General features: G+C 42.0%; 3 protein-coding genes across 10 annotated transcripts; 2 read left to right on the top strand and 1 right to left on the bottom strand.

Annotated features, from left to right (window-relative positions):
- Positions 1-26,968: 26,968 nt before the first annotated feature.
- On the top strand, positions 26,969-28,165 carry Or52w1 (olfactory receptor family 52 subfamily W member 1). Its single transcript, XM_004863373.4, has one exon. The coding sequence runs from the start codon at positions 27,015-27,017 to the stop codon at positions 27,975-27,977; it is 963 nt and encodes a 320-aa protein (XP_004863430.1). The 5' UTR covers positions 26,969-27,014; the 3' UTR covers positions 27,978-28,165.
- Positions 28,166-32,711: 4,546 nt separating this feature from the next.
- CUNH11orf42 (chromosome unknown C11orf42 homolog) lies at positions 32,712-38,130 on the top strand. Of its 4 annotated transcripts, none has more exons than XM_021243212.2 (3): positions 32,713-33,013; positions 36,594-37,389; positions 37,752-38,130. In XM_021243212.2, exons 1-3 carry the CDS (start codon positions 32,942-32,944, stop codon positions 37,988-37,990), a joined length of 1,107 nt encoding a protein of 368 aa, XP_021098871.1. In that variant the 5' UTR covers positions 32,713-32,941; the 3' UTR covers positions 37,991-38,130. The 4 variants fall into 4 exon arrangements, with proteins under 4 accessions (XP_004863431.1, XP_021098871.1, XP_021098875.1 ...); XM_021243216.2 differs by having other exon boundaries at positions 32,714-33,013; positions 37,654-37,905; XM_004863374.3 differs by having other exon boundaries at positions 32,712-33,013; positions 36,594-37,905.
- Fhip1b (FHF complex subunit HOOK interacting protein 1B) lies at positions 38,111-61,087 on the bottom strand. Of its 5 annotated transcripts, none has more exons than XR_015451466.1 (13): positions 60,950-61,087; positions 52,827-52,903; positions 51,648-51,976; positions 50,896-51,534; positions 50,382-50,540; positions 50,125-50,211; positions 49,760-49,927; positions 45,680-45,759; positions 45,324-45,487; positions 44,101-44,892; positions 41,428-41,629; positions 41,131-41,293; positions 38,111-38,630 (listed from the first exon to the last, which is right to left on the bottom strand). XR_015451466.1 is itself a non-coding variant. In XM_004863377.4 (13 exons), the coding sequence occupies exons 3-13, from the start codon at positions 51,783-51,785 to the stop codon at positions 38,272-38,274; spliced, it is 2,928 nt and encodes a 975-aa protein (XP_004863434.1). In that variant the 5' UTR covers positions 51,786-51,976; positions 52,827-52,903; positions 60,950-61,086; the 3' UTR covers positions 38,111-38,271. The 5 variants fall into 5 exon arrangements, 4 of the variants coding, with proteins under 4 accessions (XP_004863434.1, XP_087067953.1, XP_004863435.1 ...); XM_004863377.4 differs by having other exon boundaries at positions 41,451-41,629; positions 60,950-61,086; XM_087211827.1 differs by having other exon boundaries at positions 41,451-41,629; positions 44,695-44,892; positions 60,950-61,086.
- Between the last annotated feature and the right edge of the window lie 379 nt (positions 61,088-61,466).

Raw genomic sequence — 61,466 nt, 5'->3', positions numbered from 1 at the left:
ACCATTCTGACCCAGATTCACATCTCTAAAGCCAGTGAGCAGTAGGGCAGCAAATGAAACCAAAAAGAACAATTACTACCCTTCTCATGAACTTCTCATGCTCTTTCCCAGACAATTCCATACAAGTGGTTCTTGATTGTGTCCAGATCTCCTTTTCATTATTAACATATGTTTGTGATATATAATAACTACATTCATCTTGAGGAACTGGTACATATATATATCACATCTTGATCATTTTTACTCCCCCTTTCCAAACTCTTCCCTCTCCCTTCTTCCCCAGATTCCTTTCCCATCTCCACAGAGTCTACTTCCCTGTTTCTTACCATCTCTACTTTATTTTGCTCTTTAAAGTATTTATATTTTGGGCCCCTCATATTAGGGAAACCATGCTCTTTATCCATAGTAGCCCTGCAGCCTCCAGAGAAACTATTTGGCCTAAAGGGAATCAATACACTTTGTCCTCCTGTCCTCCACTGGCTCCACTAACACAGCACACACACCCCACATGCCCACATCCACTAACCCTTACCCCCATTCACCACTTGTTCCCTACCCCTCAAAAAGAATCAGGTTTTTCTGTTGCTAAAAGTATTAAATATAGAGCCCTTCTTGTCTTAGCTTTCTCATCAATTATGTAATAATTGTTTGCTTGGAAATTAATTATCTGTCAGCTTATTAGAACTAGGGAGAGGGTTGCTAATTAAGAATCTAGAAGGACACATGAAGAAAAGAGACCATGGAGAGCCAGGCATGGTGGTACACACCCATAATCTCAGCACTTGGGAGCCTGAGGCAGTAGCATTGTCCCAAGTTCCAGAGCAGCCTGGGCTACACAGTGAGTTCAAGGTCAGCCTGGATTACCTAGTGAGACTCTGTCTGGAGAAAATTAGAGACATAGAGAAAGAGAGCATAAAGAGAGTCAGAAGTATAAAGGCATCAAATAAATGCTAGCTGGATCTTCTGATAGAGGTGTTCGGGAAACACCAGGGAAGAACCCATGCAAAGGAATAAAACCCTCAGTTTTGGAATCCAGCCCCTTCCTCTAGCAAATGCACCTGTTCAGAGCATGATAGGTTGTGAGGAGAGAGCAATGGGACTCCAGGTGGGTACAAGGATGAGAAAGGGCCATTTTATGAGGTAAAGACCCCAGGCAATCTAATCATTTGACATCCTCCAGTCCAGTGTATTTTAAGTACTGGCTCAACTTCTACTTAGAGGAGAAGCTAAGCTTTCCTGAGAAAAGCACCACTGGTAACATTGCTGTGCCTGTACTTTAAAGCACTGATCTCAAATGTACATTAACAAATTCCCACCAGAAAACAAATTAATTTTTCTTTGAAGGAAATTTAATGACATTTATTTTCTCACTGCATCTCCCAATCCCACTAGTTATTAACATATCCCTTCTAGATAAAACAGTAAGAAACCTGATATAACTCCTCATGAAAACAGTTCCTGCTGTCTCCTTACATCTTTGATGGGGTTGGGTCACCACACCAGAGAGGTACCAAGGCAGGGTGGGGAGTGGGGCAGTGAGGACTGCGTAGCTGTAAATGAAGTTCAGGAAAGGACCTCCATTCAGTTTCCTTTACTTCACTCTGCTCAGTCCTGCTGAGGGCCCTACCTCAGCCTTGCTGCTTCTCTGCCAGACACCTCTGGAGGGTTCCAGGCTCGTGCAGGAAGAAGTCAGGGGTGAGAAGAAAGGAAACCATAGGCACAAAGAGGCATCCGAAGTCTCACAGAAAGAGAATGTGTTTCAGAGTGATAGTGAGAAAAACCAGCATGGTGGAGAAGGGACCGGGAGCCATGGTGAATGGGAGAGAACACAGAGCAGGAGGTGAGAACATTAAGTTCTGGAGCCTGACTTCCTGAGATCACGTCCCAGTTCACTCTGGCTAGCTGAATGATTTCAGGCAAGTCACTACATCTGCATGCCTCTGTTTTCTCATTTGTAAGATGTGGATAATAAATTTATGAGGTAACTTTGAGGATTAAATGAGTTAATCCTTACAAAGTGCCCAGAAAAGACAACTTCTCATTATTATTATTGTTAATCTGTTTGGCCATCTTCTCATTATGTATTTTCCAGTAGGCAAAATACCTTACTTAATGTTAGCCATATTAACATCCTACTCTTCACCCAAATGTGACCAAAGGAAACTCCTTTCCTTAGAGGAAAGTAGAGGAAAATGAATGAAAGAACCCAAAGAAGACAAGTAGACTGAGATCAAGTCTCACCTGGACCTGCTGCCTCAGTACCCAGATCCCCAAGGTTTTGGCAGCGTGCTAGGGGGTCCACCAGTGATGGACTTAGCAAGCCTGAGAACTCCCTTGAAGACTTCCTTCAAGTGCTCTGAAAAACACTCATCTCCCCAGTGGAAACAAACAGAAATTACTCTTTCTTTCTTCTTCTCAGGATCTTCCATGCCCAAAAGGCCTATATATATGATCTTTTATGTCTCTATTCAATCTTAATTTGTGATACTCTCCTATTATCATAACAACATATTAAAATGAACCTACAAACCATACAGTTATAACTGTTGGATGGCTACATAAGAGCTACTCTCTTGCCTGGTTGTATTACCTAGGCATCTACTGAGACAAGTATTATTTTCATTTCGCAATTTTCCTTGTAGATGCAGTCCAGATCTCCAATAATTTTCACTACTCTTAGGTTCTTTCAAATGCACAGGCTCTACACACCAAAGCCCTGTACCTAATGGATAAACAGCTGCCCTGCCCTTAAGGTATAAGGGTGGGCTCTGCAACACCACATATGGTAGGATTTGCTGTGAGGTATGTCACATGAAATTTGTTTCTTCTTAAAATATTTTCACTAGCACACATATTAATTGTATATATTAATAGGATTCAGTGTGATTTTATATACATGCAGATGGCATGATACCAAAATTTGTGAATGGTTTACTCTTAGTATACAGGAGCAAATTCAGATTTGCACCTCTAATTTTCTCACTCTTGATCACAGTCATTTACAACAGCATGTAAAATGTTTTCATAGTCTAAAGCCAGTTATATATGCTACAGAGGTACTGAGATTCTCCTAATTCACTGACAAACTCTTAATAGTGATTCACGTCTTATTTATTTTTAAATTGACACAATTTTTGTATATTTACGTTGTGCAATGTAAGTTTGATATATGTATAGTAGAGTATAGTGTGACTAAATAAAGTTAACTAACATATTATTACTTCAAATACTTATTTGTATGGTGAGAACATGTAAAATCTACTCTTACAGCAATTTTAAATATACAATATATATTTTTATTGCTTTTATTGGTACATTTTAAGTTTACAATACAGTTACATTCATCAATGGAAATTTGTACCTTTACATAATCTCCCTTGGTTCTTATTTTTTCCCCATTCCCCTGCCCTCCCTTCAACCCCTGTATCCCTCCCTGTTTACACTTTGTTTCCATTTTTTCATTTTCTCATATTAATCCCATTCCCTTCTTTCCTTTCCCCTACCCCTACCACTTCCCCTTCCCCTTTGCCCCTTTTCTTCCTATTTCACATGATCTATTATACCATTTAGTCCTTATTTACACTTTCAGTTTCTCACACTAGAGAAACTATTCGGTCTTTACACATGTGTCCTATTTATTAAATATACAATATATTGTTATTAACTATAGTTACTATGATGTACAACAGATCCCTTGAAGTTATTTCTGCCTAACTGAAATGTATGCTTTGATCAACATCTACCTAATCCCCCATCCTATAGCCTTTGACATCACCATAACTCATATTTTTAATGAATAAACATCTCAAGAAAAATGTCCATCTGCCCATTTGTTTTATTCCTTATAAACATTTTGGGGTATTTTATCTAACCTTGAGTAAGCATGTGGTAGTGTGTCATGTGTAAAACCCCAGCTCCACGCACAGCCTCTTCCTCTCCCAGTGACTGTTGCTGTTCTGCAAAATGCAAGACATGAAGCAGAATGAGGGAGATTTCTCAGGTTTATACACACCTGCCACCCAGACTACCAAGAAAAATTTCCTCAAAAGTCTTCACTTTGGGACTGATGTGTTTGTAGCACTAAGTAAATTGTCTGAACGATTGTGTGTTTTTAAGAAATACTTGAACAAATAAACCATGGAATTAGTAAATTAATCTTTCTCTAGTAGCTTTGCTTATTTCACTAAAAATAAGATGATGGTCAAATATGTGCAGTTTCTATGAACAGTCCCCACTGATACCCTCTTCCCTGGTATAGTCTGATTCTGACAGCTAATATAAATTGCTCTCAAACTTTTCATCAAAAAGTCCCCCCTCACCCCACACACCTTTCTGGTGCTTTTCCTGGCCCCATCTGCGTTCTCATTTCTTTTTCTTTTTCTTTTTTTTTTTTTTTTTGTACCAGCGATCGAACTCAGGACCTTGTGCTTGCAAGTCAGGCAGTGTATGCATCCTCATTTCTATCTCTGCCAGTGGCCACCACAGAGTTCTACTGAGGTCTCTCCTCACCCACACTCTCCACTCTGTGCTCTGTTATGCTATAATCCCCACTCATCCTTCATCTCATTGATCCTTTGTCTCACACATATCCCTTTCCTCTTTCTCTCGACCTATCTTTGTCCTTTACAGCTACTTCTAAACTCTCTCTCTCTCTCTCTCTCTCTCCTTCTGCCACCATGGATGCTCTCAAACTCACCTATTATATCACAATATCCACTGAAGGACTGAGAAAGTGGTAGAGAAGAGCTATAAAATCATTTTGTTTAACCTAAAAGAGGAAGAATGATAAGAAATGGGAATGCTGGAGACTGATCATGTTAGCATGAGGGAATATCACTGTACAGGACCCTTATATCTAGAAAGTGAGAAGCCATCTGCTTCCTTCTTATGGGGGCAGGTGTCAGTGTCACCCTTGGGATCACTGAGCATGCAATGAACCACTTGTTTACTAGTGCAAAGAGGGAGCACTGATTCCAGAGATAATTAGTGACTCCAGGCCAAAAACAGTGTTTGAAGACACAACATGAAGAATGACATAAATCCTCACAATAAAATAAAATAACAGTTAATATTTGTTAAACCCTTTCTATATCTCTGTCATGGTATTGTGTTTAACATAAATTATCTCACTTAGTTCTCAGGACAACCCAATGAAAAAAAGCACTATTATTATATCTATTTTGCAGATGAGAAAGTAGAAGCTTAGAGAGATGAAGTAGCTGATAAGCAGCAAAGACAAAAGCCTTCAGATAAACATGTCAAAGTGTTAAAACTCAGTCCTCAAACACAGATTAAATGAACTGTGAGAAAATAATTTTGACACTGCACTGAAGAATCAACAATTCAAAGTTACTTCAATAAAAAAAAGACAGAATGAATGAAAAACTAATTAAAATTTTGTACCACAAAAAGCAAATTTACAAGCATATAATCACCATGAGGAAAACGCAAATCAAAACCAGGAGACACCACCTCGTGTGCATTAAGATAACTAATATTGAAAAATTAAAATAAATTTTAAAATAGAAAATATCAAGTTTTGGTCAAGATATGGAGAAATTTTATATTGTTGGTGAGAATGTAAAATAAAACTTCTATAGGAAATAGTGTGAATGTTCCTCAGAAAATTAAAAACAACATTACTATATGATCTAGCAACTTCACTTCTAGGGATATACCCAAAAGAACTCAACTGTTCAATGACAGATATGAGTGGATATGCAAAATCTGTATATACATATAATACACATCGTTTAAAAGATAGGGAATTCTGACATAAGCAAAAAAGTACAATAATTTTTAAAAGTCCCCAAAAGAAAATACTATATGACTCCACAGTAGTCAAATCATTCAGAAAGGCTTACAGTAGTCAAATCATAGAGAAAGTGTAGAGTGGTGGTTGACAGAGGTTATGAGAATAAACAATGGGGAGTTTGAGTTTTACAAGATGAGTTCTGGACATGGATGGCGGTCCTGGCTCTACCATATTATGAATATATTTAGTATTGCTGAACTGTACAATTAAAAATGTTTAAGATGGTAAATTTTATAATATGTGTATTTTGTCCCAATGAAAAATTGAGGGAAAAATAAAATTTACACAAGCACTTAAAGTACTCTAACATTGTTGTAAGGAGAATAATTCTCCATAACACATATGCAAATTTTTAACAAAGAAATTGCTAAGAATCTTGGAATCAGTGCAACAGAATAGAAGATGCAGGAACAACTCCAAACATACTCAGCCATCTTATCTTTGTCAAAGGGGCCAAATATCTTCTCTGGAAGAAAGCCTGTTCAATAGATGATGCTGGAAAAACTGGCTTTCCACATGCTGAAGATTAAACCTAGACCCATATCTCTCACTGTGCACTAAACTAAAATCAAAATGGATCAGAGATATAAATATTAAAACAGAAACACTTAATCTGCTGGAAGACAGAATAGGTAAAACTTTTTTTTTTTTTTGGTACCGGGGATCAAACTTGGGACCTTGCACTTATGAGGCAGGCAGTGGAAACACTGAGCTAAATCTTCGGCCCCAGAATAGGTAAAACTCTTAGACAGGTGTAGGCAAAGACTTTACAAGCAAAACATTGATTGCACAGGAAATATTAAAAAGAATCAACAATTGGGGATCACATCATATTAAAAAGCTTTCACACAGCAAAATAAACCACCAACAGAGACAAGAGACAACCCTCAGAATGGGAAAAAAATTTTACCAGCTATTCCTCAAAGGACTAATATCTAGAATATATAAAGAACTCAAAAAAACCAGACACTCCCAAATTTAAAGATCCAACCCCAAAACAGGCATCAGAGATGAACAGATACTTCTCAGATGGGGAAGTACAAACATCAAATAAATATATGAAAAAATGTTCAACATCACTGGTCATTCAAGAGATGTAAATGAAAACAACACTGAGATTCTATCTCTTTCCAGAAAGAAGGGATATCATCAAGAAATCAACCAATAATAAATGCTGGCAAAGTTGTAAGGGAAAAGGAACCCTTCTCCACCATTGGTGGAAGTGTAAATCGGTACAACCAATATGAAAATCAGTATGGAGATTCCTCAAAAAATTAAAACTACAGGTTCCATTTGACCCACCTACTCCTCTTCTTGGTATCTTCCCAAAACAGTTAAAAGCATCATATCACAGCAATACATGCACACCTATGTTTATAGCAGCACAATTTGTAATGGCTAAATCTTGGAAACAGCCCAAATGCCCATCAATGGATGGATAAAGAAAATGTGGTCTTTATATACAATGGAGTACTATTCTGCCATAAAGGATAAACTTCAGACCATAATTTTAAGTGAAATAAATCAAATATACATGTTTAAATATTGCATTGTTTCTTTACAGGAAGAGTAAATAAGGGCCAAAATGGATGGTAGATATTGGAAGTAGAAAGAAAATGTTCAAATAGGAAGAGGAAAAAGTGAGGGAGGGAATGGAAGGAAGGGAAAAGGAAAAAAGAGAATAGAAGGAAAAATGGAAACAAGGCTTTTGTAAATAAGGAGGGTAAGAAGGATTGAAAGGGGGAAGGGAATGGGGAAAAAAGAATCAAGATATATTATGTACAGGTACAAATTCCCTATGATAAATGTGATCATTATGTATATCAGAAATGTACCAATAAAATTAATTTTTAAAAAGGAAGAAACTGGTAAGAAGCCAATAAAAGAAATAAATGAGAAGGATAAGAGTGTCAACACAAATTCCACTCTTAGACCTGAGATTGTTATTTCTACTGTTTTTTCTCTTAGGAGAAATAGGTCCACAAAAACTTTTGACACAAATGTTATAGTAGCTTTATTTATATTTGCCAAAAACCAGAAATGAACCAAATGTGCATCAACATGAGTTAAACAAATTTCTATATATAATGTAATATTATTCAGCAATTAAAATGAATTACTAAAACATGTAACAACACAAACTAAATTCAAGATCACTACATTAAGTGAAAGAATCCAGATACAAAAGGCTATATACTATATGATTACACTTATATGAGATTCTACAACAGACAAAAATTGTACATAGTAGTAGAAATCAAGAGTGACCTCTGGATGGGAAAAAGTAGACAGGGTTTCTTAGACAAAAATATTCTGTTTATTGAGAGGAGTTTCCATGGCAAGGTAATATGTATTTGTCAAAAGAAGGAATATTTTTGAACATCAGGAAGGACTAAACAGCAATGAAAGGACCAGAAATGTGGGTATATTCTCATGAGTTTTTTTATATCATATGCAGTGATTAAAACAAAAATTATAACCCTAGAGCCTGGGATTTAGCTCAGTGGTTCTGCCACCTGCCTCCCAAGCACAAGGACCCGAGTTTGATCCCCAGTACCAAAAAAATAAATTATAACCCTATCTGATACTCAAGGCAATAACATTTAAAAGTGGAAAGACTATAAAGGAATCTAAATATTAAGTAAAGTTTCCACTAAAAGTGATAAAATATTGGTATCAACTATGATAAGTCATATACATATTTTAATAAACAATCAGTAAGAAAACTATACAAAACAGTACTAGCAAAAACACCAAATATAAAGCAAGACTGAATCTTTAAAATGTTCAAGTTACCCACCAAAAGCAAGAAAAAAGAAACTAAGGAACAAGACACAGAAAAAAAACAAAGAGAAGACCAATAATAAAGTGGTAGAGAAACTTTGACACATTAAAAATTACCTTAATATAAATTATCTAAATAAACCATTAAAAAACAGATATTGGCAATGCAGATTAAAAAATGACCAACTATGTGCTGTTGATAAGAAATTAATCTTGGCCTCTCTAAGCTACTTTGCTTTGGGAGTGCCATCTGGCCAGACTAATAAAGGTCTGTTTTACTTTCCAACTTGTCTCGGTGTGTTCCTCCCCAGGTGTTCTTTGCTGTAGTCAGCTCCTTGGAGCGTTTGGTAAGGCCCTCGGTCTTACATTTTGGAGGCCCCAGTGAGATCCCTGGGCAGGAACCCCGGTTCAGCCGAGACTCTGTGGTGGGATCCAGCAGAAGACTCTCAGGCACAGACCTCAGAAAACCTCCAGAGGTAAGTTTTTCGCCAGTTGCAGCAGTTTGTTAAGTCAGGAGTGAGGTGGCTGACTGGCCGGTAAGCCTCCCCTGACCCCAAGGTTCCTGACGAGGAACAAGGGAAGATTTAGTTTCATTTCTGTTGTGGCGCCTGTTCGTCTTGTCATTCGTACGTTAGTGTCCTGTCCGTTGTGTGTTTAATTTTGTATTTCTTTCCAAACCATCAGGGCAGAGATGGGAGGATCCTGCTCCAGAAATACCCCGTTGGATTGTTTTCTCACTAATTTTAAATTGGCTTTTTTCCCGGAACAGGAGGACGAATATAGGGTTAAATTCTCTCGTGGAAAACTTCATTCCCTGTGTCAATTGGAATGGCCAGCTTTTGGAGTTGGATGGCCAGCCGAGGGCTCCTTTGAGCCGAGCCTCTGTTGGGCTGTATGGGGAAAAGTCACCGGTCGCCCCAGCCACCCTGACCAATTTCCTTATATAAATATTTGGGTCCAGGCTTGTGAAGAGCCTCCAGCTTGGCTGCAGCGCTGTTCCCTGAGGACAGACACTCGCATTCTGGTTATGGCACCAAGGGGACCCTGAGAGGTCAAAACTCGAGCTCCCAAGCCAGTGCTCTCACAAGATCCTGATCCCTTAGATCCCTTTATAAGACCTCCACCCTATGTGGAGCCATCCTCCTCCTCTGATAAAGCTGGCCCCAGATCTCGAAACCCTTTCTACCCTCCTCTTCCTGAAGAGAAAAAAAAAAATCTCCGGATTCTGTGGCCTCCCCCTCCCACACGAACAGGGGCCACTTATGGTCCCAGTGGGGCTCCCACTGAAGGGGCTGGTTCGGTACCTTTTTTACCTCTTCAGGAAATAGAGCAGGGTCATTATGTCTATATCCCTTTTTCTACCAGTGACTTGTACAATTGGAAACATCAAAATCCCCCTTTTGCAGAAAAACCCCAGGCTTTGATCTCCCTCCTAGAATCTCTTTTTCATACCCATGATCCTACCTGGGATGATTGTCAACAACTCCTCCAAGCCCTTTTTACCTCTGAGGAAAGAGAAAGAATTTGAGGGCAAGCCATAAAATCAGTATTGGGAGGAACAGAGGGCCCACTCGATGAGCAACAATGAGCCCATATCGAGGCACAACTTCTGTCCACCAATCCCCGGTGGCAAGCTAATTCCTCGGGCAGGAGAGAAGCTCTCCACAACTACTGTCAGCATCTCCTAGCCGGCTTGAGGGGAGCCGCTCGAAAGCCTACCAATTTGAGCAAGGTAAACGAGGTCCTCCAAGGACCTGAGGAATCCCCTTCTGCCTTTCTGGAGCATCTGTTGGAAGCATACCGTATGTATACTCCAATTGACCCAGGTCCCCCTGCAAACCAACAGGCAATTAATTTGGCTTTTGTCACTCATTCAGCCCCAGATATTAGGAAGAAATTGCAGTGGATGAAGGGATTTGAGGGAGAAAATAGGGGAAAATTGATGAGTGTGACAATGAAGGTGTTTAATAACAGGGATCCTTTTGATGACAGAATGGCTAAAAAGATAGAAAAAGCAAATTTGCAGCCTTAGCAGATGGAGGTTTTATCTGAAAGGAATACAGAGAAAATAACAAAGAGGATAAAAGTAAAGTATGGCCCTTGTTAGAGAAGGATCAATGTGCATATTACAAAGAGAAGGGCCATTATAAAAGGGATTATGAGAAGTTGAAAAAAGAAAGAGAAGGAGACTAAGAAAGAAAGAGACAGGGTTCTTCTAGTAGATAAAAAAGATTGACAAGGCCAAGGTGGGGATCTCCAAACACATCCACCAACTCCAGGAAGGCGGCATCTTGATCCCTTGCCAGTCAGCCTGGAATACACCCCTGCTTCCTGTGAAAAAGCCTGGCACCTCGGACTTCAGACCAGTACAGGATTGGCAGGAGGTAAACAGCCAGGTGGAGACTGTCCACCCAATGGTACCGAACCCCTATACTCTGCTGAGTCTCATCCCTCCTGCTCACGTGTGGTACTTGGTATTAGACCTCAAAGATGCATTTTTCAGCCTGTCCCTAGCACCTGTGAGCCAGCCCCTTTGCCTTCAAATGGACGGACCCAGACACTGGGACTACCAGACAGCTGACATGGACCTGGCTGCCACAGGGATTTAAAAACTCCCCCACTGTGTTCGGGGAAGCTCTCAGCAAAGATTTGCAAGAGGTAAGAAAAGTGGTTCCCCAGGCGACTATTCTTCAGTATGTCGATGACCTCCTGGTGGCAACTTCAACTGATAAAGAATGCATTGCAGCCACCGAGGGCCTCCTGAAAGCCCTCCAGGAACTGGGATATTGGGTGTCTTGGAAGAAAGCTCAGCTCTGCCGGACCAAGGTAACCTACTTGGGCTATATTCTTGAAAAGGGAAAGAGGAGGCTGGCAGAATTGAGGGTATCTGCAATTCTCCAGATTCCAGAGCTGAGCTCAAAGAAACAGGTGCGAGAATTCCTAGGGGTGGCTGGCTATTGCAGAATTTGGATTCCTGGCTTTGCTGAGATTGCCAAACCCCTGCATGAAGCCACTGCGGGAGGAAATACACCCCTCGAATGGACTGAGGCTTGCCCGCAGGCATTTCAATTGCTTAAGACTGTGCTTACATCAGCACCAGCCCTGGCATTGCCAGACTTAAACAAGCCCTTCACCCTGTATGTAGCAGAGAAAAATGGGGTAGCTAAGGGAGTGGTTACTCAGCTTTTTGGGCCATGGAAGTGACTGGTGGCATACCTCTCAAAGAAGCTCGACCCAGTGGCCCGAGGGTGGCCTACTTGTCTGAGGACAGTGGCAGCAGCAGCTGCTTTAACCCAAGAGGCTGACAAATTGACTTTTGGACAGGAGTTGACTTTGATCACTCCCCATGCCATTGAGCCCTTGTTGAATGGCTCACCTAGCAAATGGCTGTCTAATGCCAGGCTGTTACAATATCAAGGACTCTTGTTAGAACAGCCACGCATTAAGTTTGCCACCACCGCTAGCCTCAATCCGGCTACTCTACTCCTGGAATCTGATGAACAAATGCCCATCCATGATTGCCTCGAGACTCTTGAAAACTTGAGGGGAGGACATCCTGACTTGATGGACCAGGCCTTCCCTCAAGCAGAGATAACGTTCTATACTGATGGGTGCAGTTTCATTCATGATGGTGTATGGTATGCTGGAGCGGTGGTGGTCAACCAGGACCAACAGGTGGAATGGGAGCAGGGGCTACCTCAAGGGACATCAGCACAGAGGCCTGAGCTGATTGCTTTGACTAAGGCTCTGGAATTGGAAAAAGGAAAAAGGATAAATATATTCACTGATAGCCATTATGCTTTTGCCACCACCCATGTACATGGGGAGATTTATCAAAATAGAAGGCTGTTGACCTCCGAAGGAAAGGAAATTAAAAACAAGACTGAGATATTGGCATTACTACAAGCCATCTGGATGCCCCAAGAGGTTGCCATCACCCATTGCCATGGGCACCAAAAGGGGTCTATCCCCGAGATAACTGGTAATAATGCTGCTGATTGAGCGGCAAAGCAAGCTGCCCAAAAATCAGTGGGGAAGCAAATGATTTTGCTACCCACACCAGTACTCCCAGAAAAACCTGAATACACAGATAAAGAGGTGGCAAAAATGAACAGGAAGCACTGGACTCAAGAAGAACATGGATGGTGGACGACTAAGGTTGGAAAGGCGGTGCTCCCCGCCACTGTGGCAGACACTTTGTTGTGCGAACTACATGAGTCCACCCACCTCGGCAAGAAAAGGATGATGGGTGGCCTGTGACCCCATTTCATCAGCGAGGGATTAGCCCAAAAGGCCCAGGACGTGGTGAGACGATCCCTCACCTGCCTCAAGGTAAATGCAAATCGGGTAACCGGGCCCCCCAGGGTCCGACACAGAGGATTAACTCCAGGAGAACATTGGGAATTGGACTTTACTGAAAGGAAGCCTGGCATGTATGGGTACAAATACCTGCTAGTTTTTGTGGATACCTTTTCAGGATGGGTAGAAGCATACCCCACTAAGAGGGAGACAGCTGCAGTAACAGTTAAAAAGCTCCTGACAGAAATAGTTCCCCATTTTGGTTTGCTCTTAGCTCTGGAGTCCGACAATGGTCCAGCCTTCACAGCCAAGATATCTAAATTAATTAGTAATATCCTTGGAATAAAGTGGAATCTACACTGTGCCTATAGGCCTCAAAGTTCAGGATAGGCAGAAAGAACAAATCGAACTTTAAAGGAGATTCTGACTAAATTATGCTTGGAGACTGAACTAGGTTGGGTAGAGCTTCTCCCTTTTGCCCTCCTCTGAATGAGGTGCACTCCCAAGCCTCCCCTCAATCTGTCCCCCTTCCAGATTGTTTATGGGTGATCTCCCCCAATCATTCTGTTAGTAGATGTGGAATTAAAGGAAAAGTTTTCCCACCTTCGACTCCTTAAATCCTTAAAAGCAGTTCATCAGCTTCAGTCAGAGCTACATGAGACATTACGAAAGGAAATGACTAGTCCCAATGAAAAACCTTTACAACCTTTACCATATAAGCTGGGAGATTTGGTTTTTATTCACAGGTTTGATTCCAAGACCCTGGAACCTCATTGGAAGGGACCGGTTCCTGTTGTCCTGTCAACTCCCTTGGCGGTGAAGGTGGCTGGACATTCTGCCTGGATACATCACAACCATCTGAAAACAGGACCCCCTGCAGATGTCAAAAAGGACAAATGGAAGGTTATCAGCCAACCAGGCAACCAAAAGCTAAGATTGGAGCGGGTTGGAGATGTTTCACCTTCATGATAATATTCTCTGGGACACTGGCAGTATTGCCCCCAAGAGGACTAGATCACACAAAAAATGTATGGATTCAATTGGCAAACTCACTTAATTTGTCTGAATTCTGTCTAAATGTTGATATAAATTTCCATCATGTATTGGGGACATGCCTCATGTCATAAACCTAAGAATGCTGTCAAATTATATACACCCAGGGTAATTATGTCAAATAATACCCAATGTGCTATGTATGAAAATTGTACAACCAAATGTCTGAGGATAAAATGGTCGGAAGGAATTCCCTGCCATATAAAACAAAAAAAAATTGTGTATAACAATTGCCATATCTCCCTGCCAATAGTATGGTTTTATACCTGTGAAGGAATAACTTTCAATTATATCCCAGCCAATTTAACCAAGACCCATTGCTGCTTGAGTCATCTAGCTGTGGTTCTACCAGATAGAACTGATTTGATTATGCCAAACAGAACTAAATGTTGGTCACCCTATACTGCACCAGGATGTGATGATGATGTAGGTCTGTTGACAGACGCTGAAGTAATAACTATGATAGCATCTTTTGTTGCCTTGCCTTCTATAGGAGTCCATGCTGAAAAGGCAGTACGGAAATTAGCATGCAAGGTGGTCAAAGGGTTAAATGCTACCTCATCAGCCTTGGCACTAATTAACTAAGAGTTACAAGAACAGAGACAGGCAATCTTAGATAATAGGGCAGCGATAGACTATTTGTTGCTCTTCCACCACCAAGGTTGTAAAAAAATAAAAAATATGTGTTGTTTCAATCTTACTGACAATAGTCCAAAAATCAAAAAAAAAGGTAAAACAATTGGAAGACCTGGCTCAAAGGATACATAATGAAGATGGCTGGGACTTGTTCCAATGGCTAACTAAATGGTTGCCCAACCTACAATGGTTAAAACAACTTTTTCTCGTAGTTATAGTTGTGTGTATATGCTTACTATTGTCATGCTGTTGTATACAATGGATGCCTACGTTTATATGTAAGATTACTTAAGTTGTAAAATCAGTGGGGAATGTGGGACTGCATAACTCTGTAATCATAAAACTCCCCTAGCCCTAACTGTGATTGAATGTGAGTAAATAGATAAAGATGCTTGTTAGTTCCGGGACACTAGATAAGATCTGTATCAGCCATAAGTTCCCAAAGTAAAATACTCAACTCTTTGTTTGAAACTGATGTTCCGGACACTGCTACCTATAGAACAATCTACAAACATCTGCTGACCATCAGTACATGTCAGCTGACCACTAACCTTTGTTCCTCTTCTGTAAATTTTGCCTGTTAACTTCCCCTGCAACCCCCTATAAAAAGAGCCTCAGACTCTGGGCTAGTCGCCTCTCTAAGCTACTTTGCTTTGGGAGTGCCATCTGGCCAGACTAAGGTCTGTTTTACTTTCAAAAAAAAAAAAGAAATTAATCTCAAATTTAATGACATAAGTTGGTTGAAAATAAAAGGATAGAAACATATATCATGCAAATATTTACAAGTAGGAGTGACTGTATTAATTTCAGATAAAAGGGACCTCAGAGCAAAGAAAATTACTAGAGACAAAATGCCTCATTTCATAATGATAAAAGAATTTCCCAGGAAGGCATAATGATTCCAAATATATATACATCAAACACGGTTTCAAAACACATGAATCAAAAACTGAAAGAACTGAAAAGAGAATAGACAAATGCACAATGTCATTTAGAACTTCAACAGACATCTTAGTATCAAAGTGACTGACCCTAGTAACTGATAGAACTACTAGACAAAATATCACAAGGATATAGAAGAATGGCCAACACAATCAAACAACAGGATCTAGTTGACATGTATAAAACCTCCCACCCAAGTGTAGACTGGTGCAACCACTGTGGAAATCAGTATGGAGATACCTCAAAGAACTAGGACTGGAAGTCCCATTTGACCCCGCTATTCCACTGCTGGGGATCTTCCCCAAAGAATTAAAAGAATCATACTACAGTGATATATGTGCACCCATGTTCATAGCAGCACAGTTTGTGATAGCTAAAACTTGGAAACAGCCCAAATGACCATCAACTGGAGACTGGATAAAGAAAATGTGGTTTTTTAATAAAATGGAGTACTACTCAGCCATAAAAAATGAGAAATTAGAGACATTTATAGCTAAGTGGATGCACATTGAGGCAATACTCTTAAGTGAAATAAATAGGACACACATGTATAAATATCAAATAGTTTCTCTGGCATGAGAAACTGAAAGTGTAAATAAGGACTAAAATGTATAATAGGTAATGTGAAATAGGAAGAAAAGTGGCAAAGGGGAAGGAAGTGGGAGGGGTAGGAGAAAGGAAAGAAGGGAATGGGATTAAAATCAGAAAATGGAAAAATAGGAACAAAATCTTTGTAAATGTGGAGGAATGGAGGGGTTGAAGGGAGGGCTGGGCAAGGGTGAAAAATAAGAACCAAGAGAGATTATGTAAAGGTGCAAATTTCCAATGATGAATGTCATTATATTGTATACCTAAAATGTACCAATGATTAGAATGAATAATTGATAATACAAAATAGGAAGAAAAGGTCCAAAGGGGTAGGGGTAGTGGGAGGGGCAGGGGAAAGGAAAGAAGGGAAAGGAAAAATGATGAGAAATGAAAAAAATGGAAATAAAATCTTTATAAATAGGGAAGGGTGGAGGGGGTGAAGGGAGGGCTAGAAATGGGAAAAAAATAAGAACCAAGATGCATTATGTAAAGGTACAATTCCCAATGAGAAATGTAATTGTGTTGTATACCTAAAATGTACTGATAAAAGAATTTAACAAATAAATAAATAAATAAATAAAACCTCCTACCCCAAAACAGCAGAATACACTTTGATTTTTCCAAATACCCATAGACATTCACCAAATTGACTTTATCCTGAGCCATAAAATAAGCCTCATCAAATTTAAAAAACAAATTCACCCAGGTTGTTTTCTGGCCATGATGGAATTAAACTGGAAACAGAAAGAGACCAGGATAATCTCGAAAAACCTGGAAATTAATAAGACACTTCTAAATTAACAGCTAAAAAGGAAATCATAAAAGAAGTTTTTCAAAAACACAACACTAGATGAATGGAAATGAAAATATAATGTAGGAAAGTGTGTGGGATGTGGCTTAAGCAGTGCTGGAAGGACTTTCATAGCAATATATGCCAACATTAGGAAAAAGGAAAGATATCAAGTCAGTAATCTAAGTCCTCCACCCCAAGAAACTAGGAGAAGAAAAGAAAAATAAACCCAATATAAATAGAAGGAAGAAAATAATAAAGAGCAGAAATCAATGGAATTGAAAATGGGAAAAACAGAAAAAAATCAATGAAATAAAAAGCAGACTTTTCAAAACATTAATAAAATTAATAAACTAGCAAGATTTACAGAGACATAAATAATCAATATTGGAAATAAAATGAAGAATATCACAATAGTCTCTATTACCATCACAGTTAATAAAGAAAGACTATGTGTTATGGCCTATATCTGGTTGTCGCCCCAAAGCCTTATGTGGGCATAGGTGGGGCTTTTCAGAGGTGGTTGGATCTAGGGTATGTGGTACTGGGATTAAGTGTGAGATGCCGGGATTAAGGGCGTGTGACTACTAAATTAGCCCACTGATTGGTTTGGCATAGTTCTGAGTGTGGATAATGGAAAGGCCCAACCTGGATGTGGGCAGCAAGACAGAGGCAGGCTGCTGCTGCTGCGTCACTGCTTTGCTGCCTTCTGCCTGTCATGAACTGTTTATCCTCTGTAATACCCCTTTGCCATGCCACCCTGCCTTGGAGCCAGCCAACTATGGACTAAAACCTATACAAACTACGTCTCAAATAAACCCATCTTCCTTTAACTTTGGGTGTCTGTTATTTTGTCTAAGCAACAAGAAAAGTATCTAAGACACTATGAAAAACTTCCTCATGATCATAAATCTGACTATTTAGAAGAAATAGACCAATTTCTCAGAAACTCCAAACAAATAACCCTCAAACAAGATAAAATAATCTACAACCATCTTAAAAATTAAATCTGTAATTTAAAAGCTGAAAAGAAGTCCCTAGGCCCATTCTGTCTTACTGAAGAACTCTGCTAAACTTTTAAGACTTAATACCAATCTTTACACAATCCTTATCAGAAAATAAAAGAGTAGAAGGCAATTCTCAATTCATTTTGAGGTCAATATTACCCTGAATTAAATCCAAATGAAAACCATACTAAAACAAAAAACAAAACCTACAACAGCAAAAATGTCTCAAAATATTAGCAATTCAAATCAAACAAGGTATAAAATAATTATGTCCTATGACAAAATGGGACTTATTCTAGTTATATTAAGACTAGTTCAACAGTCAATGATCAATGTAATGCACCACATCAACCATATCAACAAGCTTAAGAAAAATTAAGATCATATCACCTGAAGCCAGGAAAAGCTTTCTGCAAAATTCTAAATCCATTCATGAATAAAACTCATACCAACTTAGAAGCAAAAGGAATGACTACAACTTGATGATGAACATCTACAAAAAACAAAATACACAGTGCACAGGAGGTGAGCCACTCCTAGTGCCTAGGAGGAGGCTTCTGAGCCACCGTACCACCCCCCCTCAGAGCACAGGAGGTGAGCCACTCCCAGCACACAGGAGGAGGCTTCTGAGCTGCTGTACCACCTCCCTCAGCTCACAGGAGATGAGTCGCTCTCAGCCCAGGAGGAGGCTTCCAGGCCACCATACCACCCCCTCCCCCAGCACAGAGAAGGTGAGCCACTCCCAGCACCCAGGAGGAGGCTTCCAGGCCACCATACCACCCCCTCCCCCAGCATGGAGGAGGTGAGCCACTCCCAGCGCCCAGGAGGAGCCTTCTGGGCCACCATACCACCCCACTCAGGACAGAGGAGGTGAGCCACATGGGCGCCAGCAACACCCCACACCTCGTCAAAATGAGAAGACATGTAAACAAGCCTCAAAACCAGACTTCCAGATCACCTAAAGCAACCCCAAAGGGAAAAGAGATGGAACACTATGATACTCAACCACCTGGACCCACTGAAATAGCAACAAAAGAGGATCTGGAAAACATGAAATCAGAAACAATTTCTCAGACAACAGAAGAAATTGTGCCCCTAGTGCAAGACATGATTAATAAATCTAGAGAAGACACAGATAAAAAAATAGAGGAACTGAGGAAAATGATGGAATCCCAACATAGGAAATAAACGGAATCCATAAAATGATACAAACAGATTTCCAGAAGATTAAAAACTCTATTGAAACCTGATGCAGCAGAACGAGCCAATGTGAGGACAGAACTTCAGATATAGAAGATAAGATTACATTTATGGACCAGGAAAAGAAAAATTGCTCTAAAATAGTAAAGGACAATGAGAAATCAATCCAGCAGCTGCTAGATGATGCAAAGAAGAATAACATAAGACTGATTGGAGTCAATGAAGAAACAGCAGACAGTGCAGATGACATAAAAAATCTCTTCACAGAAATAATGGCAGAAAACTTCCCAAGCAGGGGAAAAGAACTTGACATACAGATAAGTAAGGCATATAAGACTCCAAATAGGCTTGATCAAAAAAAATCTACACATAGGCATATAATTGTTAAGATTTCAGAAACCCAACAGAAGAACAAACTTCTACAAGCAGTTAGAGAAAAGAAACAAATCACATACAAAGCAAAGCCCGTCAGAATCACAGCAGACTTCTCAATGCAAACCCTCAAGGCAAGAAGAGCTTGGAATGATATATTCAAGCCCTAAAGGAAAACAGCCTCCAACCCAGATTGATGTACCCTGCAATACTGTCTTTCACAATTGATGGAGAAATAAGATACTTTCATGACAAAGAGCACCCTAGGAACTTCATGAATACGAAACCAGCATTCCAAAAAATTTTAGATAATATCCTAGGAAAAGACAATGAGGATCACAACCCAAAAAAGCCCAGCAGAATGAATCCATGAGACATGACAAGAAATTAAATGCAAAGGGGGAGAATCCAACAAACAGAAAAAGTCATGACAAGGACATGTCAATACATATCAGTTATAAGCATCAATGTTACTGGTCTCAATTCTCCAATCAAAAGAAATAGACTGGCAGAATGGGTCAAGAAGCAAGATCCAATAATATGCTGCATACAAGAAATGCACTTAATTCAAAAAAAACTCATAGACTGAAAGTTAAGGGTGGAAAACAATACTGCATGTGACAGGAACCTGAAAGAAAGCAGGAGGAGCTATTCTCTTTGCAGATCAAGTGGACTTCAAACCAAAATCTGAAACACTTCTGGTCCCAAGAATTTCAGATAAGGGATACTCAACTTGTATGTACAAATCTATTGTGAACATGTGTTTTCATTCCTCCTAAGTAAAAACTTAAGAACAGAACTGTTGGTTCTTAACAGTAATACAAGAAATTTCTATATTGTTTTCCAAATGGTTTTATCATTTTATATTCACATTAGCAGTATTATAAAGGTCTAACTGGTTCACACCTAAGTTTACATTTGTTCTTTTAAAACTTTTAACTTCATCTCTCTAATGAGTGTATAATACGATCTTGTTATTGTACTGATTAGGATTTTTCTGATTCTAGTGTTACACACCTTTCCTTGTGCTGTACTGGCTATCATCTTCTTGTGCCTACTTTTTAATTGGGTTGTCTATTAATGAGCTGTAAGTGTTCTTTATATATTCTGATCATAGGTTATATGTATTATAAATATGGTCTCTTTAAGAACTACTTTTCATTTTCTTAATGATGTCATTTAAAGTTCTAAATTTTGATGAACTCTCATCAATTTTTTTCTTTTATATGTCATGTTTTTTGTATCCTAGGAAATTCTTGCCTACCGTAAATTCATGAACATTTTCCCTTGTAATTTCTTCTTACAGTTTTATGGTTTTAGTCTTTCATATTTAGGTTCATAGATCCTTTCAAGTTATTTTTATGTATAGAAATAAAGGGTTGAGGTTAATTTTTTACATACAGATAATAGGTGTTCTAGTACCATTTGCTGAAAACACTATCTGTTCCTCTGTTCTTGAGTTTATGTTCTACAAAATGTTAATGTTAAATAATCTTTCAAAACTCAGTGGACCATATATGTGTGGTTCTATTTCTAGATTCTCTGTTTTATTCCAATGATCTATATGTCTTTCCTTACACCAACACTGCCTTGATTACTGTAGCTTTAGAGGAAGTCTTAAAATTAGCTAATAAATGTCTTCCAACACTGGTTTTTTTCCTTTTTCTCTTTTTACTTTTCTAGGTCCTTTGTACTCCTACATAACTTTCAAATTTCAATATCCAATTCTTCATTTATAGCAAGTATACATAGACCTTAATTTATACATAGACCTTGTGTTTTCTAATACTGCTAAATTCAAAAACAAGTTCTAGGGGCTCCTAGAGATTTCTTAGTATTTTCTCTATAGATGATCATTTCATCTACATACAAAGATTTTACTTCTACCTTGCCAATCCTATCCTAATTGTGTCATTTTATTGCCAGACTATTTTGGTTTAGGCCTACATTTCAAAGTTTAATGGAGAGATGAAGAGTAGGCATATATGCCCTTGTTCCCCACCTTAGGGAGGAAGCATTGTATCTTCTCCATTCATATAAGGTATTTTTGCTGGAAGTATGGAGTACATGTCTTTGATCTGTTGAGAAGGTTCTGTTCTACTTCTAGACTCCTGATAGCTTTTACCATGAACAGCTGTGGAATTTAGTCCAGTACTTTTTCTCCAACTAGTGACAGGATCATATGGCTTTTTCCTTTCCTCTGTTAAAATGATGACTTTTGGGGGTGGATCTTCCAATGCTGAACCAACACTGGCATCCCTATAATAAAACCACTTTCTGCATACTGCCAGATCTGACTTCTAATAGTTTGTTTTATTAAACAAATTTCTATCTATGTTCATACTTTTTTCTTCTATTATCTTTATCCAGTTTTAGTATTAGCACAATGTTGATTTCTTAAAATGAGGGGAGAAGTGCTCCTTCTTTTTTCTGCTTTAAATGTTTGATATAATTCATCAGTTAAAATGTATGTGACCCTGTTGTTGTCATATAGGTAGGTTTTCAAGCTAGGAATATACTTTCTTTAATAGGTGCTATTCAAATTTTATATTTCCTCCAGAGTTAGTTTCATTAATTTCTCTTCCAAGGTACTTCTTAGAAGTTGTCAAATTTATTTCAAAAAATATTTTTGTAGTATGCTTTCTATATCCTTTTAAATTCTGTAAAGTCTGTGGTAATGTCTCCTAGATCTTGATATTGTAATTTTAAAAATGTATAATTGACATTGTGTAATAGGAAGAAAAGGTCTAAAGGAGTAGGAGAAGTGGGAGGGGTAGGGGAAGGAAAAGAAGGGAAAAGAAAAAATATGAGAAAAGGAAAAAAATGCAAACAAAGTCTTTGCAAATAGGGAAGGGTGGAGGGAGTGAAGGGAGGGCAGGGGAAGGGGAAAAAATAACCAAGATACTCATGTAATGGTACAAGACCCCCAAGGATGAATATAAATGTATTATATACCTAAAAATGTACCAATAAACTTAATAGGAAAGAACCATAAAAAAAAAGAAAGAAAAGCAAAACTATGAATTGGTATGAATATGAATACAAGATGCTTTTAGTGCAATGATGGTCAAATGGTATAAAATTTGCAGAATGAGGCCAATGTGCTTCTTATCTTTCAATTTAGGAAGTTGTGATTAAGGCCCAAGGAGAGAAAAAAAGCTGAGAAGTTTTGTGACAACAGAAATAGGAACAAGAAGCCTCAGAATGAGGAAGAAAACTCTGCAATGAACTCAAGAGATCCTCCATGCTCAACCTCTGTAGATAAATGTTATGGCTTCCACTCACACTGCCATGACAAAATATCATAGACTGGGTTTCTTAAACAACAGACATTTCTCTCTCCCCATTCTGGGGGCTTAGAAGTTCAAATCAAGGTGCCTGCTGCTGATACCATTCATAGTGGGGGTGCTCACCCTGGACTGTAGTCAGCTGCCTTCTCAATGTGTCCTTATGTGTCCTCAATGTGTCTCATACCTTCCAAGGTATGAGAAGAGAGATAAAGAGAGATCTTGCTCTGTCCCTTGTTATAAGGACACTAATCTAATTCAGGAGGGCTTCACCTTCATGACCTCATCTAACCATAATTACCTTCCAAATGCCCAAATTCCCAACACTATCTGTTATGGTTTATATCTAGACCTGCTCCCACCCCCCAAGCCTCATAGGCTCATAGGTGGAGCTTTTGGGAGGTGACTGGATCACAGGAGTGTGATACTCAACAGAGGATTAGTCCACTCATGAGTTTATAGCTACATGTGATGGGATTAAGACTCCTTGAAGGAGGTGACTCACTGGGGGTATAGCCTGGAAGGGTCTATCTCCTTCTTCCTCCCTTGTTCCCTCTCTCTGCTTTCCACTGCCATGCAGTGGACTGTTTCTCCTCTCCATGTCCTTCTGCAATGCCTTGGAAACAGAGAAAGTGAAGCCTCAACTACTGTGATGCTACTTGCCACAGAAGGGTTTCATATTGACCTAGGAATTGTGATTTGACAACAGAGTTTGCCTTAGAAAAATTCCAAAAGGGTTAAGTGTTGAGCAGCACCACTAGGACCCAAGATTTCTGATCTGTAACCTATTGTGTGAATGGATAATGTATTCTTATGTGTTGTTACTAATGCATCACTTCAAGCAGAAAACCATATAGAACAGGCCCATATGGACACAAGTTAGTACTGTCTGGGAACCATATTTATGACAGATATTGGCGGTAGCTGCATTAACAAAAAAAGTAAGAAAATCAGAGTCAATCTCCAAACATAACCCAGCTACCCTATTTTCCATGCCAGTCTAAAAGCAATTGAGAGGTCTAATGAATCATCTCTTCCTCCTTCCACCCCACTCCCTGCAGATGACTGGCATCTTCTAAGCAGCAGGCTCTGGCACATACCCCTCCATGGCCACAGATGTCAAATCCCCTGCCCTGATGACTAATGTCACAGACAAAAAGGAGCCAAGTGACCCAAAATGTGCTCAGAGAGCTTCTATAAGCATGGACTGAGGACTAGGGGAACAATGAAGGAATTTTCTAGAACAACATCTTCAAGTACATCTTGGATTACAGGAGAATGAGAAACTCAAAATACAGACTATTTCTACATGAAGTAAAGTTACTTTAATTTTGGATTTATTTGACTTAAGCAGCCTCTGATTTATCTTATAAATAATCTTTGACAAAAAGCAAGTATGTGTAACAGCCTGAACTCTCACTAGCATTCTCTTGAAGCCAAAAACAATTTTTTCCTCCCCACTTCTTCATGGTTCTCACCCCACTGCTCCTACCTCCTGAGTGGATGAGAAGTCACCATCTACTGGCAAATAATCACAGCTACACAGGCCCCTTCAGCAATCTTGACTCCACTTGCCAATCCCACAGTTTCCTGAAATACTTGTCCCAGAAACAGGTAAATTTTTGCCCCAACTATTCTCAGGAACTCCTATTCATGTGCTAAATCTCTGCTGAAATGCTCAAAGTAATGACTACCAGTAAGTGTGCTACGGCCAGACTGTTTTAGTGCCTTAACTCTGCTATTTACTAGTTGTGTGACCTTGGGCAAATTACTTAATCTCTTTGTGCCTTAGTTTATCCTCAAAACTGGGGAAAGAATTTTACCCCTCCAGTGATTGTTATGAGGTTAGGGCTTAGAGCAGGATGTGCACATAGGAAACTCGAGGAGACTCATTTCCCCCTGACTCCCTTAGGAAGAAAGTCTTTCTCTGTGCCGCCATTTTTTCTGGTACTGAACTGAATTAATGTGACTGTCTTTACAGTCCTCCAACAGCTGTTTACATCATGGTGTCCACTAGACTGTGAGCTCCCTGAGGACTGCAGGGTCTTGTTATTGCCACTGCTGAATATTCACCACCTGGCACAGAGCCAGAAAAAGACTCAATTCTGCTAAAATGCTGATTTTGAAATGCAAAGTTGTTCAAACACAATTGAGATATTAGACAAGTGAGCATAATGTGAATTTCAAGTTTACCTACATGTGATTCCATTTTTGAGAAACACAAAAGTGGTGAGCTGAGCTGAATTGGAAAGCCCAGCATGCACACAACTCAAATACCATCAGCTACCTTGCTCACCACTTGTGTTGTAAGCTATGCCCACGAGATCTGTGTCATCTTTCGACCCAATCACGGATTAGCATCCTTCACTGTGTCACAGTATTCCACAAGCTGCTCCTAGCACTCACTGGTACAAGGGAAACTCCAAATATTTTTTTAGGTAAAGTGTCACATGTGTATTGTAGTACTTATGTTCTAGTTTCTAACATTTAACTGTGTAAAACAGATCTGCCATTTTGTTAGATTCCTATCTCTTTTTAAAGATGTCACTGATGAAGTTTTTGAGTGCCCACATTTTTCCAATGAGCCCTGTGGTTTTGTGTGATTCTTGCATCTTGTGGTGATTGATGGGAAGTAACTTTCTCTTCATAGATACCTATGGCTGCTAACACTATAGATGCCTGTTAGTTATGATAGGTTATTTGAACTAGCTAAAGGCAACAAATATTTATTCACAGCCAACTGTAAGCCAGACACTGTAATAAGCAGTGAAGATAGTGTGGATAATAAGCAATGTGTGTGACTCTTTCAGTCTAGTGGGAAGAGAAAACTAAGGTAGCTCCAATAGAGTAGGACAGATGCTATTAAAAAATAATGCAAGATCTTTTTCCACTTTAAGATCATAGTATTCTTTCATGCATTCTTTTAAAAAAATTATTAGTACACGTCTCTCAAGACTCCAGGGAAAGACCTCCCAGAGGAAGCATTCCTCCCTCCAAGCTCTTCCCTCTCCATGGTCTCTTTCCTTATTTACTGAGCCCATCAGCACTGAGCCAAGGCAGAACAGGGAAGAGTTAATGTGGCACAGGTGAGCGGAAGAAGGGCCCTGAGGGAAGCAGGTAGAACAAACACATAAAGGGCCCCACCTGCACTGGCCAAGATGGAGAGAAGCTGCCAATGCACAGTGCCCAGGATCGTTCCCCAGTCAGTCAATTTCTTTCTCATTCAGCAGTTATTAAACTTCTGCTGGGAAGTCTGTCTATGCATCCTGCCTCCTCCAACATCAGAACTGCTTCTTCCTCATACACCTGCTACTCTGGGTTGAGTCCAATTTCCTCCCTCTCTGACACCTCGACTCTCTAAAACCCCAGGAATGAGACTCTAGTGGAACACCCACCACGACCACCACCACCGTCTTTCTGGATCACGAAGGATGAAAATGAAAGGAGACAAAAAGAAAAAGATTTTTTTTTCTTGCTGGCATCTCTCACCGATGCTTCTGAGCCCCAATTCAACTCTATCTGTTCAAGTTTACTGTTTCAACATCAAATTTAGAATGTAAGTACCCCACACCCCCAAACCCACCAAGCTTTCTCCTGCCCCTCAAGCTCCCAGCTTCACTCCAGATCCCATAGGCGTCCCATTAGTTTCTCCCTTTCTTCACACTCTGCCTGCATACTTCTTGGAGGGTTGGTGCACAGAATGTTAATGCTGGGAAACACCTATGATCATTGTGCCCATTCCCCTTCTAGAAGTGAGAAAGCTGGGGTCCAGAGGTCCCTCCCAAAGATACACAGTCGAGGACAGGATACCTTGATCCCCACCCAATGTTGGTTTTCCCCCAAAGTAGAGGTGAGACTGACTCTACTTGGACCTGAAAGAAGAGCATTCATCTCAGCTCTCTTCTCAGCTGTTCTCATTGGAAGGCTCTGGCTTGACCAATCACTGCAACAGTCACCCCTTCCTCTCACCTTTTCCTCACTACCACTGTCCTCCCACTTCTACCCCTGCAGCCCTCATGAGTTTTTAGGAACAAAGAATTCTCCCATCCTTGCTAAGACTATGACCATAATTTTCCAATCTGTCTCCATCAAGCAAGGGTTATCCTCATGATCTTCCTGCCCCTTCTCTACTCCTGTGGATGGGTTTGTGCCACTGTGACACTCCCCAAACCTGTCCTTTTGTCCCTCCCTTTTCCATAGGAATCATGCCCACATGAACCCTATAGCTTCACCCCTATAGGATGGTAGAAACTCCACAGTGCAACTCCACCTTCCTACGCCCAACCTTCTTCATACTGACTGGCATTCCAGGGCTAGGGGGTGCCCAGGCCTGGCTGACATTCATGTTTGGACCCATGTATCTGCTGGCCCTGCTGGGTAATGGGGCACTTCTCACACTGGTGCGAAAAGACTCCACACTGCACCAGCCCATGTTTCTACTTCTGGTAACATTGGCAGCCACAGACCTGGGCTTGGCCACATCAATAGCCCCAGGGTTGCTGGCTGTGCTGGGGCTTGGGCCCCGACCTGTACCATACACTGCCTGCCTGGTCCAGATGTTCTTCGTGCATGCACTGACTGCTGTAGAATCTGGGGTGCTTTTCGCCATGGCCTGTGACCGTGCTGTGGCAGTGGGGCGCCCATTGCATTACCCTGTCCTAGTTACCAAGGCCCGTGTGGGCTATGCAGCTTTGGCACTGGCACTCAAAGCTGTAGCTATTGTTGTGCCTTTCCCTCTGCTGGTGGCTCGATTTGAGCACTTCTGTGCCAAGACCATAGGCCATGCCTACTGTGCACACATGGCTGTGGTGGAGTTGGTGGTGGGTAACACACGGGCCAACAACTTGTATGGGCTGGCACTTTCATTAGCCATATCAGGTGTGGATATTCTGGGTATCACTGGCTCCTATGGGCTCATTGCCCATGCTGTGCTGCGGCTGCCTACCCGGGAAGCCCGTGCCAAAGCCTTTGGCACATGTAGTTCTCACATCTGTGTCATTCTGGCCTTCTATGTGCCTGGTCTCTTCTCCTTCCTCACGCACCGCTTTGGTCGTCACACTGTCCCAAAGCCTGTGCACGTCCTGCTGTCCAACGTCTACTTACTGCTGCCACCAGCCCTCAACCCCCTCATCTACGGTGCCCGCACCAAGCAGATCAGGGATCAACTCCTGGAAATGTTCATGTTCAGAAAAAGCCAGTTCTAATGGACAAGAGAAACAGTAGTGTGGAGGTGAAGCAGGGGAGGACACGGAGGAACACTGGGGCCAGCAGTGTGGGCTCTCTGTGTATGACCATAATCATCACTCGGCAGATATTTTTGGTGAAGCTCCAACTGTGTGCACCACTGCAGACTTTGGGCTGGCACTGTGTTCTGCTTGAGAGGAAGCAGAAGGCAAAGGGCTGTACATTACCAAGCAGGGAGAATAAATAGGGGAATTAGCTGGGACCATAATAAATAAGTCAACTGAAGGAAATCTTTTCTTGCCCCCACCACTATCATTTCAACCTAAGTCTGCCTAAGCTACCCTACAGATCCCAAACTTGGAGGCTTGGCACTGTCATAGAGGGTGGCACTGCCACTGGAGGAAAATGCTTAGGTGCTTCTCTGGGGTCCCCCACCTTCTGAGAATCTGGATGTGACTGGCGTCAATTTGCCCAGAACACTGTTTTTAAGACATTCCCAACTCAGTGAATCCTCCTGGTCTCATGTATCATCACTACTCCCCTAGCGCTATCCCTACCAAAGCCCCAAGAATTAACACTAGAATTTTTCCCTGGGTCTGCAGCTTCGAGGTTCAAATGAAAACACCTTTGGTGTCCCAGAATTATGACCATATCACTTGCTTGCCTGGGTCGAGTCATAATGACCTCTCATCAATTTGCCTGAGTGTATCCTCTACCAAGAATGTAGCACCCCCAAATGAATTCCCCACCAACACCTCTATTTGGGTCAATGTCACTTAAAGAACATGATGCTGATGCAATATGATGAAATAGGTATATTTCACACTGCTGCAGCTCCCAGAGGAAAAGATATTAAACAGGAAGTGCCATGGTGTTGTCCAACAGGGGATTCATTTTCTGCTAGGACTCTACAGTGAAACACTGTATAAAAGGTCTTTCATACCAGTGTGGAGTTCAAAACCTCGTATAGAGAGCAGGAGTCACTATTATGTGGCCAAAGAATGCTGCAAGCTGCACATGCAGACCCTAGCTCTAGTACTCCAAGAAAACTATCACACCCACAGGTATTTGTATAAGCCATGACCTGGAGCCTGGAGCAACCCAACCAACTCAGTTCAGATGGCTGGACTAAGTACCATAGGATACCATCCAGGAGAGGCAGCTGCAGCCTGATAAAACAGATGATGCCAACTCTAGGACATGGAGTCTCACCAGGTCCTGATCAAGAAGTGATGAGAGAGCACACATGATCTGCATGATTGTTGGGTGTTACTATACTGATCCAAGTAAGGAGGATATCTAAAATCAATTCAAATATGGGTTCAGTCATTCTCAAGACTAATTTTCTTCATAAAGTTCAGTTTAAAAGCCCTCCAAGCAATGATTTTGTGGATAACTGGGTCAAAATACTAATCCGAATGGGTCATAAATCTTTAAGACATCCATATCCGTATCGTAGTGATTTCTCTTTAATAAAAATGTCTTGAAAAAAAAATAATCAAGATGTGAACAAACATGTATACAGCAAGATATTTATTACATTATTATAAAGAAATATAAAGAAATTCTTGTAAGATTATCCCGTATTATACATACACAGCTTTGCCCTTCCCCTCTGATACATGAAAAGGGAAATCATGTGCAGCCAATGTTCTTAAGCAATGAATTGTGTCACCTTCCCTCCACAGGAAGACTCTTCTAAGGCACCTTCAACCCCTGCTGCAGAATTCCCCAGTAGTTGGTTCCAAAGCTATATGTTGTCCATTGTAAGAACTTTCTTCCTTCAAGCCAAAAATCTACTCCCTTGGACATTTGTAGTATGTTCTGAATGAAATTTCATACGAACCTACCATGTGATATGTTTAGAAAGCTTTACCAGAACACTCATTCCTCATTATAACCTGAGAAGAATTAATTGTAAGCCCACAAACCCATTACCTGCAATTTTAAGTTTAAAAGTCTCTGATGAAACCGGTTTATTACCTTTCACCCAAAATCATCTGACTTCAACTATTATGATCTTATTTAGTCTTTATCTCATTTACTATAAATATTCATACATTTAACTGAAGAAATGTTATGTGTTTGATCACAAGGCACTGCCCTGAATCCCACTGGGGTATTCCTTAATATGTTATATATACATATTATATATATGACATATATATATATAATTATATTCCCCTTTCTATAATTTGAAAACTTCTCAATTCCAAAATATATATGCCCCCAAAAGTTTCAAATAACGTACTAAGGACTTGTATGATTATCCCTGTAGATTGAGGGAAGTGAAGAGACTTGTTAGGGCTCTTTATCCCTCAGTCTTTGCTATTTTACACTTTGCTATATTGGCCAAGAGGTTTGTGCAGAGAACTCCATGTTCTCAGCATAAACAGCCCCTTTGGTTATTCCCTTTGTGCTCTCCACATCACCCTCAGAGATCCTGCAGATGATCTGTGCCTCTTTCTCAAGGAGACCCCAGAATGTGCCATACTGGAAGCAAATCATGTGGCAGATCATGGCCCAAAAAGCCCACCCCTTAGGCTCACCAGTTCTGTCCAGGACTCAGTTGTCATGTTTTCCTTCAATAACTTTCAGTCTCAGACTCTATGACCCAAAAGGAAAGACAGACTTCTTAATGTCAAAGTAGAGCAGTATGGAATTTAGGAAGCCTGGAAATCATGGCAGTCAGAAAGCAATAAAAAGAAATGAGAAGGTATAGGATTCTCACTGAGGAGTTCATCATTACCCCACTGCCTCCCTGAGCCCATCTCTGTGAACAAAAATCCCAAAGGGTTCTCACCTAATGTGACTAAGAGTCCACTATCCCTGCATCTACCTCATTTACCCCATCTCATGTGGGGTTCCCTCAACCATCTACATGTGCATCTCCCCCTTTGTCTCTGTACCTCTGCATCTCTGCCTCCTTGCACTATCAGTTTTATCCCATTTCTAGGTCTTTGGTCCTTGTGTATGTCTCTCTTGTACTCTACTTTTGTCTGTCTTCCTCAAGCAGAATTCCTTTCTGGAGAGAACAGAGGTGCCAACTACACTGCACTAAGTAACTTGTCCTTGTGAACCAAAATGAAAAAACATGCCACTAAAAGGAGGAACTTGATTTCACCTGTCATGAGAAACTTGAGGTTTCTGATTTGGTCTGTGCTGGCTTCTCTCTCATCCTGCCCATTTCCTTTTCTCTAAGCCACTTTGTGCTTTCCATCTAGCATGCACCTCTCCCACCACACATTAAATTACACAGAAGGAGGGCCGGGGATATAGCTCGATGGTTTCGCTGCCTGCTGCGCAAGCGCAAGGACCCAAGTTCAATCCCCGGTACCAAAAAAAAAAAAAAAAAAAAAAAAAAATCTACTCTGCTAAATTACGCAGAAGGAAAACATTGATTTCTCCCTTTACCAAAAGGCACTACTGTTTAATGGTTAAAGGTGGAATCAAATAGACTTAGATTTGAATCCCAGTCTATTAACTCTCTGTATGGCGTGGGCTAATTATCTAACTTCTCTGAGCTTTTTCTTCATTTGTAAAATGGAATATAATAGAACCTACATCAAGAAGTTCCTAAAAGGATTAAAATAATGCATCCAGTATACGGCACAGACCCTAGCACAGAAGAGCTCAACAAATATTTGATATTAATTCTTCTCCTGAAAAACAGAACCAAGCACAAAGACCCTTGGCACTCATGTTTAGCACTGTCTGAGAAGAACTTGCCCTTCACAGAGGGCAGTTATATCTCCTTTAGGAAATTTTTCTTGACATCACTCTCTCCCACCCCTATAGAACTGCTTCTCTGTCTCCCCACACTCATACCATCTCCAGCACTCAAATGACAGCCAACTTTGTGGGATAGCACTACAGTCTAGACCAAGCCAGGGGAGGATATTCCCTACACACAAGTTCTTCCTGGGCACAAAGGAGGCTCTCTGAGGGCCTGAGAGAACTCTTTGGACAGATAAGGTATAGGTGGGAGAGGAACTCCTAGAAAGACTAAGTCAAAACTAAAAAAACACTAGGTTGAAATTTCTGGACAAAACACAGGGGATATAACCAATAGGAGCTGCAGTAAGGCAGAACATAGTAGACAAAAGTCAGCCTAGGATAGGGAATTGAGCATGAAGAAAGTTTTCCTCAATTTTACTTCAGTAATTCTGGTTTCCTGAAAATTCTCTTCAGTTACTAAGGCAACATTATCTCAATTAGATTCTTACCCTCCACACTGTCATTGCTCAGCATGGTACCCTCCTACACACACATCTGTTTTCCTCTGCACTTATAACCCACCCATTTCAACCTAGGCTATACATTAAAATTGCTTAAGAAGCTTTTAGAAGTTGTGATGTCCAGGCACACCCCAGAACAATGAAATTTCTGGAAGTAAGAGACAGACATCAGTAATTTTTAAAGCTCCCAAGTAATTTCCAGGTGCAGCCAAGGTTGAGAACCACTGCTGCATTCTCTGTATAAGTCCTGTTCTTGGGCTGAGGATTTAGCTCAGTGGTTCCGCTGCCTGCCTCACAAGCACAAGGACCCGAGTTCGATCCCTGGTACCAAAAGAAAAAAAAAGAAACTCAAGTCCTGTTCTGTACTTCCATGTCCTTTAGGACGCCAACTCAACCTCACAAAGAAGTTATCTGCAGCTAACTGGAGAGTAAATTGCTTCAGGAAGACTACTAGAAGAAGAAACCTAATCCTATTTCCCTAAGGAATATAAACCAAGAATTATACACACACACACACTGCCACCTAACAGATACCAGCATTTTCTTCCCCTAAAGCAGGTGACTCAAGATTATGAACTACATACAGGCTGTAATGAGGCTAGAAAAGTTACTGTCCTCACCCTACCCAAGACATCACCTAGCAGGACCTCTATGATCTCATGCTGCAGTAGGTCAGAGCCCAAGGCATAGGGCCTCACCTTCCAGGGCAGCCTACGGTTCCTCCAACAGCCACTGCTCTGTCCACTATGTTGGTTAGTACTCCCCAACTGCTAACACTGGATGAAGCTGATGCCACTTGGACCCTCATCAAAGAAAAGGTTGGTAAAGGAAGCGACAACGATGTGACCTGGATGGGTCTGAACAGCTTGTGAGTAGGTAGAGGTGGGAAATCTAAGACAATAGTAACTAACATTTACTCAGTACCTGTTTGTATGTTAGGCACTAAGGTAAAGTGCTGTATGCAAGCTACCCCACTTAATCACAACTGCAGTAAGAAAGGCTCCCTAAAGATCAACATATAGTGAGCTGTAAAACAAAGGAGAAGCCATAAATCAGGAATAAGACTTAAGAGGTCAGGAAGGCTTCCTGAAGAATAGTCTTACTATGGAAGGAATAGTTATACAAAAACAGACAGAAGTAGCTGGCACATAAAAAGAACATAATAAACACCTGAATAAATCAATGAGCAGATGGATGGGGGAGTGAACAGCATACTAACTAAAGGTAGAGCATATGAAAAACAAAGACAGGAAAGAAAAACATTTGTAGAAGACTGCCAATACTCTTCTAGAGCTAAATTCAAATGAGTAGTGGCAAAATGAGGCCAAAAAAGTACCGAGGAAGATCATGGAAAGCCCTTTAAACTTCCTGTAGATTCTGGACTTTACCTTCAACCTCTTTCACATATTCCCTCCACCTTAATTCCCAAGAATGAGGAATTTGGATTGGAACCAAGCATAATTTCAAGAAGCACAGAGATCTTGCCCTTTTTGGGATTGCAGGTGTCTGACAAGTCCCATCAATTCACTTGTCAGATGCAGCCTAGATAGCTGCAAATTTCTCAGGTGGGAGACTTTATGGATCAGGTTATGGCTATGTTCACTTGAAGGCAAACATACTTGGAACATTCATAGAAAACAGCCCACTAAGCTTGCAGACTTAAAGCAGCCTTAATGACATACAGCACCCATTCTCTGATAAGCTGCTCACCACAAAGGCCAGGGAAGCTGAAAAAGGAGAACCGAAGTCTCACTGTGTATCTGAGTAACTGGTTTCAGCACTGCAGATGGTTCAACCCAAATTATACCAATCAGGATGAAAACAAATTTACTCTTCAAATATCAGAACACCATACCATCTCGGAGTATGAAAAAGCTCGCTGTACTATTTCAATAGAAAATTGAGGTAGAGATATGCAGGATAAGTTAAAATTAAATTGATATGTGGCAAATTCAAGGAGTAAGGAACCTTGAAACGATCCTGGTTTTCTATCACCAAAATTGTTGACAACTTATTGGGCACTTTATAAAACATTAGGCTAAACAGAATGTGACTAAAGAACTCCCCATTCAGAACTCAAGGTATGTGTAGGAAGATAATTCTCCACCATCACTTTCCTGGCCTATCCCTAGGAAACCTAGAACTTCTACTCAGAAAGAGAAGTTCAGTAGGAGCAAAAAGCTGTCTCAAATGGTGACTCTACCAAGAACACAGTCACTCTAGGAAAAGAACTAAGCAACAGAGCTTCTTCATTTTCCTACTTTAGATGACCACTGGGACTCTCAAGGGTAAGGAAGGACTTATAAGCCTCTATGGCAAATTAATACCTATGTGCTGGGGAGGAACCTATAGCTAAACTAAAGATTCACCCTTTCAGCAGAAACTTGGACAATAAGCACCAAGTATTTCAAACATCATTTCTGTTAGAGGGACCTCTCCTGAAGATGCTCCCATGTCATATGTTCAGAATCTAGAAACAAAAGAGCAATTAGGGTGGGATTCTGAGGTTACACTTAGTGGCTTTCATTGTCAAGGGGCAAAAATCATTCCACCCAAAAATGACAATACATCAGTGCTCTGCTCTCAACCCCGGAAACCCAACTGGCTCTTCTCAGAGCCCTATTCTTCACGTCCCCATCCAAAAAAAACTGATGTATGTCTTATTAAAGCAAAGAAGGAATGATGAGAAATTCTTCCATGCAGATCAAAGAGTGCCAGTTGTTTCTGTGGCCAGATGAACAAGACAGTAGCCTGCAAGCTACCTTGTTTGTCCCAGGTGCAGACTCAACTTCATCAGATAGCTATCCTCCTTTTAATACTAGGGATTAGCACTTCCAAAATAGCTCTATGTCGCCAAATGCAAATCAGTTTTAGGGGACCAATGACAGAGGAAGATAGGGGGTTGCCCTGACTCCCTAGAACAGAGGGCCATAAGTCTCAGCCAATGAAATGACCCAATCTCAGCCTTGAATGGGTTGAGATCATAATACCAGTACAATTACTAGAGGACCTTACAGGGTTCCCAGTTGTTCATGAAGTACTTTCTACAACTGTGTTTGTTACCAAGCGAGAAAAAAAAGAAGAAAATCCACATGACAAAAAAGACAAAACCCAAGGGAGCCGAAATCCCTACAAGCATTTTGGAAGTAACGTTACAAAGATGAGGCCTCAAATACCCTAAAAGAGAACTATGCCTTGTGGCTAAGGTAGAAAGTATATATTAGGAGGTAACTGACACAGCAAAGAACGGACATTAGAAACCTATCCCTGTCCACATATTCTCAGCTAACCAATCACCTAGGAATGATCCCTGAAGATTCCTTCTCCCACAACCCTTAGGTGACCAATTTCTACTAATTCTATCACATAAATCTTTCTAGAATCCTTCCTGCTCCCTCTTCCCCCATCTTCATTATTTCAGCTTTTACCTAACATGTTTTGCCTGGAGTATTACAATACTGTTAAATAATCAATTATCCTTATGTATGCTTTCCTATTAAAAATCAGCTTCCTAGGGGCCGGGGATTTAGCTCAGTGGTTTCACTGCCTGCTGCGCAAGCGCAAGGACCGAGTTCGATCCCTGGTACCAAAAAAATAAAAAATCAGCTTCCTAAAACACCTACCTGGGGTTGTCCCTACTACCCAGAACCCATAAAGTGGCTTCCAAGTGCCCCCAGGTAATATTCCAGTCACTTATAAAAGACATACAAGGCCTTTCATAATCTAGCTCTTGTATGCCTTTCCATCTTCATGTCTAACATCTAAGTAATATGAAATTATTTATTCCTAAATGTGACCCTCATGGTTCGAAAGTTCAGGTTTCTTCACTGGCTTATCCACTGCCTGGAATGACATTTTTCTAACTGGTTAATTCCTTCAAGTACAAGTATTTCTACCTAGAAACCTCCTTCTATCAAAGACAAAGGCCATTAAATCACTCCTGGTCCTCTTTACACCCTACTCTCTATTACTTTACTTAGCTAACTACTGCTTACCTTTTGTCTCCTCGATTAGACTGGGGTATATTAGGACAAATATAAAGAAAGTCTTTCTTTCACGTATCCTTAGTACCTGGCATAGTCTGGCACATTGTAGACCTTCAAGGTTTTGCTACAGGAAGAAACTAGGAGATATGCAGGAAGTATAACCTAATTCCCACTACATGGGAGGCTGAGGCAGAAGGATCACCATGAGTTCAAGGCTAGCCTGGGCTACATAGTGAGTTCAAGGCCAGCCTGGGCTTCCCAGCAAGATCCTATCTCAAAAAAACAAAAACAAAAACAAAACAAAAGACTAGGTATGTTGTAGAGATGTAAGTAACAGTAGACTACTCTAGTAGACTACTAGTTCACTCTTGACCCTAACTCAGTGCCTGACTTACAAACTGGCCACCTGCAGGTTATCCAGGAACGCTTTGGATCCAACGTAGTGGCAGTGCCTTTCTTGTCAGACGCAGCCTTCTATGACCTATTGGGCGTGCTAGTGAAACAGTCCCGGCCAGCCCACTACCGCCTGGCTTTGCCAGGTCGGCAGGGCCGAAGGGCACTGGAACCAATGGGACTGCTACCAAACCTCCTAGAACAAGCAGGATCTGAGAGTGCCTTTACCCACTGCACTCGGGAATACTCACCAAATGGCCGAGCAGAGATTACCTATGAAGAGATGCGACTGTTGGATGGGCAGCCCTGCTGGATCCGCCTACATACAGGTGGCCTTCGCAAGAAGGTTGCTTTCCTGTTGCTGCCACCAGGGCAGGTGAGCCTACAGCAGAATCTTCCCTGGCTCCGAAGCACCCACAGCATCTATGTCATCTACCAGGTCTTCTCTTGCTCCTGGCTGCGCCTGGAGCTGTTGCCTACAGCTGGTGAGCCCCAGCTGCTCCAGTTACAGCAATCATTGCCTGTTGCTTTCTCCTGCCTCAAGTTTTCACTGCAGCCCAAGGGTGTGCTGGGACCACAGAAACCTCTGACCAAAGATCCACTTCCTCGTGCAGCCAAATGGATTAGACCCAACCCTAGCATCATGCCAACTCTGGCCCCATCAGCACCTGCTGATACCCCCAAAGCTGCTGATGGGCCCCCATCCACCCCAGCCCCACCTACACCACCTCCCCAGGAAGGACTAGAAGGCAGACCCAACAGATTCTCCTACAAGGGCCGAAACCCCTTCCGGAGAGGGCCCCAGATGCTGTCAGGTATTGCTAGGGGAAATGATGAAGTGATGGGAGGGACAGAGTGGAGGGGGAAAGGGGGTATGGCGAGTATAAGCCAGGCAAGTGTGGAGCACCCAAGATTGTACATCCCTGGTGAAGGGGATGGCATAAGGGACCCAGGGGAGGGTCAATCAGAAGCACGGCCCTGGTACGGGGGTGGGGTCAGCAGAGAGAACCAGAGGGAGGGACAGGGGAATCAGAAAGACAAGGGCATGAGTCAAGCTGTGACTATCCCAACCCTGGCAGAGAACTGGCTCTTCGGTCCCCGAAGCCCCCCACCAGAAGCCCAGGGTGGGGATCCCGGGGACCCAGATCGGCACTCCATGTCCCTGCCCCTGCTGCAGGGTCTGTCCTCGGAGTTCGACAGCGACGACTGAAGTTGAAGCGACAGATCCAGCGGGCAAAGCCCCCAAGATCTGGCAAAGGGACACTGGTCCCCAATAAACATCAGCTGCTGTTCCCCAAAGCCATCCTGGGCCTACGTTGTTTCTTCCTTCTGTGGTCCAGAGGCAGGGGAAGAGTTCCCACTTTTTTCCCTTGGCTTCAAGTTCTCTCAGCCTCTAAGGGCAAAAGAGATGCTTGAAACCCTTGTATCAGTGTCTTCACCAGACAGAAGACTCCTGATGACCTTCCCATCTATGTACAACCATTTTGCGGACCCAACCCCATAGGTAAAGGGTGGGAAAAAAGAATGAGCACAAAATACAGATTTCCCTTTTATACATATTGCAATAAGTTCTCCATAAAACATTCATCTGAAATAAATTAAAAAGTTCTTTTGCCACTGCCTCCAAACATAAAAAGGAGCCTGTGCCCTGGCCTCAGCCCAGATCACTTATGGCCCTGATTGTCCATGGAAGAAAATTAAGGATTGAGGGGCCCAAGGCCTGAGATGGGAGGGCCAGATGCCTCCTCTGAAGTATCCAACAAGAAAGGTGAGGTGACGGCATGGGCCTGGGAAATGGCAGCCAACTCCTTGAGAAACTCAGGGAAAATGACTGCACAGTAGACAGCATTCTTGACTCGCAGAGCCTCACCTTGGCGCTCGGGGGCCCCACCCTTGGGGAACAGAACTGGAGTCGATGCCCCAGGAGAGCCCCCACCTAGACCAAGTCCAGCTCCGTCTCGCCCAGGCTGAAGAATCTGTGTTGCCTGCCGGGCCCTTGTTGGACTGTGTGCATGCCGCAGGAGTAATTCCCCCAAGGACGGCCTCCGGCTCTTCACTGGGAATAAACAGGGGTATCAAGAGGGTGCTCAGATCGCGGAACCTGCCTGAGTTTGGGAAAGTAGACTCCCCCATACCCTAGGTTCCTGGATTCTCTACTAGGGCTCTAAAAGAAGAACAACAAATAGATCCCAGGTTCCATTTCTTATACCCTCTGTGAAGACCACCCCAGAGAACAAAGAGGGGAGGTGTTCTTCCTCATTCCAACATCAAAACACTGCCTGCCCAGCCTTTCCCCCTCTACCCAGCCTCCCCAGCCAGGCAACCATCATCTTAACCAGCCAACACTTTGAGCCACCTCATTCCCAGCTATGATTCCTTCCTTCTCCACCTGCCCTCACCCGGAGGGGTTCTTCTCTTTCCAGTCACTACTCTACCACCACCAAGCTACTTCTCTGTTTATAACAAGCCCTTTATCCATTATCTTCCCGTATCTTTCAGAACTAGAGTCAACCACTTACCCTTACCCTCCCTATCTGACCCAGGCCCTCTGCTCCTTCAATACAGGCACTGTATGTGTTAATCACAGTTCAGGGATTCTTTCATTTCTGTCATACTCTACCTCTAATATCTGCTTTCCTGTACCATCACTTCACTGTTCACCAGTCCCTGTCCTATACAAACCAAACCTCCCTTTCACCTGTCCTGGAAAGACAACTTCATGTTGGCTTAGACTCAAATAAGCCATTTAAAACACTGTTCTTCCTCTACTTTTCTGGCATATTCCTGGATCTGGACCCATGCCTACTATATAGCCTAGACTCAAGCTTCTAGATCATAACATTTTCCATTCCCTACCTCCAATTAGCTAGAGACACTCCACAGATCTATCAAACTTGGCATTCAAAGCCCTTTACAATCAAGTTTACACTCCTCCAAACCTCTTCTCAAACTCTCCACACCCACTATGTTTTGGCACCCACATCTATCTTCTTGGAACCTAATAGACACTTTGCATGCCTCTATGCCTCCCTCTGCCTACATGTTGCTCTCCCAACATTTCTTATCCTTTCTGACTTAATTTTACTACCTCGAACTCTGGGAAATCTCCTCCAATTTTCCCTCCACTAACTTCCATTTTACTGCCCTTTTCTCAACATATTTTAATAATTTCTTCTCATGTCTTCTATTTGATGAACTAATCTGTGAGCTGAAGATCTTAACTGTGACTTATCCAGCTTTGCACCCTTGGCACCTCCAGTGATCCCAATGGTAGAACTATAGAAGCAAGAAGCAATCACAATATTAAACCATTAGGAAATCATGCCAAGCAATTTAGCATGGTCTTCACAGTTGAGCAGTAACCGTGTGGTACTCTCTTCCTAGCCCATACACTTTTCTCCTTAGCCTCTATTTTATCTCTGTTCTCACTCTCAGCTTATCATTTTGTCACCTACTTGGATAAGCAAAGAATGACATGAAATTTTTAACATCCTCTTCCACACTTCACAACTCCATTGGTATAAGTCACTTCTGCTTCCATCTCTACTCATTTGCCTCAAAGGGCGAAAAAACAAAAACCCTTTTCAAAATTAATCTTCTTCTGGTGCTCTAAATGCCAGTACTACTACAAGACCTTGCTCCCTGTTACTACTGTCCTCTAGTCACTCTCCAGAGTTTATGCTCTTTGAAGGCAGAGATGACATCTTGTACCACCCAAAATCCCTGTACCAAAAACAATAACCAGCACACATGACAACTGCTCATATCCTTGTTAAATAAAAAAATCTAGATTTAAAATTTCATGGTCATACTGAATTCTCCCCTCTTCCTTATCCACTCACAACCACTCACCAAATTTTGCCAATACTTCCTTCCCATTTCCACCTTACCAAATGCTCCCTTCCTTTTTCACTATTCTAAATGTATGTTTCACTGGTCACATTTGCATTATGAAAAAAACCTCCAAATGTTCTGCCTGACTCCCCTTCTCCTACCTAGCTCTAATTCATTTCCACCAATTTACTCATCTCTCCCCTTGCACATTTAAGAACCTCCAATGGTTTCTCACTGCCTAAAAGATCACAACTTCTACCCAGTCCAATTTCCACTCTGAGAACCTGCTCCTCTAGCTAAATCTTTTCAGCCTTAACATCACTGTTCACCTGACATTTAAACTGCTGATCCAACTAGATAGTACCAAGATGTTTCCTGACCAAAAATACAGACTTTCCACACCTCTGCCTACCTAGGTCTAACCACAATAAATATCATATCCTTCACTAAATTCTCACAATTTATCAACCTAAAGACTACTCTATCACCTTGACAATCCTTAAATCCTGAAGCAGATTTTGCTGGTACTACTGATTGGGCTCTTACTCAATAGAACTGTGTTCTAGCCTCTGACCCAAAGTCTGAGAACAAACATTAAGACTCCACTTTTTTTACAATCTCCAGTGGCTGGTACAAGGTTTCACCTTTAATGAGAATTCAGCTAACCTGAGCTAACAGCTGTCTAGGGAGGGCAGGGAGCAGGGTGATGGAATAGGCCTCACCTAGGGGATCGGAGCGGCGGGGGGCAGATCCTGTTGTAGGACCCTCAGCCCAGTCCAACTTGCCACGGGCAATGAGGTACTTCTTGGCTTTGGATAGCAGTGCTGGGAAGTCCTCCTGGGAAGCTGCAAAGCTCTCAATCTTATTCTTCACAGAGCCCAGCACCTATGAAGCACAACTTCATGACATTTCTGGTGGTTTAGACTGATGCAGTCTTTTCTAGTCCCACTGGACCTATTCCCAGCCCACCCAGGGTCACTCCAGCTGCGGGCCTGGCCCACCACGGAGCCTGGACGCACCCATGCATGCATGCATCGCACACCTGCAGCAGGGACTTGACACTGGGCTGGAAGACCATGTTGGTGTTGAGCAGGAAAGAGCGGAGCAGGGGCTGGGGATGACAGGCCAGCTGGGCCACCAGCCCCGTCAGCAGAAAGTTGACATAGACGGAGTTCTGCAGCATGTTCTCAAGTTTGGCAAAGAGCACAGCCATGAAGGGGCCTGGGGGGGTGGGGGTGGGCACAAGGATACAAGGCCTGAACACAATGCACATCGCATGCATTCCTCCCCAAAACAAGAAACTCCCACTAGATGAAAATATTTGTGTGTTAGTCTCTGGGAATGTTGGAATGTCCTGTGACAACCTATCCAGGAGAAAATAAGATAGTAAACACCACATGAACCCACAAGAGTCTAGATGCTGGCTTTATACACATTCAAGCTGAAGAGCCAGATCTCAGGCTCCAGAAAAACAGAGACCTCTTTTCAGATTTCTGCTTTACCCTTTACTAGTTAGGTTACTGGATAAGGCTCTCCAAGCTTTAGCTTCCTACTTGGAAAAATAAGAAAATATACCTACTATAAGAGGTAATTAAGAGGATTAAAGCAATATCAATGTAAAGTATTAAGTCTAAGACCAGGCAAATTTTATGTATTCAATTATAACCATAAGCTATACAATAATTTCTCAGTTTTTAAAAAGCTTCATCCAAGAGGCACAACAGAAGAATGAATAGGCAGAGAAAGCAATTAGGACCAAAACACAGAATCAGGTTCCACATAAGACAAAGTAACACAAACTTGGTGAAAAAGAAAGCAAGAAACTGTAGCAAACACAGAGGGGTTATATTTAATGTTTATAGTTAGAGGAGAAATCTCTGGAGGTCCAGAGAAGACATCAGCTCTGTCTTTGATGAGCTGGGACTGGGACCAAGAAGGTGGAACAGAACATGTAGCAAAAGGATAATTTAGTTCAGAGGCACAGTAAACTGACTCACAGTGGCAGAGAACAGAAGGAATTAGCATTACCCACTAGGAGAAAGATGTTTCACCAGCATTAGGACTCTAGAACCAACAATCTTTCTGATCAGGAATTTTTTGAAGAAAGGGAATGTATCTCAGAACTTAACTATGCATCAAGACAGAAAAAAGATGAAGGGCAAGAGGTAGAAAATCCTACAAAAGATCAAAGAACATCTACTTCAAGTACTCATGACCAGCCTTAGTTTAAAAACAACTCTAGTGAAACAGGATCCTAAGATAACCTACAGCTTTATCATTCTATTCCTCTCATTGCCTGGGGGCCTCTTGTAAGAGACAATTCAAAAAGCTCATTTAAGTTTACAAAGAAGAAAAAAGAAAGAAGCTTTAATTAATACTTCAAGACTGGTAAAAACCTGCACACCACCTCCTAGAGGTACTGAGTAGAAAGGAACTGAGTGGAGGATAAATAAATGAAAAGATGTTTTCTGTGGTCTGCAAGGAAAGGAAGTTGACTCTAGAGTAGAAGCTGCAATGTTATACAAGCAGGATCCCAGGCCAGGAAGGACATAAACTGATCAAAATGGTGGCTAAACTGAACATAATTAGACTACAAGCAATGAGAAGATGGATGGTTCCTTTGGTCAACTTAAATCTGCCATGAACCCAGAAATGATAATCCTAGTGAAAAGCTACCATATGTTGAGTTTTCACAATATACCAGAATTGTAGTGATTTATATCCATTAAAGGCAGAGATGGGATGCCAACTTAAGATATGCTTAATCCAAATCCTATGATCTTCACTTTAGCCACTACACTGGTTGCCAAGGTGTTTTTTATTCTCCCTGGCATGGGATATGTTGTGAGGATTAGAGCCAGAGGAGGGTTCAGCTGGCTCTTACAAACAAAGGAGAGTGAGCCCACCCACTCAGGTCAGGTCTAGCTTCAGAAGCATTCTGGAGAACCCACAAGGACTCATCTACGGAGCTCGGGGCCATACTCTGTCACTTGCCTTCAAAGGGTGATTCACTTTGTCTACTTGTGTCCTTACTACTAGGGGCCATACTCTGTCACTTGCCTTCAAAGGGTGATTCACTTTCTCTACTTGTGTCCTTACTACTAGTCATAAATCTCTAAGGCATTCATACTGAGGGATCAAGGCAACCAGGAAAGGACAAGGACAGTGGACATTTGGGTTCTTCCTTAAAAAGGAAGGGAAGAAGGAGCTGAGTGACGAGGACAGAACTGACTCTAGGATATAGGAGAGCTGACGTAATACTCAATACATACAATACATAGTGGTGAGAACAACTGAGAACAGAGGTTTACATGTGCCTCTCACACAAGACGCACATGTCTTCCATATAGTTCAGATATATTGTGATTCACCACAAAACAAAAAAATTTAAAATCCTAATCACATATCCCAGGAAATGGCCAGACTAGGGGAAGAGGAGGAACACGCACATAGGACAGACATATAAGGCTCAAACATTAAGTCAACACTCAAACTAGCACAAGCATGGAAGAGAGACAGATATGAGAACACAAGTATGACATGATATGTATCTGTAAGGGATCCAGGCAAAATGCATGAGGGCTAGGCAAGTACACAGACATGACATAGCCGAGAAGTCTCAGAAATCAGCACAACATGTCAAGAGCATGCAAAGAGTACACAAAGCAGAAATCCTAGGCTAAGTAGCTTACCAGTGAAGGGCTGGCTCGGCAGCTGGTTGAGAGTCCGAAAAGGGCTGCTGAGGAAAGGGCCAGGGGGCTCAGGGGGACAGGTGAAGCTCTCGTAGGCCTCCTCTTCCTCAAGAGGTAGTGGAGGTTCTAGAGGGTGCTCTGAGCCAGCTCCACCATTGCTCAATGCCACCTCCAACTCATGGAGCTCTTGCCCAAAGCTCTCTAGTCCTGCCATACCCTCAGAGGTACCCTCTAGTAGTTCCCTGGCTCCCTCCTGTGGCACCAGATATGGCACCAGACGAACCTTCTTGGCTCCCTCAGGCCATGATCCTGGCACTCCATTGAGCTGCAGAGGAGGCATATGGCCAGGGCCCTCCCCTACACTCCCAGATAGTCCCCTACTCCCCAGCTCTTCTTCCTCCCCTTGCCCCACATTGTCCCTGTTCTCCTCAGGCAGTAGGCTGCGTTTCTTAGTCCGGGAGCCAAGAGGACTAGGCTCAGGAGGGGGACGCTCGCCATCATAGGGGGCAGACCAGGTACGGCAGGCTCGGACACAGCGGTCCACACCACGGCGTGCCTCACGCAGATACTCCAGGTAATTGTCTTCCAGCTCACCGGGCTCCTCTGCAGGGCTGAGCCGTCGGCCAGGGCTGGAGGCTGGGGATGCAGCAAGCCCTGGGGAATGAGGGGTTGGACCTGGAGACTCAGGGCCACCCAGGCTCTGCTGCCGAAGGAAGAAAGCCAGACGAGATGGTGTGGAGGGCCGAGGCACTGTCACCACAGAAGAGGAATCAATGCTTGGGCTTCCAGGGCCTTTAGAAGGGAAAAGAACATAAGAGGAACCAAGGAGACAGAGGGTCTGAGAGATAAGATACATAAGGAGACTAAGAGAGAAGGTGGTAAGAAGGCAGAAATACAGAGCCTATTTAGATAGCTGACTCTCCAACCTCCAGATTAACCTCTTCCTCATCCACCACCCCCTCTCACTATCACCACCATCAAAGAGAAAATGAAAATAAAAAGAGTACAGGAATGGAGTGAAGAAGACGAAAAGGTATGCCCAGAAGTTCAACCCACATTTCTTTGGTGAGGTTAAGGATCCTTCTTCCACAACTTCCCGAAGAAAGGCCACTCATGGTCACCTCCCTCCCCCTACCCAAGCCCCATCTTCTTGCTAGGATCACTGAGAGCCCAAGCCATACCCGTGATGTCCTCCCTTCTCCCTGCCTCTCTGCTAGGCCCACCTCGTGCCCATGAGGCATGCTCTGGACGAGGTGGGCTGGGGGCACCATGCCGACAACAGCGTGGGATTAGGGAGAGAAACTTGTCAGCTGCTCGTCCATAGAGATCCACATCACGTACTGCTGGCTTCTGGCTCAGCATCACATGGTTACATGGAACAAGATACCTGGGAAAGAGTATAAAGGAGGCACAGGATGTGTCAGGAAGGAAAGTGCCTAGAAGAAAGCAGGCCAATAAAATAAAATGGCTAAGCCATGCTCCAGGAAGATACTCATGAGGAACCCCAATACAGCCCACTGCCTCAGCAATGCACAAGGCCCTGGAGTCAGCCTTCCCTCAGCCCTGCCCTCACAGGTACCTGAGAACCAGCTGCAGCAGGACATCCTCACAGCTGAGGTTCAGGAGGGTCCTGAAGAGACTCAGAGAGACCATGCAGAGCTGGGGGATGGGGAAGGGAGGGAGTCACCATAAAATCTCTCTACCCTCCAAACTGTTCATCAAATGATAACTCCTCCCCTAACCCCCAAGTCCAACCAACCACTCCAGGAGCAACAAATGTGCACAGGGCCTACCACATAGCAGCCATTCCAGTGATCTTTTGGGGTAAGACTGCACTATTCACAAACAGTAATGAACTATGAATTAGGCCCAATGGATTTCCTCAGATCATATACATAACAGCAGACTCTCTGGGCATATATGCTGTCAGGTGAGACTCCAGCAACACTAGAATGAAAACCCAAGAAAAGAGACACTGAGAAATACTGTGGCCAAGTGAATGACAAACAGGAAACAGCAGCAACAGGCTAACCGAGTGAATGCCTGTCAGGAGGGACCATAGCAACACCAAAACTGGATCCCTACCAACAAAGACCGAGAAGGAACCTGGAAGAGTACCAACTGGGAAATGGGTGGAGCTGGGAACATGGAGTCTGAGTCACCTCTCCAACCCCAGTGTGCATCAAAACATAAAATAATAAAAACTTTAGGGCAGCTAACAGGAAAAGGAAAAAGTAGGTGGGTTCAGATTAGGGGAAACCTTCTGTTAAAAAAAAAAGGAAGAAGGCTTGTTAATCTCTGGCTAGAGAGGAAAAAAAAAAAGACATACATAAATTCTCCCTCACTCCTCTGAATCCCTGTAGCAACTTCTCTATACTTATCTCATAGCAAGTATGTCAGACACCACATGCTCCCTCAAGACAACTAATAAGCTATAGTCTAAGTGTTAACTGTTTGCTACTGAACTATGGGAGAATTAAAAGGCAACCACATAGCAGGAAAAAGATGAGAACAGTTCACATTCAGAAGGCTGATCTTAAATGACCACTTTAACTAGCAATGAAGAATTCAGACTCACTGAAAATTAATGTGGTGGGTAGAAAAGTAGTCCTTCAAAGATGTCCACATCCTAATCTCCTGAACCTGTAAATATTTACTTGCATAGTAGAAGAGACTTTGCAGATGTGATTAAGATTACAGAATTTGAGATGGGAGATTATCCTACATTATCTAGGTGGGTCCAATCAAGCCCTAAGTCCTTAAAAACAGAATCACTACTGGGTGTATAAAAAAAGGAAGAGAGGGCTGGGGATTTAGCTCAGTGGTTCACTGCCTGACTCGAAAGCACAAGGTCCCAAGTTCAATTCCTGGTACCAAAAACAAAACAACAACAACAAAAAAGGAAGAGAAATGTGAAACATGACAGAATGTAACACTCATTTCTAGCTCTGAAGACGAATGAAGGGGCCAAGAACGAAGGAATCTGGTTGGCTCCATAAGCTAGGAATGGTCTTCTTCAGTGCATAGCTAGCAAAAAAACACAAGATCTCAGTCTCACAACTTTAAGAAAATCAATTCTACCTACAGCCCAAATATGTCCTCTAAAACTATAAGATAATGGTAATTTGTTATAAAAACAATAGAAAACTAGCTCAGAAAATCAAGACACAGGGACTAGCCAGAATGATTCGCTTCAAGGGACAAAACAGGGTACATGAGTCACAAAGTCAAACCAACAATTTCAATTTTTTTTATTTTTTTTTATTTTTTTTGGTACCGGGGATCGAACTCGGGTCCTCGCGCTTGCGCAGCAGGTGGCAAAACCACTGAGCTAAATCCCTGGCCCTCAAGCCAACAATTTCAACCTTGAAATGACCACACAGTGGAAAGGAAAGCATTTAAATGTCTAACACAGGATTAGAAGAGATCTGGTTCCTCCAAGAACCATGAATCAAGAAGAAGAAATACTCTAAAAACATGTAAGCCTTCTAAGACCAGGGGATCAAACAAGACCAATGAGTACTAAGGACTAAAGACAATGGGGGATAACAGAGATTAGGATAAGAATAAAATTAAAGAATGACCTTGGGAAAGAGGCGACAACCTGTAAAAGGATGTCAACGGTTGCTAAACACGAACAAGACATTGCATGAGGTCAAACGTAAGACTATTGCCTAATTTCAGCAGAATGAGGAACACAACTGCTATTGTCTTTGTAAAATTAGACCTTTAGAGTCCAAGACACCTCTCCAACTTTGGGTTTATATCAACAAATTTTAATTCAAAGCATGTATCATGATTATTTTTAGAACATTTTAAAAATACAAACTACTCCCAAAGACTGTGTAATTCAAGAGATCTAAAATCTTAGAACCCATTGTTGTTGTCATCCTCAAAGTTGCACAGATGTTTCTGAACCATAAGCCTGGTTCAGAAACACTGATCTAAGCAGAGTCAACCTGGAATATTTCTTATATACCCTACCTACTCAGAAACTCCACCTATACAAAGTATACTTATCCAAGAATCTCACTGACCTGAAACTGTACTACCAGATACCTTAATTCTAGAACAGTTTTCCAGAACTTTTTGCTGTTGTTATTGTTTTGATTTCTTTTGGTACTGGGGATTGAAACCAGAGTCTTCACACTGAACTACATCCCAAGTCGTTTTTTATGTTTTATGTTGAGCCAGGGTCTTGCTAATTCACTAAATTGCCCAGGCTGGGTTTGAAGTTACAATCCTTCCTCAGCCTTCTAGAGAGCTGAGATTACAAGAATGCACCACCATGCCTAGCTAGTTTTTCAGAACTCTTAATAACTGAAGAACTTTTATTTAAACACAAGCATCCAGGAAACTTCAACTATTTGTAATTAAGAAGGGAAGCACAAATGGCCTCAGAGCCAAAATAAATGCCATAAAGTCCATAGCTAAGCTAATGCTTTAACCTCCTAGAAAGCCTACAGGTCTTTACTACTTGGAAACTACTCCTATTTTATGTACATTTCTACTGGTTAAAATCCAAACCTGATCAACAAGGCCATGAACAATTTGAAAGGGGGGGGAGTTATATTAGGGATTAGGAACCCAGAGTCTTCACACTGAAATACATACCCAGCTCTTTTTCATTTTTTATTTTGACAGGGCCTCACTAAACTGCTAAGCTGCCTAAGCTGAGCTCAAATTTGCAAGCCTCCTGCCTCAGCCTCCCAGAATGGTAGGATTATAGGCATGTGCTACCATACCTGGAACAATCTGAACCTTACCAACCTCTCAATTTTCATCTCATTCCCTTCTTTCCTTTGCTCACTACATCTCCAGTCATATTAGTCTTTCATCTCATAAAATACATTAAGCTTTTACCCTATTCAGTGTCCTTTACAGGTGCTCCGTCTAGACTGTTCTACTTGATATTCACTAGACTAACTCCTTCATGACCTTTATGTCTCAGCTCAATGTTACCTCCTCAGAGGCCTTGGCCATCCTATTAGTTTCTAAGCATACTGTTTGTTTTTTTACATAGCACTGACTACAATTTTTAGGCATTTTATTAATGTGCTTACTGGCCTAACCTTCTCTATAAAGTAAGCTCCAAGAAGTCAGTAATAATGTCTACCAGCAATACTGCCTATTATCATTCAATCCTCAGCACCAGCAAACAGCATGGCACAGAGTAAACATTCAATAAAAATGTGTAGGAAGAAGGAATGGAAGCAGATAGGGGGGTTGATGTGTTCCTCAAGTTATAGTTCAAACGCAACAAATCCAAAGGAGAAAGAAGGTAAGCATACTAGTGACACCTACATCATAGTATCAATGTAGACGAAAATCCAAAATGATCTCAAGTCAACCACTGCAGGCCACAGAGTGGTAAGCAGCTAAAAAGAACCTCAGGGCAATGCTATTACAAGTGTTACAAAATGGCAAAACCCAAAGTCATGATGAGCATTCATACAGAAAGAAGTAACTGGGTTCTAGATTAGTGTAGTAAATTTAATTCTGTACCCAAAACGGCTAAAAGTTTAATGTTAGAAAATGACACCTAATCCTGAAGTGACTAGAGACAAAAACCAAAGAAGAGTAGAAATACCCTCTGAAAACTAATGACAGAGAGAGATGGATCACCCACATTAAGCCTGGACAGAGGTAAGGGCCATACCCGAGAGTTGCTGCCAATTCGGGCAACAAGGGTGTCAAGGATGGTGTGGGTGTCATGCCGGTGTAACAACAGGAATCGCAGGAAGGTACGGAGCAAGGCAGGTTCTGAGATACTACGTAGGAAAAGTTCCAGATAGGCGGTACTGGCGATCATCTCCTCCACAGAGGTCTGGATGAGAAGGGAAAGTTTGGAAACTTAGGAATTCCCTGAACATACGAGTCATTTTCCCTGGGTTCAAAGGAAGAACCAGGAGACAAGGAAAACAGAAGGAGCACCCCCCAACACTGCCTCCCACACTGGTTCTGTCATTGAAGTTACCACCCTGTAGTCTAGCCCCAACATGCCTTGTCAACTGTGACTCTCACCTTGTGCAGGGCAGGGCCAATGACAGGCACGAGGAAGCCATTATGGATATAGTCAACCAGCTGTTTCTGCACCAGAGGGTGAGCCACCTGTAACAATAAGAGAAAGAAAGGGGACTGTAAAGGAGACAACTATATGGAAGGGAGTAGAACGGTATCATAGCCCCACAATGCTAGAATAACAGAACTCCAAGGAATTTATCCCTTCCCATCTTCCTAGAATGACCAAGGACCATATTGCCTAAGCATGCCAATCCTACCTGAATGACTGCATTGCAAAACTCCAGGGAACTCATGAAGAGTGCAAGGGCTGGTACTCCTACCCAGTCTTCCCGTCGTAGGCAGTGCCAATCATCCCCTGGAACCTCAATTTTTCGTGGCAGTGAGGAGTACAGGGCACTTAGCCCTGTGGCCAGCACCTAGGGGAAGTTACCAAAGGCTCAGAAACTATAAGACCATGATATGGAAACCCTTAGTCCAGAATTTTCATGGCAGTGGAGGTAAGAGCTGTTATCAAAGCAACTATTTAGTTACTCAATGTGCCATGACCTCATCTGGAACATTGGTTCACAAAAAAATTAGTACCTTCCCTAATCATCTAGGCCCATGTTTCACACCCATTCCAATTCCAGGGGCTGCTTTCAAATCCAGGGGGTACTTTCAGGAGGTGAGGGTCCTGGTACCTGGCCTTTCCACATCTCCTGGATAGGAAGGTGTTGCCCAATGTCCACATGCTATAGCCTCCCCCCCACCCCCATACTAGGGGCTGCTAACCGGGCAGAAGTAAGAGTGATCTGCGATGTAGCGGCCCACAGTAGGGCTCCCAGCTGACAGAGCCATGAGCAGAAGGAGGGCATCACGGGCCTGCTGGCCCAGCGTGCCCTCTCGATGGACAAAAGGGACAAGGCGAGAAAAGAGAAGAAGACGTGGAGCAGCTCCTGGCTCAGGAGGTGGTTGCAGGAAGAACTCGAGCAGTGAAGGCTCCCGGGCCACACAAACACACAGCTGGCTGAGAAGTAGCACCAGGCCTTCATCCAGTGCTGGGCTACTAGGCACAGGGTGGCCACAGGCATCCAGAAGCGTGAGCAGAGCCTCACGAACTGGACCATGCCGCAACAGGGGCTGGCGAGCTTCGCTCACTAGCATCTCAAATAGTTTCAATTGTTCAGTGCGTCGTTCCTCAACCCCATCCCCAAGCTCATCCCATTGCAGCTGCCATGCCAACACACGGGTCAGCAGATCTTCACGCAGAGCAAACTCCAGCAGGGGCCCAGGGCCAGTGGGGACCGAAGGGACTGCACGATCCTCTGCCAACAATGTTAACATCTGGTAAGTGTGGTTGCGCACAGCACTGAGATCATCTGCACCTCCAGGAGCTACCCGAGGGCCTTGCCGCTCCAGGATCCGCACCACCTAGGGAAAAAAGATGGAAGGAACAGAAATGGGATAGTCAGAACACAGAAGACAGAAGGTCAGGACAACTCAGGTGACTATGAACTAGGCACTTCTGGCATACGATCTTCTACCTGGGACCAGTGATTCTTGAAGACCATGAGGCAGGTCTCAGGGTCAGCCATGACAGGGACCTGAAGACTGGCCCCTTGAGGTACACGGTGTCCAGGGCCCCGGGAGGCCAGTCTGCTTAGCCAGTTCATCCTCTCCATAAGGCAGGCTGGACAGGGCCAGCAGCCAGAGGGTTACACTCTGAGGATATGCCAGCTGGAGGCTTTCTCCACTTCTGTCTCCAGTCTGCTTCATCTGGTCTGTAGAAGCCAGTAACTGGCCATCGAGCCAGAGAGTACACCAGACTGGAGTAACAAGCCCAGAGGTCACTGCCCAGTCCAGACTTGCAAATCTAATTCAAAGAGAGAGAACAGAAAGGATAAACAAAAGCTTACCTCTTTTCACTTGCTAGCAGAAACAACTCAGAACTTCCACCCAACTGAATGTTCCACTCATTTACACAAATTTATACAGACAACTATTACCAGAAACTTAACATGTCTAAAATAAAACTCATGACTTCTACCACCAAACCTCTTACTCCTCCAGCCTTTTCCATCTCAATTAATGATACCAATATTCACCTACATGTTTACTGTAGGCATCATCAAAAGCCTGTGTGCTTCATCTTTGTTTCTTCTTTTCCTCAAATTTCAAGTTCATCAGCAAATCTTATTATCTCCATTCTCAAAACATGTCTCGCTATTCCAATAGCTTCCAGTCTGGTTTCCATGCTTCCATTCCTACCCTCTAAAGAGTCTATTTGCCACACAGCGAGCTGGGCGATATTTTTAAAACATAAATTATGTTACAGCTCTCCTCTGTTGAAATCCTCGAACAATTTCCTGTCATACTAATAATAATCTAAATTTCTTATCTTGGTTCCTTATGAGCCTGTATGACCTAATCTGTGTAACCATCTATCATTCTTTTCATTCATACTTCAGTTACATAGGCTTTCTTCAATACCGTACTTTCTATTCCCTCTGCCTGGAATGTTCTCTTGCTCTTCACACTGCTCTCAGCGCTCAGTTTTCAGATGTAATCTCCTCAGAGAGGCCTTGCTTAACAATTCTGTCTAAATAGTTCATCTTCCCACCTTCACTCTCTGGCTTCCTAGTCCTACTGTCTTTTTAGCATTATCTAAAATTATTTATCCATCTTCCCCACCAAAAAATTAGCATTTTGAGAAAAGAATTTACCTGACATTTTCACTGTTGAATCCCCAATTCTGTGGTAGTATCCAGGATTCAATGAATACTCATTCAATGAATGAATGCTTCAGTAAATGAAGAAGAAATAAAAAGTACCAAATTAGATGTTGGCCCAGTTTCTTTGCCATCACACCCAGCACCTCCTTATCAGTACTGTCTCTGAAGAGCATAAAATCTTCTTGGGAAAAGTACGGTTCAGTTTTCCTTCCCTTTTACAGTCAAAAAAGGGTAAAAAAACAGAAACCTGAAACCTGAAACCAGGAGCTATCCAAGGGTTCAGGTTATACTAACCAAAGGGTACATTAATCAACACCTCCTCTCTCACAATTACTAGATCACAACTAAAGGAAAATAGCAACTATGCTAAAGGAAAGGTGACACAGGACAGGTAACAGTATTATAAAAGGCAGTATTATAAAAGGTGACAGTATTATAGAAGGCAGGGCTTACTCACTGATTAACTCAATGCATATCCATACAAAGTAGTGGAAATTGTCCTAAACAATCAACAGAAATACAGAGATGGATAAAAACAGCTAGGAGAGCCTACACATATATGCCAACAAATATAAATGGAAATACTTACAAAACTGTCAGAAGGGCATGAAGGAAAAGAATTAACTCTGCCTGGGCTGCAGTACAAGGGTTCCAGAGGTAATATCTGACTTAGGTCTTTAATAGTGAGATACTGGTTATGGAGAGAGCCAAAGGAAAGACTTTTTCTTTTTTTCCCTTGAGACAGACTCTCACCATGTAGCTCAGCCTGGCCTTGAACTCAGTAAGAATTCTTGCCAGACTGGTGTTGAACTTTCAGCCATTCTCCTACCTCAGTTGACCAAGTGCTGGGATTACAGGCGTGCACCACCATGGCCAGCAGTGCTAGTCTTTCTTAATATTTAAAACAATACAAAAAAAAAAAATATGGTACTGTGAAAGAGTGTGAAAAATTTATAGAACATCTGCAAGTTTGGTGTGACTTAACCACAGACTAAAGAAGAGATGCATCATACTGAGTTGAAGGGTAAATATAGGTGAGAGTTATAAATATCATGCTAAGGGATTTGGATTTTATATATTACACCCTGGAAACAAAGGTGATTTTTAAACAAGGAAATGACAAGAACAATGCCTTTAAAAATGTTAGAAAGCAACTTAAGGTGGAGCAGAAAGAAACAGACAGATGGCAGGAGACAATTTATAAGATGTTTCAACAATTTCTTTAAAAAAAAAAGTAATCTGAGATCTACCTCTATTTTAACATGTTCCATTCAATACTGAAATTGCTCAGACCTGTAACGTATCTGCCAATAATTTATATTATGTCTCTGCTCTTTTGACAAGAAGCTATACCATTCATTCTTTGAAATCCCAGTACCACCACAGTGTGTGGCATTCAAAAATGTTTGTGCAAGTGAATGCTGACTTAATTATAATACCTGACCTACTACACTAGCTATGCAAGCTAACATAATTAGCACTTACTACGTGTCAGGCTCCATTCTAAGCACTACATGGAAAGCTCACTTAAACTTCATAAAAATCCTACGCATACTACTATACAATTTTACATATGAGAAAATCAAAGCCCAGAGAAGTTAAATAAATTACTGAATTATCCATCTAGTAAGTAGCACTAGGATCCAAATACAGCTAATCTGCCAAAGACTGATTGAATCACAAAGCAAAAACAAAAAAACTTGGCAAAGGAAAGGAGGATAAGAGATTATCAGTAAAAGATAATGCACTAATCAACAAGGAACACATATCAAGAGGAATGTTTTAGAAAAGATGATTACAGTTTGGGACACGTCAAAAATTTTTTTTTTGGTACCAGGGATCAAACTTGGGACCCCGCGCTTGTGAGGCAGGCGGCAGCACCACTGACATAAAATCTCCAGCCCGACATATCAAATTTTTAAACACCTATAGGATATTTCATGATATCCAGAAAACAAGTAGAAATTGAGTGAAAATTAAAACAAGTGAAATTAAAACTAGAGATATAAATTCAAGTGTTACCAGTGTATATAAGTAATAGATAAAGCTATGGAAGTAGATGAAATTATCCAAGGAAATCAGTAAATCATTAAAAGAGCTAAGGGTGAACTCCTAAGGAAAACCAGAATTTAGGAAAGCAAAGAGTAATCTTTAAAGAAGACTGTGAAGGAAGAAAGAAATAGAAGAAATCCAAGGAATAATGATCTAGAAATAAAGGAAAAGATGGTTTAAGAAACTGAGATCAGCTGGGCATGGTGGCACATGCCTATAATCCCAGCACTACAGAGGCTGAGGCAGGAGGACTGAAGAGTTCAAGGCCAGCCTGGACTACATAATGGGTTCAAGGCCAGCTTGAACTACATAGGGAGACCCTGTCTCAAGAAAACCAAAAGAAAAAAAAGAAAAAACAAACTGGATCATCCATACAGTATAGATCCATACTGTATAGATCCATGTAAAATGAAGATTAAAAATGGTCTGCCACTTTTATTATTTAAGTTTTTAATAAATCTAGGAAAGTACTGTAGCTTAAAAATGAACAGGAATCAAAAGCTTGGAAGACACACTTTCAAGAAATTCAGTGATATGGGAAAGGATGAAAATAGGTCAAATAGCTTATAAAAACTTGTGTGGGAGGTAATCAAGAGAGTTTTTACGTTTTTGTTTTGTTTTGGGATGGGGAATCTCAAAGGCATTAAGTGAGAAAAGAAGCCGGAAGAAAGAGAGGCTATATAAGATAGGGATAACAGATTACTATTATTAGCCCTAAGATATTTAAACTTGTAAGTTTCTTTAAACCCTGACCATACTTTTGTAAATACAGTCCCTTTATTAAACACTTCTCAAACTCAGCTTGGATCATTAGCCACCTACAAGGAGTCTGGCCAATTAAGAATACTGCTGTTTGGGCCGGGGATTTAGCTCAGTGGTTTCGCCACCTGCTGCGCAAGCACAAGGACCCCAGTTCGATCCCCAGTACCAAAAAAAAAAAAAACCAAAAACAACAACAAAAAAAAGAATATTGCTGTTTACAAAATACTTTCTCCATCATATCTCATTTGAGGACCGAAAACAAATATAAACCCTACAGTCAAATAAGAATAACAAAGTACTACTAGTAGGTAAAGCTTTAGCTCTGGAGTCCGTCAAACAAAGGTTTGAATTACTATCTACCATCTTCCAGCTGTGTGACTTTAAATAAATCACTTCACACATCTGAGCCCCAGATTCCTCATCAATGAATTCCTGATGAAATCCTGTCAATTTTAAGATAAGCTCTGTATCACTCCAGGCATAAAGTGGGTACTTGAAATTACATGTTTCTTTTCTCCTTCCCTTTCCTGATCTTGTCTAACCAAGGTGTTCACATCTCTGACTGAGAGCTCTAACATGCTCTCATGTGCTCATCCTCATCATCCTCATCACCCTCATCACTTTCACACTCACATCCCAGTAAACTAAACTGCCTCTAGCTTCTGAAATTTAATTATCAAGATTATCAAACTGCTCTTACCTTGCATAATACCTGGGGTGCCCAATATTGCTCAACTGCTTACCCATCAAAGAGCCCCAAGAAAGACTGGCCTGTAGGATCTTTACTCACTGCCTCCTCGACCCTTTTCAGAGATCTCAAAGAGAAGAGCCCCACAGGAATTGGCATCTCACAATTCAAGCCAACATTTAATCTAGGCCCTGCTCACATACTGAAAAAAATAGATGAAAGGCCATAAATTGGTGCTCCTGTCACCTACTTAGATTCCCAGCAAAGTTTAGAACAAGACGAGTGCAGTATCAGCAGCCTCTAAAGATGTCCTCTCCTTCTACAGCAAAGGGCAGAAAATGGGTAAACTCTCTCTTTCCAGATTTCCCCTCTGGCTCAGCTAGAGGGTAACAAGGGGAAGAAGGACTTGATTATTCAGGCCCAGAAACTGTCGAGGTCAGACACTTTATTAGGGTCCAAAATACAGCTTTATAGGCACACACAGCAAGAATGTCAACCAATCTAGAACAGCAGACATAGAATAGTAACTGGTTCAACCTCGCTTGTGAACCTTTGCCCTGGGAGAGGCAAGAAAAAGAGAAGCTGGGGCAGGGACATACCTGCAATGCCTGTAATAATCAGAAAGAGACCAAAATGACCTTCCAAGAACAAATCAGTAAAGTGTTAAAGTGCATCACTGTCTACAATGACTCTTCCTAGGCAAGAAAACTAAGACATAAGTATGAATGGCTTGTTATGCCAATTATTGAAAACAGAAAAATCTAACTGAACTTCACAGATATGCAAAAGGAAAAACAAAACAGAAGAACACCCACTTCATAGGAAACTAGCAATCTAGAGCTTAGCCCTCCCATATCCTCCTTGTTTTTCATTCCTCAGATAAATCAGGTTATGGCCACAGCTCATCCCCTTTCCTCCCCTAATACCACCTCTGCTTCTTACAGGGATTCCCTCATCTGACTCCAGCAGAGCCTTATAATTCACAAAGTGGATCTCTATCACACAGTGACTCCCCTTTACAACAGTGAATCCTCAGGTTATCTCCACCTCTGTTTAGGGTAACAAAGACTATGTCAAAGAGAAGGTGAAACTAATCATAAAGGATAAGGAAAGCTCACTGAGCAGGGAAGAAAAGGCATTTCTAATAAAGAAGGCAGCTACTGAAAAGATTTCAGGGCTCAAAAAAGTAACATGTTTGTCGGGGAACCGTGAACGATTAATTCAAACTAGAACACAGAATAAGGAGTAGCAGAGGATGAGGCTGGAGAGGTGACTTGAGGCCAACTAAGGCCATATTAATGAATTTGGATGTTGTCCTACAAGACACAAAGAGCCAAAGGTTTTCTGCAGATGAGTTCTATGATCAGATTTGTATTTTTGGAAAGGTCATTCTAGGGATGAACTAGAAAAGAACAAATTTTAAGGCCACAGACTGTTAAAAAATCAGATCGTAGATGAGGATGAGCTAAACTAAAGCTTTCGTGACAATGGAGATAAAAGAAATGTATTAAGTTTTTAGTCACTGAATTCACTTCTTTTGGTGAAGGAGCAGAAAGTATGGAAAATGACACTGAAATCCTCACCTGAACTGAAATTCAACATAGAGTGCAAAAACAGTCTTTCAGGGCAAAGGTAGTAAATTCTGTTTTAGACATGTTAATTTTCAGATAACTGTGGAGATAACACAGAACAGGATACATAGAGACTGAGACTAAATAAAGAGAAGTAATCATCTCATTACATATTTTTGTATTTTAAATTTTTTCTCTAAATTCAAACTATCTTTTCACCTGTTTGTTTCTCCCAGCAAGACTATGAACTCTTTGAGATGTCATAGGACTATGACTTTTTTATTTTCTACAAAATGAGAGCAATGAGAGAAGAGACTATATGCCTAAGTACTATTTTCTAGATGTATAAATGCATAAATACTGTATATGAATGAATGAGTTTGTTCTCCCAGCATTTATCAGACTGCCTGGCACATAGCAGATAAGGAATAAATGATTACACATCAGATCTCAAATGCTTCTAACTCTGTATCATCCTCATCTATGTTTTATTCTCTCAGACCTACCAGTCAACTATATGTGAGAAGTCATAATCTATTATAATTAAGGTACTGGTATTTCAACAAAAGATTTGATATAGCAAATAACAACCTTACCAAATCCAGCACTTTCTCCAGTACCACCAAGAATTTGGACAGTCCCTAAGAATCCTCTAACATGTGACTGAACTCATCCTATTACCATGACAAGCAATATAGATATCTATTACCATGTCATGGACATAGTATTAAACATAACCTTCATCCCTACAACACTCTCGAAGTCCCTTTAATTTCGTTTGAAAATAGAACAATTAAAAATTATAAAAAACACTTTTTGCTGAATATAGGGTCCTTCACATCATCACATTTCCTAAATATCCCATGCCCTTTGCCCCATATTACCTTTACTCTCTGTTACAAATCTTTCCAGTCACTCTAACTCTCAGAAGGCCAAATTTTGAGTCCAGTTTTGTCACTTTATCCCTTATGACCTCTAGCTTCTGAATGTGATTCAACTATAAAATAAGAATCCTTTTCTTTGCCTACTTCACAAGGTATCTATGTAAATCCAGTAAAATTTGTGATTGCTTCCCAAAGCATGAAACTTTGATTTCATAGCAAAAAGACTACTATGAAAGCATGAATACTGTTCAGATATCAGAAGTTATACAGAATTATGATATAAATGCATGCCTCAACATAAAAGTCATACTATCATCATCCTAAATTTCAGAATTTCATGAACCAGTAGAAATAATTTTTTAAAAGTTAAAAATTAAAAATAGGGTTGTCACTTTCTATTTTGATAAATAAAACCATTTTTTAAAAGTCATCATCTATTGTCATCATTATTTCATTAGTGAAAGAGCACTTTAACACCTGCAGGGTAGGAAAGATAATCTCAGAGTAAATTTAGCATTATGGAAAACTCACTATGCCGCCTCTATTTCTTTCCTTCCACCTTATATGGATGAAAACTATCATGGTCCTTGGGCCAGTATCTAAGAATCATTATTTTAAACTCTATTGTACATGTAGGTCCTATAGAGTCCTAGACAGGCTGCCAAAGGTTCCACCAGTATAAGACCTATTTCGCCTCCAGAGAGAAGCAAAGAAAACATATCATAGACTAGAAGGGTTGGTTCTGAGGCTGAGACTTTGGCATATAATGAGGGTTATGCCCTAATTCTCAGGGTATGGTCTTTGGGAGGACCAAACTTCCTAGCCTTGAGGAAGAGACAAGATGTTTCAGTTCCATGACAGAATGTCAGCAGGGAGAAAAATTTAAGCGTGTGAAAGTGGTCATTATTACTGAGTGAATCCAACTTTTAAAAATTTTCATGTGTGGGTTGGTGGGGAAAAGGGGACTAGTAAAATACTAATAAAGTGATCCCAATTACAGGGTGTGGAGGGAGAGAATTCCAAAGAAATAAGAGAAAACTTTCAAGGTGGTAAAAATGTTTAGTATCTTGATAATGACAGTGGTTCCACAAATGCGTACATATGTCAAGACTCACTAAGTACATTTTAAAAATGAGCAGGTTGTTGCACATAAATTTCCATCAATAAAAGTAGTTTTTTAAGTTTAACTTAAAAAAAAAAAAAGGAGAGCTAGGCCATCCTGTTTGGGAGCCTAAATATAGTGCTATATATAGCTAATCATGCAACTCCTATGAAAAGATGAATCAGCAACTGAAAGTGGTCAATCCAATATAGATAAGGTCAGTCCAATCATAGGTGAGGAGCAACAATGGATTACTATACTATGGCTCAGAACCAGGAAGAGAGAAAACAAACACACGCAGCCATAATTTTTTTAAAAAGAAACTTCATGAAAAGCCTCCCCTTCAATTCTTTCTTCGGTCCAGAAGAAACTAGGGCCCCAATGATTACGGACGACTGAGCCTCAAAAATGATTTTTCATTATCATAGTTACTCTTGCCCATGACGCCTTCTCTGTTTTTTCTCCCTCCAAAATATACAGAATCCATTGGAGTGGGAAAGGAAGTGCACAGCACTTTTATCCGCGCTGTCGGAGTATAAAACTATTACTATCACCGGGCAGGACAGTCCACTGGAGGAGACCCAGAACCAATCTCACACCTTCACCCACGACTCACAGCCTTCTTTCCTCTTCCCTCGCCCTGCCTCCAACTCCTGCGTCCACTCGCCGCCACCTAGGGCTCCCGCCTGGCCCTGTACTCGCCTCACTCTCCTCGCACAGGCCTTTCCCCCTCGCTGTCCCAGGACTGTCCCTCGCCCGTGCCCTCAGTAGCCCCAGCCCCTCAGGATTCCGTGTTCACGAGCTCCTTCAACCTGGCCCTTCAAAAAGCACTCCAGCGGCTCATACAACCAGCCCCTAACTTGTCCATTCAGCCCAAGCTCTCATCCTGCTCCCCTACCTTAGACACAGCCCCTAACCACCTGCCAACTCCTCACCCTGTCCCCTCACGACCAGTAGTCACCAAACCCGGTGCCATCATTCCCCGGTTCCCTCATCCCTCACGCGCCTCTCTGGCCCTCTGACCCACGCGCACAGTTCCCTCACAGAACGCCGACCTGCGCCAGGCCCCGTCGCCGCGGATGTGCTAAGGTGAGTTCAGGCCGCCGCCATCGCTCTTCAGGCGCTCCAACCGCGCCCCGCCCCGCGCCACACGCAGCCCGCGCCCCCGCGTGCCAAACGTAACCGCCCAGCGACGCAGGACTGGGCAATGGCGTGACAGCTCATTGGCTGGGTATGGCCAAAGCCAAAGCGTGGATGCTGGTTTCCTGGCAACGGCCGACCGCAGAGGCGGGGTAGTCGATGGCATTCGGAGGAAGAAGTACCGCCTTCTCCCCCAGGTTCCGCCCGTTCCTGCTCTAATCCCCGCCCCCCAAGGAGACTCCGACCTATCATAGGGGCAGACCTCTGGGGAGGCGGAGGCCCGCAGGCCTGGGGCGGAGCCTGGGGAGGAAAGGTCGAACCAGAGGGCAGAAGGCGGGACCTAGAAGGGATAGGACTTTTAGGAGCAAGGCAAGCCAGAAGGGCGGGGCTTAGGAGAGCAACGGGATGGGAAGAATTAGGGTAAAAGGGTGG

This window comes from Heterocephalus glaber, unplaced genomic scaffold (genome assembly GCF_053883595.1).
Source record: "Heterocephalus glaber isolate CG9 unplaced genomic scaffold, H.glaber_assembly_v1.0 deba00001428, whole genome shotgun sequence".
Lineage (NCBI taxonomy): Eukaryota > Metazoa > Chordata > Mammalia > Rodentia > Bathyergidae > Heterocephalus > Heterocephalus glaber.
The sequence above is the reverse complement of the archived record's forward strand: the minus strand, read 5'-3'. Positions and strand labels throughout refer to the sequence as shown.

Excerpts from the sequence above, each read along its gene's own strand:
- Or52w1 (XM_004863373.4), top strand. The coding sequence starts at position 27,015 with ATGGTAGAAACTCCACAGTGCAACTCCACCTTCCTACGCCCAACCTTC.
- CUNH11orf42 (XM_004863374.3), top strand. The coding sequence starts at position 32,942 with ATGTTGGTTAGTACTCCCCAACTGCTAACACTGGATGAAGCTGATGCC. Across the intron at positions 33,014-36,593 it reads GGACCCTCATCAAAGAAAAG|GTTATCCAGGAACGCTTTGG; the intron begins GTTGGTAAAGGA and ends GGCCACCTGCAG.
- Fhip1b (XM_004863377.4), bottom strand. The coding sequence starts at position 51,785 with ATGGAGAGGATGAACTGGCTAAGCAGACTGGCCTCCCGGGGCCCTGGA. Across the intron at positions 50,541-50,895 it reads ATCACTCTTACTTCTGCCCG|GTGCTGGCCACAGGGCTAAG; the intron begins GTTAGCAGCCCC and ends AACTTCCCCTAG. Across the intron at positions 44,893-45,323 it reads GCATGCCTCATGGGCACGAG|GCCCTGGAAGCCCAAGCATT; the intron begins GTGGGCCTAGCA and ends TCCCTTCTAAAG.